General features: G+C 37.1%; 1 protein-coding gene across 2 annotated transcripts; it reads left to right on the top strand.

Moving 5' to 3' along the window:
- The first annotated feature begins 4,652 nt into the window (after positions 1–4,652).
- CD200R1 (CD200 receptor 1) lies at positions 4,653–39,558 on the top strand. Of its 2 annotated transcripts, XM_037058091.1 has the most exons (8): positions 4,653–5,026; positions 25,077–25,157; positions 29,728–29,775; positions 32,593–32,904; positions 33,022–33,270; positions 36,742–36,847; positions 37,349–37,391; positions 38,088–39,558. In XM_037058091.1, exons 1-8 carry the CDS (start codon positions 4,960–4,962, stop codon positions 38,184–38,186), a joined length of 1,005 nt encoding a protein of 334 aa, XP_036913986.1. In that variant the 5' UTR covers positions 4,653–4,959; the 3' UTR covers positions 38,187–39,558. The 2 variants fall into 2 exon arrangements, with proteins under 2 accessions (XP_036913986.1, XP_036913987.1); XM_037058092.1 differs by lacking the exon at positions 25,077–25,157 and having other exon boundaries at positions 4,693–5,026.
- The last annotated feature ends 32,531 nt before the right edge of the window (positions 39,559–72,089 follow it).

A 72,089-nucleotide genomic window follows, 5' to 3' on the forward strand; every position in this document is an offset into this window, starting at 1 on the left:
TAGTTTCTGTCTCTTCAGTTCTATAAGAGATGATCCAAGGTTACTCCTTAATAACCATTCTTCACACTAAACTCTGTTTCAAGGTTTGCCTCCCAGGGTACCCAACCTATGACCATCGACTTCAGATTTCTCTGAAATGAGACATTGAATCTATCTTCCATTCATTAGTCCATCCATTTATCCACATATCCATCCATCCATCCATCCACCCATCTACCCATTTAGCTCTTTACTGTTTCTATTAAGCCATCTTGGGATCTCAGAAGATTCATTATTCTTCTTTTCAGTAATATTTCTTCAGGTTATGATATCTATACTATCCATCAAGAAGCCATTTGCTTTGTTTAACTAGTTTCCAAAAGATATAAATAAATGTGCAGTGTTTAGCATGTCAGCATACTTTGCAATCAAGCTGTCAAAGGGCAGCTGTGGCTGAACTTGCTAAATGAATTTACGAAAACATTAACTTCGGTTTCACCAAATTATCTCCAGGGGGCAGCAGAGAATGCTCTTATGGCAAATATGATTGGAGAAGCACAGTTTCTTTTTCTCTTTCTCTCGGCCTCTCTCTTCTAAACAGACAAACTATGAGGTTGTGAGAGTGCCCAACTGGAAGAAAGAGTGAATGAGTAGATGACTAGATTTAGGGAGGGTCAAGAATGTGGAAGATACATTGGAGACAAGACAGAATAAAAATAATACCCAGTAAAGCAATTAGCCACATAATTAAGAAACAGACTTTGGAGTGGGATTTCTTGGGCTTGAATCCTTTCTCCATCACTTAATTAGCAGCACGATTGGACAATTTACTTAACTTCTAAACTGAAAAAATAGGAATAACAAGGATATTTACTTTATATATTGAATGAGGCCACATTATGAAAGTGCTTAGAACGAAGCCTAGGTGTTAAGCTAAGGGCTTGACCTTGACTATTTACTATGGATGTGACCACGGAGGTCTAACACTGATACTTGGTAAAATAATATGTGGTTACTAATTTCTTTGCCCTGGTTTTACTTTTTATTTGATATTGCACATATTTTACTTTCAAACATTGATTTCTAAATTGTTCTCTTTGCCCATTCTGTGAATTTATGTTGAAAAATAATGATTAACTCTCATCTAGTATATGTTTTGTCTCACTTTTAAAGGAGAATCATGACATAACACCAACTGTACTTTGAAAGCGAAAATGTTCAGGGTGACTATCAGTGATACAGTAGAACGTAAAAGTAGATCTATTAATTTTGTGGGGGCTCTTTTAAGTTACTCACTAGCACATTTAGTTACTGTGCATGGAAGGAGATCCAGGGATACAGATGAGTTGTTTTCAGAGCTCAGGTCTGCGAAGGTTGCAGAGAAGTGAACTGGAGAACAGGGAAAGAGGACCTGACCAGCAGAGTGGCTGTTTTTTTTGCAGCCATTGAATAATGGCGTCTCTGAGGCAAATCATTAGCCTCGCATCTGTACTCATTGCTCTATGAGGGCAGAAGGGGAGCAAAATAAAGAATGGAGTGTGAGTTCCTTGAAATACTTCACAGTGTTAGGCGTTCTTCTTTCACCTCTTTGAAACGGCTACATTACTACTCTGGGAACAGCAGGATGGGACCAGTGTTCAGTAGCACCTTTGTGTGGGTACGCATGTGTGTGCACACTGTGGAAGGCCACACACTTCAGAAAGTTTACAGAAAGTACGAATGACAAGGCACGTAGGGGCTGGCCCATTTTTGCAAAGAGACATATCCAGAAGGTTGAGCTAAGGCATCAGAGGCAGGCAAGTCCTTGAGTTCTCACCAGTCAGGACCAGATTTGGGAGGTGAAAGAGCATGCACTGGAGGACAAGGGGTCAGTAGTAGCAGGTGCTTAGTGTCTGTGCTGTGAGCGTTCAAGAGCCACACGAGCTTCCCCATGAAGGGGAAACGTGCCAACAGAAATAGAGTGATGTCTTCCAACTTGTTTGAGGTGTGGCTGGGTCCGAATATGACATCGGAGACAAAGAAATACATCTAACTGAAAAACAAAAAAGTGTACTTCAAAAACATTCACAGGCAGATTTTTTTATTAAATCAACTATGCGCAAAATCAATTTGGGGGGCATTATGTCTTAAAACAGCTCCAACTTACTAAAGATCACCAAAACTTACCACGTCGTTTTGTTTTGGTCACCACAGTATTGATTGAAGTCACTTTGTGTTGTTACTCTTTTGTGTGCACTGATTCTTTTTTTAATATTATATTTATTTATTTTTAGAGAGAGGGGGAAGGAAGGAGAAAGAGAGGGAGAGAAACATCAATGTGTGGTTGCCTCTCACATGGGCCCCGCTGGGGGCCAGGCCTGCAACCCAGGCATGTGCCCTAACTGGGAATCGAACCATGATCCTTTGGTTTGCAGCCCATGCTCAATCCACTGAGTTACACCAGCCAGGGCGGCGCTGTGTGCACTGATTCTTAATTGGCCATATTGCAGAGAGCGTGAAAGACTGGTGGAGTAAAAGTCTGGGATTTTGGGTTTGAGCTGTACTGCTTTCCTGGTCTCATCTGCTTTCCTGCTCTGCTTCTTGGGCCTGGTGCCCCAGGGACACAGACAAGAAAAATATGGGTCCTTTCATTATTTCAGAGGTGTGCATATACTAGACAAGCAGCCTTCTCTTTTATTATGTTGACTTCCATGGCATATCTTGGTGGCTGGTTGTGCTGACAAATGCTCAGTCCTTTTATTGTTCTTCCAGACACGTGCCTCCTCAAGAAGTGAAGGTGGGAGCTGAGAGGTTGGTGGTGGGGCCGAGGCGATGGAGGAGGTGGGGAAGAAGTTGCATCCTGCCGAATCTACTTCGAGATTTCTATGGTTTTTGATACCATTCATGTGATTCTTAAAGTGCTGATTGCAGACTGTGGTCTGACTTGAGATGAGTACATGGGGAGTTGCCTGAAATTTCAGATGAGAGGAGTTGAGTGGAAAAAACACAGGGCTGGCAAACATGAAATGTGAGTTTTGCTTTCAGCTGTGTCACCGAGTCCCTTTGAGACATTAAGCAGGTTATGCAGCCCTTCTGTGCATTAGTTCTGGCTGTCACTGAACAGGCATTCAAATAAATGATCAGCAAGAAATTTTGATGACATAAGAAAACACTCATGTAAGTACGATATGAACGGAACAAAACAGGTTACTGACTTGAATAAGAAACTCACCTAGTATCATCAGACTAGTAATTGCCCAGCAGAGACTTAGGTCTACCTGTTACTAAAACTCATGGTCTTAACTACTATGAACCTTAACATCAATGTGGTGGAAGCCAGAACATTGTATTTCAAATGGCAGTTCAACATGGATTTCCTGACATCTGGTACAATATTAGACAGAAGGGAAGTCATTTTTGTTTCCACCATTGTCACAGAGCTCATGTCTTTGAGTGTCACACGCTCTCCAGCACCTGATTTCTCTGTGTGAATCAAATTGATTCCCTGAAAGGAAAGCTGTGAAGATGAAGGGGGAAGGGGTGTGATATATATATAGTTTACTTACTGTTTGGCAAGAGAAAAGATGAAACTGCTAACTTAAAAGAAAAAAATGCATGTTGTTTAGTCTTTTTCCTGTTTGCAATGCTTTCTTCCCCTTCCTGGAGAGTTTTGCCTTGGCATAAGAAATTCTTAGCACATAGAGAATTTCTTTCCTTAAACATAATCTACACGCATATGAACTAGCACATTAAGGCAGAGGTTTTTTTGTTTGTTTGTATTTTGTAAGTCTTGATTACAGCCCCGTGACAACTAAAGATGGGTGTTTATTTGTAATTTGGTTCAAACGATCAGTCTAGCTCTTCAAAGTGAACATGAATGGAAATAACTACAAAATCGTGATAGAGGAAAATCTATCACGATAGATTTCTTTTGATAGATTTTGAAAATCTATCAAAATCGTGATGCCTCCCCCAGACCCCACCAAGAGTCTGTGACTTAACCTCTGAAACTTGTGAATAAGCAAACTTACACAGGAAAAGAGAATTTGCAGATGTGATTAAGTTAGGGATTTTGAGATAGGGAGCTTATCCTGGATTATGTGGGTGGTCTGATATAATCACAGGGTCCTTATAAGAGGGAGGTAGGAGGTTTATAATCAGAGAATGTGATATGGGAACAGGAGACGGGAATGATGCACTTACAAACCTAGGAACGCTGGTGGCCTTTAGAAGCTGGAAAAGTCAATGAACAGAATCTCTTCATGTGTCCAGAAAGAACATAGCCCTGCCCACACTCTGATTTTAGTCCCATAGGGTCCATTGTGAACATCTGACTCCTGGGACTATAAGATTCATGTTTGTTGTTTCAGATCACTCAATTGATGATAATTTGTTACAGTAGCAATAAGAAAGTAATACACTTATGAAGAACTTAGATTTGTAAATATTATAGGCAGTATTTCATGCAAGAATTCTCAAGGAAAATGCTTTATTATGAACTTTATTACTGAGGCTGTCCACCTCTTCAACTTGGAGAAAATTTCTAAAAAGTTATCATGCCTGGGAAGTTTAAAGGGGTGGGCCAAACATAGGTAAATAGTCTGCTTTGCACTCTAGTTGAAGTTTAGACAAATTTGTTTATTTTGGGCACATTCAGTGCCTTACTTTAAAATTTATGTGTAGAGCAGAAGTGAGAGAAGGACCAATGAGCTGAAAGATAATCAATCTGCTTCCTCCGTCCTTGCTTCAGTGCTTCACACAGGAAATCTATTGCTGTGTCAAGTTCCAGAGAAGAAGTTTCTTCTGTTCCAAGAGTTTTCTCAGTCTGAAACCCAGAGCTGGAGGAAGGGACTGGGAGGACAGGAGGGTCCTGCTGCTGATGGGCTGAGAGGATTGAGCACGGAGAAGCTGACTAGAAAGAGCCTCACCATGTCCACAGCTCCTTTCATACTTAGGTGGAGGAGAAGGACTGAGTGAAGGGCAGAACACAAGAGAACAGAAATGCCCTGCTTGGGGAGAACTTCTGACTTACAGCTACTGCCAGTACTGACAGTCTTCTTAGTGGTTGGTAAGTCTGAATGGTCTTCGGAAGAGTGACAGGAGAATGGCTGGGGAGAGACCTGGTGTCAGCTTTTCCTGAGCTTTCTTTGCCTTTCTTACGGAGCAATACGAGATAAACACAGTCATAGATGTGGGGGGTGGGGTTGCTCCCAGATGCGTTTCACTTTATTAACCTTATTTTCCTCTTTGCCATACTTATTTTACTTTGTATCCAACTACAGTATACTCATTTATATGATTTGCCTCACTCCCCACTTCCTTATTTCCCCCTTCCCCACTTTTTTTGAACAAGACAGAATAGATTAAATACTTTCCAGTAGCAATCCAAGTCATCTGGGTTATCTTTATCTTCTTTTCCCTTTCAAAAGAATTAAATAATAATCCCAACTCATTTAGGTCTGTATTATGAACAGTATAAATTAGAAATTTTTATTGCTTTCTCTCTCTGTGACCAGGTGCTTTAAAAAATGTAATATACTCATTGGTGGTGCATCTGTGATGCATGTCTGTATTTAGTTTCAACATGTGTAGGCTGTAAGAGACATTTTTCAGGGGGAAGTGGAGGAGGGTGTAAGGAGGGTAGACGGTGATGGACGGGGACTTGCCTTGGGGTGGTAGGATTGTGCACCTGAAACCTGCATAATTTTGTTAACTAGTGTTACCCCAATACATTCAATAAAGAGGAAAAAAAGAAAAACAGACACTTTCTGTGCTTGAGGACACACTCTTCAACACCTAGGTTCCCGTAGGTGTTGTAGAGAACTTGGAACCGTGTGGGGGTGTCCTGGTTTCATTATAGAGGGTTGGTAGGAGTTGATGTGGGAGGGAGTTTTCAGGTTTCACTTTTAGTAAATGGGAGCAGTTGCAAGGAAACAGTGTAGCTGGTTTTAAATTTTATAATTTGATAATTAAAAGAAGAAAAAGTATTTTTTCTCATATGGGTGACTTAAAAACATAGCCTGTCCTCCAGCAAAAAAAAAAAAAACAAAACAAAACAAAAAACCAAACCTGTTTCCACATGATAATCTTACTGATGTGCACACACAAAATAACCACACTGTACTACTATACCTTTCTATGCAGGTTTTTCACACACTTTTTCTCCTTTGATCTGCAGTGAAATAGGCACAGAAGACATTTCTCCATTTTACGAAGGTAGAGACTGAGGCTCAGAGAGGTGAAATGATTCGCCTGACATTGCTAGTGCGTGGCAGGCTCACACCTGGGCACATCTGTGTGCATCACTAAACATTTGAATAGGCAACTTCCCTTAATATTTAGCATGATACTTTTCACTAGAAAGCACCACTATTGATAGCACCACTAGAAAAAAAATTAAGCCAATACCCGTTAAACTTGGTGGGATATCTACTCATGAAACAAATGAAGTGATCTGACGTTTTCAGTAGTTGAGATTTGGTTGGAGAAACCTTGTGCAGGAATCTCTGTAGCACCCAGCTCAGCAGGGAAGCCATTGATGTCAAGCTGCACTGACTTGGGTAAAGGGAAAACAAAATCAAGATTAAGACCATGTATATAAATGACCATATACATATAAATATATAAATATATATATAAAATAGCTTGATAGATTTGCATGGTGATAGACGGTTACTACATTTACTGTGGCGAACACATTGTGAGATGTATACATGCCAAACTACGATGTCGTACACCTGAAGCTAATATAATGTTGGATGCCCACTGTATATTAAATACATGAATATTTCATTCCTCTCAAAAGACTAAAACATAATGGATAAGTTTGAATTGTAATGGTTTAAAGGCTGGAATTTTAAAACTATTTCTAAGCACAGCTAGGGGACACTACATGTATCGAACACTACTGTCTGCTTGTACAGTTAGAAAGCCATCGAACGCTTTGGAATCAAGACACAGGAAAGCAAATTACGTGCAGTGATTCGGCATGATAAATTGACCATGAAATAGTTTAGAGTAAATGAGAAGCGAGCCATCTGGGGCATGAATTCAACTTTATTACTAGTATCGCTTTGTTTTGAATGCTGCCAAACACCAATAACTCACTTTGACTAACGTCCGAGGTAAATGCATAAAGGAACAAGGGAGCTAATGACTTTGATGTAAAACACAGAATTACAAAATCTATCTACTTTTGTATTTACTCATTTGCTTATAAATTCAAGCAATGTGGGGGTTGGTAGACAAGGTTTATTCAGAAAATACCTGAGGGAAAAGATGAAAATGCGTAAGCGGTCCGCTGCAGAGCAACCTGGCAATTCTGGGTTTGGTCTCCTTTCTTTGTGTTCCCTTCATGCTACACCTCTTCTTCCTCCTTATTTTAGCCAATTATCGCTTATGTTTTCCTTAAGTTGAAATTTTATTTTGCTATTACAATTAATATGATTCTAGCCTTTATAAAAGTCACTGATGCTGAGATTACAAATTACTGAAAAGGTATTCTCCACTTTTTTCTTCCTTGGGCTAATTTTGACCATTTATCGTTATGCTCCACTAGGGGGCAGGCCGTAATAAGAAGAAGAGAGAAAATCAAGACCAGGCTGTTAGGTAGTTTCAGCAGGTTTGCAAAAGATGGAACATAAGATTGAAAGCAATTGCGAAATCATATGGTGTTTTACAAAAGCAATTGTGGAGAAAAAAGGGGTTGTCCTCATTAATTTCAGTTCTATCTTCCTTTTCTAGTTTGTGTTAGTTGCGAATTTACATATAGTAATTTTAGAAGTGTTTTCTCTAAACATCCATGCTTAAACAATTAATAAATTAATGGAAAGTCATTGTTAAAAACAGTGAATATGGAAGATGTGTGTGTCTGTGGATAGTGTCTAAAAGTTATTAGCAAGGTAAGTTGGGCAAAAATCAAGCTGTGATGACAATTTAAGAGAACATTTAAACAATCAGTTCATCTTGAAATTGTCTATGAAACTAGTAAAAATCCAAAGATAGGAGAAATTATAGTGGGATGGACTTGTCCAAGACTTTATGGAGGAGATGGGCCTTGAGCTGGGCCTTGAATTAGAACTTTTGATCACTGGGGAAAGGTGGAGCAGGCGTGGATGTGCAGCATGAGCAAAGGCAAGGTGGTTGGGGAGGGAAAGAACCCTCACCTGATGGAGTGGAGATTGTGTGCTGTACAGTCACGGGAAATAAGGCTGCATTTTAGGGGACCTTGATAGCTAAACAGTGTGACTTAGAGACTGTGCGATAAGCACTGAGGAGCCATCTGTTGTTTTGTGAACAGGAAAATAATATAATAAAGCAATATTTTCAGAGAATAATGTGGAAGCAGTGTCTCATTCAGTGCGAGTGGCACTTAATAAAAACTTTGTTTTGCAGCAGGAGTCGGAGCTCCTGCCTTCGATGTCCATTTTACAAAGCCCACGATTCTGCTGCAATGTGTTGGTGGCTGAGAAGGGCGGTTTCTTTGCCGAGGACGATGTTAAATTCAGTACAGGGAAAGAGGAGGACTAGAAGGAAGATTGCAAAGGTGCCTGGAAATATAACACAATCCATTGGCGGACTGGGGGATTCCACAGAGAGTCCTCATAGAGACAAGTATAGTGGAATAGGCATTAAATATTTTTGTGTTTGTGTCCTAAGAGTGATAATTATCTCTGTCCTCTCAGTAACAGAGAGCAAGGTCTGAGAAGAGAGGGGAGGGAGTTTTTAACCTTGAAAAAGAAGAGAAAAACTTCTAAGATTGAGAAGTAAGATGAGAAGTTAGATATAAGGACGCCAATAGGCTGAGAATAGAAATAAAGAGATGAGACAGTTCCACAATAGCTAAATTTCCTCCTAATAAGGTCATGAGTATTTCAGTTAATGGTGCTAGTTAATAAAATAACTCAGTTGCTTTTTGGTTTTATATCGTATTTGAGAAATCAATCTGCACAGTGGCTAAAATTTAGCAACAACTGGTACACTTTTCTTCCTTGTTATCACTGACATACATTTGATAATTTCTGCCTAAGATTAGGGAGAAGACCTGTGGTTAAGAAATAGCTTTGGATGTTGTAACAAAACTCATGTGACAGTCACAATCAGTTAATTATTCACAGGAAAAATGCTATTCATACATGAACATTGAGCAAACAATTTAGAAATTTTCTTAGCTAGAGTGTGTATGCCTTATCTTTCAAAAAACTAGAAAAAATCTTAAAAACAAAATCTCATTTGTGTTTAAGGAAAGCAATAGAAAAAAGTACTAGAAACAGCACTGGGAAGTGTTAGAAGCAAACCATTTTGTTTTAAAATCTTGGTTGCTTTGAGTTGTTGATGCTGTTGCAGGCTCTCCTGGGATCAGACTCCAAGAGAGAGTTTTGAGTAGAGGATGTTTATTAGTGAGGACAGTTGGAAGAAACACCTGAAAGGAAGGGCAAGTTTGCAGAAGGGGAAATCAATATGCAATTTCAAACCTCACCTGATCCCCATGGGGAGCTGTGGAGTTAGAATGGCCTTAGAGAGGCCCTACGCTGAATCAACATGGCTGGGCCTTTGTACCTTCATCTCAACCAGTTGTTGAATGTGGGATGCCCTGAGAAGGGTCTGACTTTGTGCAAAGTAGTTGAGTTGATCTCTGAAGATTCTGAGGACTGAAGGCTGTGTGCCGGTAGTGGCCATAGCACTACCAGCAAAAAGTCATTCCTTGGAGGAGATTCCGAGTCCATACACTGTGCCCCCCACAGCTGCCATCTCTATGGTCTTCATTCCTTCCTGAATTTCTGAGTTTGTCTGTTACCATTTTTCTTCAGTCTAAATAATTTCTTTTATTTTTTTTTGCTTTTGTGTACTTTATTTTATAGCTGTCTATGTGTCCATCTCTCAATCTTTTTTTTTAGGGACCTTATTATTATTTTAATTTAATTAATTAATTAATTAATTAATTTTTAATTTTTCTCTCTCCAATTTTTTTTCCTCCCATCCCATCCCACCCCCCATCCTCCCCCTCCCTCCCATTTCCACCCTTCTCAGTTGTTGTCCATGTATCCTTTATATAGGTTCCTCTAAATCCCTCCCTTATTTCCCCTGAAATTCCCTCCCCTCTCCCCTCTGGTCACTGTCAGCCTGTTCTCTATTTCAGTGTCTTTGGTTATATTTTGCTTGCTTGTTTGCTTTGTTGTTTAGCTTCCTGTTAGAGGTGAGATCATATGGTATTTGTCCTTCAACACCTGGCTTATTTCACTCAGCATAATGCTTTCCAGTTCCATCCATGTTGTTGCAAAAGGTAGGAGCTCCTTCTTTCTTTCTGCAGCATAAAATTCCATTGTGTATATGTACCATAGTTTTTTGATCCATTCATTTACTGACAGGCACCTAGGTTGCTTCCAACTCTTGGCTATTGTAAATTGTGCTGCTATGAACATTGGGGTGCATAGGTTCTTTGGGATTGGTGTTTTAGGGTTCTTAGGATACAATCCCATCATTTTTACTAGTGTAGGCCTACAGGTAAGTTTTTTTTAGTTTCCTTTTAGATTAATATGCCTCATTCTTGAAGCGTATTTTTGCTGGGTATAGAATTCTAGGTATTCTGGGTTGACTTATTTTCTCGCACTTTAAAAATATTCTTTTATCACTTTTGATGAGAAGTCAGCAGATAAATTACTGTTTCTCTGAAAACAACCTGTCAGTTTTCTCTGGCTGCTTTCAAGATTGTCTCTTTGTTGTTATTTCTGTGCACACAGCATGTGTCTGTGTGTGGTTATTTTCACATTTGTCCTGCTGTGGGGTTACTGAGATTCTTGAATCTGTACATTAATGCTTTTCAGAAAATTTTGAGAAACTTGCAATCACTATTTCTTCAAATATGTTTTCTGCCAACTTTGTCTCTCTTCTTCTAGAACTCAAATCACACATATGTTTAAAGAATTTTTGCTACTTCATCCCAGTGGCTATTATATTTTTAATCTATTTTTCTCTTTCATTCTGATTGGATAATTTCTACTGATATGTTTCAAGCTTGCCAATAATTTCCTGTCTCACCTCCATTCATCTGTTAGGTCCATCCAGGGAATATTTTATTTTAGATATTGTATTTTAAATTTTAGAATTTTTGCTTTTTTTAAATTAGTTTCTTTTTCTCTTTTCCTTCATTGTGTGTGTATAAAACATCACTGAGTATAGATTAAAATCTTTGTCTAGTAATTCTAACACCTGGGTCACCTTAAGGTTAGTTGCCCTTTAATGGTTTTTTTCTCCCAAGAATGAGACACATTTCCCCAGTTCTCTGTATAATGAACAATTTTATTAGGGTAATGAATATTGCATCATTGAAACTCTGGATTCTGTTATATTGCTTTGTTGGTTTTTTCCCCAGAAAACATTTAACTTGGTTGGATTCAAACACTCAACTCTTCGTCTTGGACAGTGTCTTACATCTCAGTGCTTCAGCCTTTAGCTAGCTGGCTCCAGGGGTGCCCTCCCATGGGTGGCTTGGGGTCAGCCACAGAGGTGTTGCTAGAGTTTACACATAGGGTATGGAACTATTTCTCTTTCTCTCCATCTCCCTCAATTTTCAGAGAGAATGTTGGTTGCACCCAAGTTTTTCTCCAGAAAACTGTGGGTTTTATATTAGAGTTTTAGCTGTTCAGTGTGGTTCCAATTGTAGCCTTTGCTAAGACTGAAAATGGTAAAAACGGGGCAAAAATGGAACCCACACCTTCAATCTTGAACCCCTTCCTTCTTCCAAGGATCGGCACTCTTCAAGAATCTCCTTGCTTTTTCCACTCTCCAGTGCCTTCAGAGAGTTGCTTTTATATTTTGTTTAGAACTTATAGCTGTTATGTGAGAAAGCTTATTTTGCCATAAAGGAAGTGGCACTTTCTTCAAATCCATGTATTTTTAATATCAATCTGTTTTTACCAACTGATATTGATTTGGTTGGTTACACTGTCTCTTGAACTTTGAGACTGAATGTATTATATTGTTAAATGTCTTTTTGCTTTTTACATTTCATTTGTGCATTGAATGTTTGGGTGTTTTTCACTTCCCCAAGGAAATCTCAATTTCCCAATTCCCCAATTCTTATACATGCCTTTGTGGGCTTTAAAGTTATGCCATGAGATATAATTCCAACTACTAGCTGTGTTACCTTTAAGAAATTGCCTACTCTCTTTAGACAGCATTTTCCTCATTTGTGAAGGGAAAGAAATGTATGAAACTATTGAGGAGTATAGAGCTTTCAGAAAAGATAGAGTTTAGAAACCTCCAAATTACTCCTTTCATTTTATACATGGGAAAACAAAGCCCAGGAATGTTCAAGAAATTACTTAAGATATCACTGAACTTTTTAGTGGATGAGCTGAGCTTGAAACTTCTCCATAGCATCAAAAATAGCAGGGAAAAGAAATGTGGCCAATATACCTGGGAAAGTCTATGATTTTTAGATGGGGTGCACTTGACAGACAGCAAGCATTGGAATGGAAAAAAAGTAGCAGCTGTAGGGTTGAGGCTTTTGTTTATGAAAAACAAGTCAAAGTTAAATGTGGGTCAATCGTTCTGTTAGTCAATAAGCACGGGAGTGTCTGCCATGTGTCAGACACTGTGCTTCATGCTGGGGATACTTGAACAAGACAGACAGATTATGCTCTCATGGGTTCTGAATCTGGTAAGAAAGATATGTATTAAATAAATCATTGCAGATTATTAAATAAATTATTGCAAATTATTAAATCATACATAAGTGTATAAAGAGAAATAGAGGGCGACCTAGAAATGCATAATTGGCATATCCAATCTTCCCTGAGGGCTAAGGAAGACTTCCCTGTGGAAGTGATATTTGAGATGAAGATGAACAGAAAACAGCTAACAAGAAGAGCTGGGGAGAGGAATATTCCAGACAAGTCACACAGGCTGTGTGAAGGGCAGAGGGAGTTATATTGTGACTGAAGTGGTAAAACGAGGATAAATCAACTATGTAGAGGCCCCGTTGAAATTCTGGGGATGAGGGAGAAGGATGAAAGAAGGCATGCAGAGAAAGAAGAGCAGCTGAGACTTTGGCGAATACTACACGAAGGTGCCTGAGGAGACAGGCAGGCTTGCAGAGAAGGAGACAAACAGGGAAAAGGACAGGGTAGTTGCAGTCATGAAGGAAGGGGGTTTTAAGGAAGGAAAGTGGTTAATAGCATCAGAATATGCCAAGGAATCCAGGAGCAGGGGTGCTGAAGAGAGACCAAAAATTTGACTGTACCCCTTTAAAACTGTGGTTTGAATGGAAGGGTGTGTGAGCCGCAAGAAGGCTGGTATCAAGGAGAAAGTGGGTGCGGAGGAAACTGAGGCTGTGGGCACAGACCACTGGTTCTAGAAGTTTGGCAGCAAAGAAAGGATAAAGGGTAGATAGAAGGAGAAAGCTGATCTAATCCCACCCCCTTGCCCCCCATCAATGTGCGGGAAACCCGAGTGCATTCGAAGAGTATCATTTGAGAACATGCTGTGATTTGGTAGAGTCATTTTTCCAAACTGGGTGTGCACATATATTGCTTGAAATTGTTTAGTGTTCTTTTCTTTGTTCTTGCCATTTTGTTAATTTACCTCGAAACACTATCTTTCCCAAACGTTTATCAGTTATGTAATATAAGGATATCTCATTGTGTAGTGCATTTTGTGGTACTGACACATTTTGAGATATTGAGAAAGTATCCAAGAGTAAATATTGGTAGATTCAAAATAGTGAATCTCCAGAAAATCATTCTATCTTATACTTTATTGGCTCCCTCCCCAGAGGTTGTTTTAAAACCAGTAATTTTAAGTAAATTGAGAGACAGAGTTGCCTGTTGAGCCTAAAATATTACTGTTCAAGCCTATTTAATTGCACTTCTCAGGGCATAGAGTCTGGGTATCTGGACTTTTACAAATCTCTGCAGGTGACTGTAATGAAAGCCAGGGTTAAGAACGCTGTCCAGCCCCGCTAAGGCAGGTGTGGTTCAGTTGGGTGGAGCATTGTCCTGTAACCAAAGTGTTGTGGGGTTCGATTCCCAGTCAGGGTTCCTACCTTGGTTATGGGTTTGACCCCCAGACTGGGTGTGTAATATCCCCTGTCTGGTCCTGGCAGGTACGATCCCTGATCTACCACCTGGGCACATAGCGGAGGTAACCAATTAATGCTTCCCTTCCTCATAGATGTTTTTTTCTCTCTCTTCCTCCCTTTCTTTTTTAACCCTGAGGAGTAAAATGAAACAAAAGAAAACAAAAACAAAAACCAACGCTGTCCTAGGTCTTTCTTTATCACTCGAACTGTCCCTGGTATTCCTTATACTCAGCACATAGCTGCTCCCCTTCTGATTTATCCACCATCCAACGTGGACATCTTTAACTACCCCAGAAGAGGTTTCCGAGGGCAGAGACCTTGCCCCATTCATCCTACCGTTCCCAAAGCTCCACACAGCTACCTGATGCTGTGTAGGAATTCTCAGAAAACATTTGTCAACCTGAACTTCTTCAAAATGTCTGTTGTGTCTAAATCCCTCTTTCCCTCTCTGCTCCTCTTTCAGAGACCTAGTATAAGTCTTTTCCAAAGTGAACATCCACTTTGCATTTTCCTCATCTTCTCCCAGAACCTCTAGGGTCCTGCTTCACTGGGTAGCCTCCTTCATCCTTATAGCCAAGCTCATCCTCTTTGTAGCCGTGTATATGCTGTGTTCTTTATTCTCAAATACGCTCCCAGTCTCTATGGTTCCAGATTTGTCCCATCTCTTTCAGGTTTGGCACCAAAGGAAAAAGTCATTTTCTCATTCTCCAGTACGTTTAAGGTCAACATTCCTGAAAGAGAAAGGCTATGTCTGTTGACAATTGCTTCTGCTTGGCTCCTTGGGCTCTCTCCGTGCTCCTCCTCCACACGAACTCCATATTTACAGCACCTACAGGGCTCTGACCACCTTCTCGTCAGCAAATCACAAAACCTCTTCATCCCTACTTTAAGACTTGCCCCATAGGATGATGCCTTTCCTAAAATCTCCTCTTTCCTTGTTTAAGGACCTATTGACTGTCTCCATTTTTCCTCACTTTTTGTTAAATCCATTTCCTCCAGCAGATTCCTAATTTTAAATGTTTTTAAGATTCTGGTTTTGGCCTTTTCTCTAATTTCCACACCAGAGAGTACAATTTAGCAGCCCATAGGTTAGATCTGACTTGCAGCCTCCTTTTAGTTGGCTCATGTAATATTTTTTAAAAATTTGAATTAGTTGCTAATATTTTAAAATTGGGAGATTTTACCCCAAAGCCTTGACTTCGTGTCTAGGGTTGCTGTGAGGATTGAGTTAAATGAAGTATATAAAGCCTTTTAGCACTGTCTTAATTTTACAAGCATTCAAAAAATGTAAATTTAATGATCATTTATCAGTTTTCAATGGTCTTTTATAGATATTATTTCATAATACTGGGTTGGGCACAAATAGGTTTACAGTTGTGAGTAAATGAAACATAGTTAGGAAAGCTATTGTAATAACCATTACCTGCATGTCTTTTTCCATACAAAGAACTGTGAACCTACTTTTGCCCACCCTTGTATTCACTTAGCCCTTCCAGTTTGGCTTTTTGGTTGCTTACAGTTTTTGAGGATTACCAACTATCCTGGAATTAATATTCTAGTACATAAGAGGTCTGTCCAGAAGGTATCAAGCCATGTATTAGGAAAAATAGAGACATTTATTGAAGAAGATGCAAGATACAAGAAACATTGTACATGGGACAATGATGCCTCAGTCCCTTTCAGAGTAGGCTTCTTAGGACCTCACACAGTTCTTCTGATCACCATCCGCTGCCCCATGTATATTTTTGCATATCTGATATGCATATGAGGTCTGTCCAGAAAAAGTCCAGCTATCATTTATATAATGAGAACAGTTTGTGTGACATAGATGTAACTTGGCAGCCAAGATGACTGGACTGGAATGCATATGTGTGAATAATGATGACTTCATTGTACTAGTCAGTGGGGGGCAGTAGATGCTATTGAGTGAGCATGTGTACTGTGTGGCCATTGCATTAAAAAAGACTGAACAAAGAGAGTGTTGAATCCGCATCAAATTATGCATCAAGCTTGAACATTCCTCCATGGAAACTATTCGAATAATTCAGAATAATTATTCAAATTATTTGAATAATTTGAATAATTCATACCTGTGGTTACAGGTATGGGCAACTGGTGATTGGCAGCTTCATCAGGAGATAATGTGTCTGCTCATGCATTGTCTCTCATGCAGACATTTTTGGTGACATATCAAATCACCCAGGTGACTCAGCCCCCATACAGCCCACCTTTGACACCCTGCAACTTCTGACTTTTCCCAAAACTAAAATTGCCTTTGAAAGGGAAAAGATTTTAGACCATCTATGAGATTCAGGAAAATATGACAGGGCAGCTGATAATGATTGGCAGAATTGTGTGAGGTCCCAAGGTGCCTACTTGGAAGGGGACTGAGGTATCGTTGTCCTATACACAATGTTTCTTGTATCTTGTATCTTCTTCAATAAATATCTCTGTGTTTCATATTACATGTCTGGATACCTTCTGGGCAGGCCTCATATTTATTCACTATCTATCCATTAAACACCAGTTCCTTGTTATCACTGATATATGTATGTACAAAAAAATCTGCCATGAACCAGGAAAAAAAAATTGGTCTAATTGGTCTCCAACAATTAGTTTTGGGCTATGTGATAGTAATGGCCTTAAAAAAAACAGAAAACCAATATTAAAAAATCTAGCTCAACAATATGACTTCTATTAGTCCTGTGTACTAACAAAACTGATACAAACTTTGTGATTATCCTCAAAAAAAATTAGGCCCAGCAATATGCTTTTTATTAGCACCGTGTCCTAACCAATTTATATGGACTCTGATCCTGCTTTGGAAACTAAGATGAAATTTATATTGATTATAATTCTTTTTGAGTTCTAAATTTTATCCATTCACTGATTTTTATTCAATTTTTGTGTTTTAGAACTTGTTACTTTTCTTAAACATTTTTCTTTTTTCCTTTTTATAAACAAGTTGAGTGTTTTATTTCTCTTTCTATGTCATATCTCAAGAGTGTAATTATAATTAGACTCTTAAGAGTATAATTATACTTGCTTAAGAGTATACTCGTAAGAGTATATCTTAAGAGTATAGTTATAATTCCTTGCTAAGTCACCCTTCAGCACATTATTAGGCTCATCTTTTGTCAGCCTTTCATGTCCTTTGCTAATTTTTTAAATTGGGTTGTCATCTCTCTATTTTTTATTGATTTATTTGTTTTCTGTGTGATCTTTGGGGAGAGCATCCTTTTGTTTATCATAACTGTTGCAAATATTCCACGAATTTTTGCTTGTCGACCTTATTTTATGAATTTTTTATACTGCAAAAGTTTTAAATTCTTTCTACAGTCAAATTTCTTGGTATTTTTCTTTATAGCGTTTATGTTTTATATTAGGGTTACAAAGGTTTCTTCACCTAAGGTGACAACTGCCCCAGTTTTCATGGTCTCCAGGCCCCAATGTCCTGCATCCCAAGAGGCCCCTCAGTCCCAAACAAACCGAGATGTTATCACCTTATCAGTGTTTAATGTAAAAATAAAATTACCTATATTTTCTTCCAGTACTTATTTAATTATTTATTTATATTTAGGTGTTTGATTGATTTTATTTTATTTTTATGTGAGAAATGAGACAGGAGTCTGGTTTTATTTATTTATTTTTCAAATAGCTAGCCTGTTCTCCTAGTACCATGTATCATTGATATAAATCACCATCCTTCATTCCTGATAAGAATTTGAAGGGTGACTTTTATCAGATACTAAATTTCAATATGTGTAGATGAAGCAATGGAGGTTCAGAAAGTAACATATTCAAGATTAGAGAAGTAATAAATGGAAGGGCCAAAACATTCATTTTCTTACTCTAAAAATGTTGGTGTTTTTCTCTATTTTTGTCCCTGCTGAAAGTTTGGGTTTCCAAACAACAGTTTGCTTACTGAACACCTAATTAGGTGTTGTCTGTTCCTAAATTATTCTCCTTCAGAATGTAAATCACTGTCATAATTTAAAGTATAAGACCACAAAATACATGCCATAATACCAGAATCAATTGTTGAGGCATTATGTTTAAAAAGTAGGTATCTATTGCATTTCTTGAGTTTCTTTGCACTTATTATTTTAAGTTTTTACATTAACATAAACAATATGTATTGCTGAGTATATGATATTCATACATTCCCAAGAATAATTATGCAGTGACTCCCTGTGTAAATTAAAAACAGACTATTGCCATTCCTTCCCCAATAAGAGAGCCTTTTCTCTAAAGAGAGCCATTATGTTTGGGACAATCATTCTCTTTGGGCAAAAATCACTCCCTGTTATTCTTCACATTTTACTAAGTATGTGTGCACATAGTCCCTAACAATAAAATTAGTTTTGACTATTTTGTATTGTATATAAATGAAATCATATTGTATGTATTATTTTGTAACTACTTTTATTTGCTAAGTATTATGTTTGGCATTTCTCCATTTTTAAGTTTGTAGTTGTAGTTCATCAATATAAGTAATTTTTATCCTAGAATTTCAGGTGTTTGCAAAATAGTTTTTTCCCCTGGAAAAACTGTGGCGCAGAAACAGCAACCATGATTTACAATGCTCTGCTATGTGTGACAGATCTTCACTCAAGTGCCACGAGAAGGAACTCTGGTGGTGAGAGACTGGTCATCATCTTAGAAGGCAGAAGAGAAAGCATTTCCTTTACTTCCAATATTTACCATTAAATTAATGTGTTAGTCTTCAGGTAGGTTTGGTAGAGAAAAGAGATTACATGTGTCTCTTATCCCAACTGAAATTCCTGTTTGCTATTTAGAAAATAACAAAATTTGGGGGAAATTGGTGTTGCCTTCCATTATTCCTACAGGGTGAGACTTCTTTTTTTACTTATGTAGCACAAACAAAATTATAAATTAGACCCCCTCCCCCCAGAGCTAGAAAGTTCATGGATGTTCTGACTAAGATGGACTACCACTAGTTCCCAGGTCACAATGTGAACACCACTGCATTAGAGGCAGAAATGTAACCAGCCTATTTAGATTACAAGTCATCTTATTTTGGGGGCCTCTGAAAAAAACTTATTTTCACAACTTCTCGATTGAATCCATGCATAACTCTAAAAACGTTCAGGAAATAACAACTATTTCTACCCTACATCCACAATATGCAGCTTTAGAGGTGGCAGTCTATTCACTAACTAAAATGCTAAGGTTGATGTTTTAAGCTTTCTGGGGCCAAAAGTTTATAGTAAAGTGTTTTGCACTGTATTGACTTTGCCACACTGGTGCTTAGAGAAAGTTATGTGCTCAGTATAGTCAAGTAAAAGTTGTCCTGGCAACGTAACTTGAATTTCTGGGCCTTTGTGTGGTTAAGATCTAGGTCTCAAAGTTGTATTCATTTAAAATTAAACATTGAATCTTTAGGAGAAGTATACTGCTTCATTTTTACTGGGTTTAAAACCTCGGTTTGTAATGTTTTTAAATATATTCCATGAGTTATTCCTCACAGTCTGTGTTTTGTAAAGAGCAGAAGTAGAAAGTATAAATTCATCTTATTATCTAAAATGATTCAGGAAAAAAGAAGCAGAGCAAGAAGTAAAACCCATACCTCTTATATTTTGCAGGCATTGCCTAATCCATAGTGGTCTGGCTCCATATTTTTTATAATAACTTGCACAGTTTTGAAGTTGGAAAGCTTGAAACATCAAATGAAGAATGAAATAATTCTATCATTTGGTTTTCCTCATGTAAAATGTCAAGATATTTCCACAGATTTCAACATGTTGAAATGTATTTCAACGTATTCTGCATTGTTTTTTAAAAGTAGTAAGTCCATTAAATGTTAAATAACAATAAAGATGATACACAAAGGTGTGAAGATCGTAAGAAACAATGAGATCAACTTTTCACTGTGCTGGCACAGAGGCCTTAAGTCCTGGAGAGAAATTTCAAAAGAAATGTAGAAATAAAACTATTCCACATCATTCTCTTTCACAGCTACATGGTCATCTTATCAGAGCATAGCCAAATATTTTCTCCTCCAGTTTTGCCCTGATATAAGGATTCTTTTGGTTAGAATTTATTTGTCAGACTCCTCACTCCTTTGTATTGCCCCCAAACATGAGTAAAAGAGCAGGAAATTCCACCTCTATGCATTAGAAATAATAAATAAATCTAAGCAAATATAAAAACTTTTAAAGTATGGCATAATCTATAATCTGTTGTGGTTTAAAACTATTACTGGTTTTTATTGGAAAGTGTGTAATAACAGAATGCCTATCTATAAGTTATTTGGTCAGTAGAGCACAGCAAACACTAGATTTTGCACTAGATAAAAACTGTTTAACGTCACTAGAAAACCATGTGCTGTTTCTGAGAGCTGTTTTTCCCCTTTGTGGAGAAAGCCCTGGGAGCACCGGTTTGCACAGTCATGCCTGGATGATGTCTGCTGCGTGGGCAGTGCATGCTTGCTCAGGCCCAGGACAGTGATGATTGGGAAAGGAAATTTATGGTGCTCAGTGTGGGTGAGAGGTTTCGTTAGTAGTAAAATCACAAGACAGTCTTACTCTGATGATGATTTTGACTTAGATGGAAAGTTTTTCTTTTTTCAGTGTTAAGGGTTTTCTTTGGTTTGTGTTTTGTTTTGTTTGTATTGTATGTGGATATATATTCTAATGTTATATGTGTTAAAATCTGATGTTTATGTCCATTTTATCAAATTTTGTTTCACAGTTTGTTCTTTCTGTATTCTAAGAAATCTTTTTGTATATGTTAAAGTCACAGAGATTATCTCCTAAGTTTTCTTCTAGAAGTATTACAGTCTTAGCTTTTACATTAAAGTCAATAATTCAGTTTAAGATAATTTTTTCTATATAGTGTTAAGTAAGGGTTGAGGCTCTTTTTTCTTATGGACATCTAATTATTCCATGATCAGCTATTTGAAAAGGCTTTGCTTTTTCCTTAAACTGCTTTGTTGAAAATTGATAGACCACGTACGCATGAGCCTATTTCTAGGCTCTCTATTTTCTTCTCTTGAAGTATGTGTCTATCCTTTAGCAAATACCAGACAGTCTTGATTATGGTAGCTTCATAGTGATGCTGAAATTAGGTAGTATAAGCCTTGCAATCTTATTTGTGTTTTAAACATTGCTTTGGTTATTCTAAATTTACATTTCCATATAAATTTCAGAATCGTCTCAATTTTTACAGAAATGACCACTAGGTTTTGATTAAGGCTGTATTAAATCTATACAATTTTCAGAGAACTAACCTCTTATCAATATTGAGTTGTCCTGTCCAAGAACAAAGTATTTACCTTTATCTATATAGGTATTCTTTAGTTTACTCAGTAATGTTTTATAGGTTTCAATGTACAGGCCATGAACATCTTTTGTTAAATTTATTCCTAAGATTTTATTGCATATTGCAAGTGAAATTTATTTAAAATTTTTCATTTTCCAATTGCTTGCTGTTAGTACATAAAAACATAATTGCTTCAAAATATTATTAGCATTTTATACTATGACCTTGCTATATTTGATTAGTTCTGCCAGTTATTTTATAGATTCCTAAGAATCATGTCATCTGCAAATAAAGAGTTTTGTGTCTTTGCTTCTGATTGACATACCTTTTTTTCTTCTTGCTTTATTGCAATGGCTAGGAACTCTAGTACAATATTGAAAAGAAGTACTAAGAGCAGATATTCTTGCTTTGTTTCTGACTTCAGAGGGGAAATATTTCATTATTAAAAAAAGATATTAGCTGTAGGATTTTCACAGATGCCCTTCAACAGTGTGAAGAAGTTTCCTTCCATTGATAGAGTTTTAATAATCATGAAAATCATGAGTGAGTGCTAAATTTTGTCAAATGTTTTTCTACATCTGTTCAATGGCTCTTATGTGTTTTTCTCTTTTATTCCCCTAATATTGTGAATGTCATTGATTCCTGACTGTTCAATCAACATACATTTGTTGGAGATACTTCATATGATTATGTTGTATTACTCTCTATATATTGTGCTAGATTTTATTTTGTGAATTTTTTTGTGTCTTATGGCTATCAAGGTTATGGTATCTGTTTTTTCTGTTTTTTCTTTTATTTGTAATATGTTTATCTGCTTTTGATGTATGATTAGTTTTACCTTCATAAGGTGAGGAGGGAAGTGTTCCCTCCTCATCTATTTTCTGAAAGGGTTTGTTTGTAGAACTGAAATTACTTCTTCCTTAATGGGTTTGATTAGCATAAAGTAATTAATATTCTTTTATTATTTTTTATAGTGTATAATATTATCTATGTTAATGTTCCTTATTTCATTCTTGATATTAGAGAATTGTGTTATCTCTGTTTTTTTCTTAATAAGTCTACCTATTGGTTTGCAAATATTGAAGATCTTTTCAAAACACCAGCTTTTAATTTTGTTAATGATTGTATTGCTTCTTTTCTATTTTGTTTTTAGCTCCTTAAATGCATTTAAATCACTTTTTTCAAATAACATTTAAAATTATTAATTTTTTCCCTGGCTGGTGTGGTTCAGTGGATTGAGTGCTATCCTGCAAACCAAAGGGTTGCTAGTTCCATTCCCAGTCAGGGCACATTCCTGGGTTGCAAACAAGGTCCCCAGTAGGGAGCATGGGAGAGGCAACCACACATTGATGTTTCTGTTCCTCTCTTTCTCCTTCCCTTCCCCTCTCTTTAAAAATAAATAAATAAAATCTTAGAAAAGATAAAATTATTAATTTTTCTGTAAGCATTGCTTTAGCTGCAAATCCTAAATTTTATGTGTTGTACAAGGTCTGTCCAGAAGGTATCCAGCCTAGTAAGATGAAAAATAGAGACATTTATTGAAGAAGATACAAGAAATATTGTACATAGGACAAGGACACCTTGGGCCCCTTCAAAGTAGGCACCTTGGGACCTCATACAGTTCTCCCAATCACCATCAACTGCCCTATCATATTTTCCTGAATTTCACTAACAATCTGAAATCTCTTCCCCTCCAAAGGTGATTTTGGTTTTGGGAAAAGCCAGAAGTCCACCAAATCTGGACTAGAGGGGGGCTGAGTCACCTGGGTGATTTGATGTTTTACCAAAAAGCTCTGTATGAGACATGATGTGTGAGAGGGTGCATTGTGGTGATGAAGCTGCCCATCATCAGTTGCCCATAGCTGTGGCCTCCTGAATAATCCGAATAGTTTCTGCAGAGGAATGTTCAAGCTTAATGCAAAATTTGATGCTGGTTCGGTGCTCTTCTTGCTCAGTCATTTTGAATGGGACAGCTGCACAGTACACAAGCTCACCAGCGTCTACTGCCCCCACTGGTGAGTGCGGTGAAGTTGTCATTGTTCACACATGTGCAGTCCAGTCCACTCTGCTTGGCTGCCAGGTTACAGTGATATGGCACACACCATTCTCATGATATTAACAATGGCTGGGCTTTTTCCAGACAGACCTCCTATTTTTACTATCATTCAGGCAAAATAGTCTGTAATTTCCTTTTAAATTTCTTCTTTGACCAAATTACTTAACTTAGAAACATGTTTTATATCCAAATAATTGGAGCTTGTTTAAATATTTTACTGTTATTGTTTTACAGCTTACTTCTGTTTTAGTAGGACATTTTTGGTACAGTTTCAGTTTTTAATATGTTTTTGAGGCTTGCTTTATGGCCCAGAATGTGGTTAAAGTCAGTGAATATACCATGTGCACTTGCAAAGAATGCATATTCTGCAGATGTTGGTTGCAGAGTTCTAAAAATATCAATTAGGTTAACACAATTGGTAGCAATGTTAGTAATTGTCTATTGTAATATAATGAATTCCCCCCAAACTTGGCAGCAGCTAGGGAATATGTATTTTAAAGAATATATTTATTTATTTTTAGAAACAGAGGAAGTGAGGGAGAAAGAGAGGGAGAGAAGCATTGATGGGAGAGAGAAACATTGATTGGTTGCTTTTTGTACATGCCCTGACTGGGGACTGAACCCATAACCCAGGAATGTGCCCTGGCCAGGAACTAAACTGGCAAACTTTTGCTTTGCAGGATGACGCCCAACCAAGTGAGCCACACCAGTTAGGGTGGGAATCTGTATTTTAAAAGATAAAATACATTATAAGTTGATAATGATACTTTTGATTCCAATTTAGGACTCAGGGTTTTTACTTAAATTTATTCATTTATACATCTATATCTTTTCTCTGAACTACTATATTTGTAGTTCTTTGAAAACCCCATGTAATTCTATGCCTTTTTTTCTAAATGCCATTCTTTCTGTGTGCAATATTCTTTTTTCTTGCATCTTCCTGGAAAACTCCTCATCCACTAAGATCCAGCTCAAATACCTTCTGTCGTAGGGAGTCTTCCCTAATCTCTCATCCACACTCTCTTAGATTAAACATCTCTTCTTTCTAACACCTGGACATTAGGCATACTTCTATCGTTACATCTGGACATTATGCATACCTACTTGGAACTTAAGCTTTTGGAGAGAAGAGGCATTGTTTATTATGGCATTTCTCTGCCTACTAAGTACTTTGCCAGTAGTTGCTGCTCAAAATATGTTTATAGAGAGTGCCACTTAGAGTTTGCTTTATGAAACTTGAAGTTGATAGATAGTTGTTCACATAAGGTGATTTTAACGATGTTTAGGAAAATTCTTTTTTTGTTCCATGTCAGCACCTAATCAATACAACACTATTAATCTTTTTCTACCTAGTCACTAGTTCCTAAAAACCTGTGACAGATAGTAAAACCCTTTTTTCCACAGAGGTAGATTAATTGTATATAAGCCTGGGAGTAGAAATACTTTGATTTGAGTGTTAAGAAAGGAAGGAAGTGAGAGGCATTCTGGGCTTGAAGTAGAAGGGTAACAAATAGGCAAGAAGATCAGGCCACAAGTTCATACTGGGACAAAATTTTTTGGAGACTTTTGCTCTCCTGTCATAATTTGTGTTTTCATTGGCAACTGCCACCCAAAAATGGCTTCAAGAATGTGAAAAAATGTGGTTTTAACTAAGAGTCAGAAATATTAATATATATTTCTCTTTCCACCCCATTTTAGGGTACATAAGTACAGGAATGGAGGGTTTTCCTACATCAGGCAACTCAACGCAGCAAATGGGCCAGAACAATAATGGTTCGGGTAATGCTCATCTCTTACTGATAATTCTAATAGGGTTGCACAGTTTTTTCATTTTAGGATGTTGAATTGTTGTATATGCATTTATAGATTTTATTGTCCAAAAATACTACTTATGTTTAAGATTGTTGGTAAAATTTTTATTCTGAAATTATTTCTCAGCTTATTTAGTACTATTTCAAGAACGTTATCACTAAACATACCAATATTCAAGATTTTTTTATCCAACTTTTGAAAGAGAGAAGGCGAAGGGGTTAGCCAAAGAACATACATGCATAACTCATAGACACAGACAATAGTGTGGGGATGGCCAGAGGGGAGGGGGTCGAGGGCTGCCTGGAGGTGAGCAAGTTGGGGAGGAGGGCAAGTTTACAATGTCACAGATATCCCCTGTGATATCTGTGGATATCACAGTGATATTGTAAACAATAAAAACTAAAGTTAAAAAAGACAAGTTGGTTTCATATGAAGACATTAAAGAAAGAACACAGGGGTATTGATTAGTTGCTTTAGATGTTAGATGTACCTCTTTATTACTGTATACAAAGCATCAAGTGAGGCTAAGCAAGAAGGACTCTTTCTATTTTCGATGAAGGCATGATACTGGATATGAAATCGGCATTCTACAGCAACTAGCTGCCAATCAAGACCATAAAATGAAGGGACTCACATATTAACAATCAGCAAAGTTTAAAAAGCTTATCCAATATCATAAAAATAATCAGAGGAATATTTGCAAAAATAAACATAATTATTTTCTCTTCTAAATACACTTAAGAGTACATTTCAACTTGTGAGTTTTCTCTCTCGTATGAGAAGTTTCAGGGATAACACTGATTTTTCTTCACAAGGTATTGTTTGGAAGGAGGTGAATATCACCTGAGTGTAGGGGGATTTAGTATCCGGTTTGAGAGGCAGATTTCTCCATGGTTCTTCATTCACTGGAAAACCGTTATTAAGCAGAAGGCCTCATCCACAGTCCAGCCCATTGAGATATCGCTGAAACTCAAAATGCTTGAAGACTTCATTCAAATAAATTATGAAGACATCACTTAATGCGAGACTAGATTCCTCTAACAAAACCTTTCTTTTAGTTTCTGGACACTTATTAGTATATCTGCTAAGAACTATTGTGGCCAAATTGCCTATATTCTCAGACAATCTTGCTAAAATGGGAATCCAGTGAAAGGCAACACTTAACAGTTTCCAGCATGAAAAATACTTGCTTTGTCACTAAAATAACGCTTTCTATGAGGTATAGAATATAAAATTCAAAGGATAGAAAAAGAGACTTTAAATATCCTCATAAAGTCATGAACAAAAGTGGTGTTCTTGAACTTTCCATTGACAGAAACTTGTATTATTAAAACAGAGAGCAGCCTCAGGGCAGTAGAGGCTGAAATGCCCACGAGAGAAAACCCTGATCTACTGCAGTGGCCTTTGCTTGTCCTGGCTGCCATCTCTTGGTCACCAGGGAGCTACTTCAGCTGGTGTCCTCATTGCCCCCCTTTGCTCACCTCCAGGCAGCCCTCAACCCCCTCCACCCTGGCCATCCCTACACTGTTGTCTGTGTCTATGGGTTATGCATATATATTCTTTGGCTAGTTTCTTTACCTTCTTTCTTCCAAAAGTTGAATGAAAAATATTTTGAACATTGGTGTATTTAGTGATCACATTCTTGAAATAGTACTAAATAAGCAGAGAAATAACTTCTTATTCTTCAGAATGCTATTGGGTGCCCTCAATACTTGACACACTTCACATTGGGGAAGGAAGAAAAGAAGAAAAGGAAGGAAAGAAGGAAGGAAAGAGGAAAGGGAAGAAGTTGGATGCTGGTTATGGTAAAAACAGAATAGTCAGTTTATCTAACTTGAGGGAGAAGTTGGAGCTGTTAGGAGAGATTTATTTAATTTTTAAAAGGAAAAGTAAGCAAGAAAAATAGAATACTCAATAGATGTTTGTTATTTCAAATTGTGGTAAATGTAAGAAATTAGAACAAACAAAATATTATACTCTAAATCAACAGTCAGCAAACTAAGCTCCAGGGGCAAAATCCAGCCAGCCACAGATTTTTGTAAATAAAATTTTATTGGCCCTGGCTGGGTGTCTCAGCTGGTTGGAGTATCCCCTATTCACCAGAAGGTTGCAGGTTCGATTCCCCATCAGGGCACATACCTAGGTTTCAGGTTCCATCCCCAGGTGGGGCACATACAGGAGGCAACCATAGATATTTCTCTCTTACATCAATGTCTCTTTCTCTCTTTCTCTTTTTCTCCCCCTTCTCTCACTCTAAAATCAGAGAAAACATATCCTCAGGTAAGGATAAAAAATCTTTTTGGAACAAGGCCATGCTTATTTAAGTATTTAAAGTTATTTAAGTATTTAAGTTATTTAAGTATTATGTATGGCTGCCTTTTTTATGCAACAGCAGAGATGAATACTTACAACAGAGAACATATGAACTGCAAAGACTCAAATGTTTATTTTTTGGTTCTTATATACAGATCCTGATTTTTCTCTTCTAGTACTCCTATCCCACCTTACTTACATTCCTGATTTTTTTCTTACCTGAAGATATTTGTGTATTCATTGATTTTAGAGAGAAAGGAAGTGGTGGGGGGAGAAGGGGGAGAGAGAGAGAGAGAGAGAATATCCATCAGGCACCGCAACTGGGGATCAAACCCACAACCTATGTACACTATGCATATGCTGTGACCTGGGTAGAACATTCTGGTGTACAGGATAATGCTTCAACCACTTACCCACCCGGACAGAGCTATTCTCCCTTTTCTTAATAAATCTTTGAATTTTCCTCTTGATGTGTCTGAATGGAAACTCCAACAATACCATAATCAAAAGTACCCAGATTGTAAATTTTCTTCTATTACAAACACACAGTCTTGGTTGGTGGTGAATTTGACAATGGAAGAAACTGACAGACCCCAGAACCCTTGGAAGCTGGGTGTGGTAGGATGGGAGAGGTCTGAAAAGGCTAAGTAGTATTTCATGCTATGAATTTTAAAGTTTTAGAATCTAGAATATCTAAGTCATAGATTGATCTGGGTAAGCCCTCTGGGGTCAGGTCTGACTTCTTATCTGTTTCTGGAATAGATTCTTGAGTTTCATATAAACTAAATGCAATAGTTAGAATCATTCTTTGCTTTCCTTCTATCCAAAGACAATACAGCTGCCTAGAAAAGCCAAATTATTTCAGACCCCTGTTTGCTGTTCATTTCTAAGACCTTTACTGAATTTCTTCGTTTATTTTTTAATGTGGTAGAACTGGGTGCAAAATTAGAATGGAGAGCAAGAGTATATATTTATAACCAAAAGTCTCATAAATGCTTATTGAATGGTTCAACCCAGAGGAAGAAATCTTTTAAGCCCTTAAATCATAAGGAATATTTTAAAATCATTGTTGTTTTAAAAAGCAATGCTACAAAAGAGAAGTTTTTCAGAAATCAAATTTTAAGTAGGTTAGGACTACTTTAATGTCAGAAATACTGTAAAACCCAAAGAAAGGAATGCATGAGGAGCTCAAGAATGATGGAATTAGAACTTTGAGCTTAGTGAAGACTGTCATTTTTTTCTTTCAAGACTGTCATTTTTTTCTTTCTTTATCTCTTTATCACCCAGCCCCCACCCCACTTTGCTTCTGTTTCCATCTTCCCAATATAAATGTATTAGTCAGTATTTCTTAAAGAAACAGAACAACAGGGTGTGTGTACGTGTGTGGAGAGAGAGAGAGAGAGTGAGAGAGAGAGATTTGGCTCACGGGATTATAAAAACTTGGCAAGTCCAAAATCTGCAGGTCAGGCCAGCAGCCAGGAGACCCAGGAAAGAGTTGCAATTAAAGTATGAAGGCGGTTCGCTGACAGAATTCCCTTTCCCAGAAGGTCAATATCTTTTTAAATAAAGGCCTTTGACTAATTAGGTCAGCTCACCCACATTATGGTAAAGCACTAATTTGCTTTACTTAATGCCTACTGATTAAATGTCAACCTCATCTAAAATATATTCATAAAAACATCTACAATAATGTTTAACTCAATATCTTGAAACTTTGGCCTAGCCAGGTTGACATAAAATTAACCATTGCAGTAGGGAAAATGGTGAACAAAGAATTAACTATTCTTCTCAGTTCTGGTTTCAAAATTCTCAAGAGAGTCTTGGATTTGATGAGTGGGGTAAGGGGCCCATGACTGGACCAAACAATTTAAATCAGGACTGTAATCAACTAATGTAAGGTGCCCATGATGGGCCAATCCGCTGTGGCTAGGGAAGGGATGGAGGCAGCATTACCTCATACAAAATAGTAGTCAAGTACCAAAGGAAGTGTCTCATAAATGGGAAATCATTGATTAATGGCTTATGAATATAATTTTCACATGTTAATATATTACTCCATTAAATGATGAAATAACTTTAATTTGTTTTGCAAAGCATTTAGTTTAGTTACAGTTAACTGATTTCCTATCAAGTTGTACATAAGTTTTTGTGGTGAAGCAATTGCTTTCCTTTCACTTACCTCCCTAAAATTGATTTCATTTACTCTCTCTAGATATTTTTCTAGCTTCATCTGTGGATGGAAAGCAGAACCATACAAAAGTTCCTACAGGAGGTAATATACTTTTTGGTTCCCCCCCCCCCCCATGGTTATATGAAGAAATAGAGTGTTGAACGTTCTTAGAGACGCAGCTGATGGTCTGGTCTGAGGGCAGCCTTGTGCCCAGTGTAGGGGTGTGGTGATCTGAATGCTGTGGTGGGAGGGACCCTGAATGATCCACCCCTCCTCCCCCAAAGCAGTTGAATTCCATTTGGAAATTATGGAGCTTTTTCCATCAGGCAGTGTGCTAGGCTGTACAGGGAACACAAGGATGAGAAAGATGAACAAGACTGTGAGAGAGCCCTCAGGGAGCTCAGTTTTATGGGGGCACACAGACATGAGCACGGCGATCATGTCAAGTGCACCAGGAGTTGGGAGGAGGGAGCTGTTAGCACCAAGGCTCAGAGAAGGCTTCACAGAGGAGGCATCATGTGAACTGGGCCTTAGAGGAAGAGGAGTATTATAATAGACAAAGACTGTTGTGCAGGGCCAGCCAGACCACAGGAACAATGTGAGGAAAGACATATACAAGCACTTGTGTTTGGTGCTTTCTTTCTAAGTGTGGGAGCAGTGTAGGGAGTGATAGGATTGGTAAGGTGAGTACATTTGAAAAAGAGCTTTCAAAGGCAACACAAAGACACTTCAATGTTTTCTTCAGGCAGCAAGAGATCTCTGAAGGGTCTCTGAGTTGAGTGAATGACATCTGTGTTATAGAACAATGGTTCTGGTTGCAATGTCAGGTATGAATTGAAGACAGCAAAGTTTTGAGACAGAGACAGAAGTTAGGAGGCTTTTGCAGTATGTAGATGCATAATGATGGGGATTTAAACTAGAGGACGGTAGTGAGAAAAGATTCCGAAAAGCCAATTGGATTTTGTCTGTGTGTATAAGGCTGGATGAGAGTGGGCGGTATTTAGACTAGGATCCAGAAAAGACAGGCTATGACTGCTAGTGCTGGAGCAAATGTGAGAATCCACCCTCTAGCCCCAGTGAAGCAGGGGGTGAAATCATTCTAGCTGATTGGGAGGGATGGAGAATAGTTGTGTAGACAGGTGTCAAACCCATTGAGCATAGGGCAGTGCCTGGCCATTGTAAATGATCACTACAGGCATTAAAAAGGAAAAAGGAGGGTGAAGAAGGGGTGAAACAACAGCAATTCTCTAACAACTATCATAAAGGAGAAGGGTGATTGGGTGATTGACTGAAAGTTATGGAATAGGGGAAGGTGAAAGAATGTAGAATATCCATTGTGCTCAGATTCCTCACCATTGGAATTACTATTTTGGGTATTCCAATGGTCCTGTTAAAATGTACACACCTATATGATTAGCTAGTACTTTCTAAAAGAATAGAGTCAGATCTGGAAGATAAATATTAGGCAAAAACATTAAAGTCTTGAAGTATTTAAAGGCTAAAGTTCCAACTCCTGAGAACTTAGGAGAGCTTTCACAACTTGCTTCTTCATCTGTCTCCAGAGCTTTCTCTCTGGTTTTATCTTCAGCATTTTCCCCTTGTGCACATGTCTGCTCACCCACATCTAACTCTAGTTGCTCCCAACAAGCCATGTTCTCGTGTGCCGCTAGACCTTTGCCAAGTTGGAGTTTCCTTCTGTAAGGGGATGCACCTGGAGTGGTGGAAGGAGCTTGGGTGTGACTGCTTCTCAGATCTGCTTTAAAATCCTCCCTCTTCCTCCACCTAGTTAAGGCATCTTTCTTTGGCTGTGAAATCCAAAGGCCTGAGTCTATCACAGAAGAGGCAGGTGACCCCAAGAGAGGAGAGGAGAGTTATCAAATGCAGGGTTTAGCATAAGCAAGCTCAGTTCCTGCAGAAATTCTGCCCCACAGAACCACAGCTGGTTCTGTTCACATTAAAGTGATGAAATTATGGGCACTCACCTCTGTTGCAGGTGACTTGTAGCAGGTAGCTAATCACCTCTTCCAAACCCCTACCAGTCATGGACACATTATATCAATTTATGGGGGAAAATGTGAGCTTCCCTTTGGAAACTACTTGTAGCTTGCAGGGCTTAATTTTTACTTTAAAAGATGGAGAAAGAATTCAACTTCTGTACATCTAATCCTCATAATTAGAGTGATTATATGGGAACAAAATCTGTAAGAATAAACTTTCTTGGAGTATGTGTAACTGAGAAGAAAGAAAGGAAGGGACGAAGGAAGGGAGGGAGGAAGGTCTGCTGATTTTGCTAACTTTCTGATTCTCCAAATAAAAAAGAAAATAAAAAATTTCCAGCTTGTTCAACCTGTATGCCATCTCAATTGTTTCTAATACTACTTACTTTCCATATTTATTTTTGTCTGAAGCACCATACTTAGGGATAAGCATTTAGTCTTGATATTACTGACTTATTCTCTTTCATCTAAATTTAGAAGGACGTAACCACACCAGTAATAATTCTATTTTCTACCCCGAGGAGCATGAGGCTGTAAAGAAAATATAATAATCTCTGATCAAAAGAATCATTAACTTTTTCTTTTGCTTGAGAATTGTGTTTTCTTGTTTTTTTTTATAGATATCAAAACTCCTGAATTTATTTCAAAACACTTAAAAAATATCTCACACATGTAATACATCTTGTTGACCCAACAACACATAATATAGGTGAAAATGAGTTAATCTTTAAATTCAGTTTAATATGTTACATACATTTCATGAATGTCTAATTTTTTAATATGTCTAATATTTTTGGAATAAGACCATCAGCAAAGGAATGTTCTAATACAACTTTACATAATATGTTGTGGGAAATTTAACACATGAAGTTCTTTACCAAGCTTTCTTTTACCATTCTTTGTGTGTGTGTGTGTTGCCCAGGTAACACATTCCTCACTGTGTTGGAGGATACAAAGGCTGTGCTCCCCTGCCCTCCTGTCCAGTTGACAAATGCGATTGTAACAACATGGAAAATAACGCTCAGAGACAAGCCTCCCTGCATCAGAGCCTATAGGAGAGCGAATGAGACCTCAGCAAACTGTACTGACGAGAGAATAACCTGGACCTACAGACCTGACCAGAATGCTGCCCTTCAGATTGACCCAGTGATCATCACTGATGACGGGTTTTACGAGTGTGACATGGTAACACCTGATGGGAATTTCTATCATGGATATCACCTCCAAGTGTTAGGTAAGGAACACACACTGTGGTGTTTCAGATAACCAGATATGGGACTGAAGGAAATGTCTCTTTTGATTCCATATCTAATGAGTTAAGACTAAAGCATTTTCCCCTTTGTCTCTGCAGTGGCCCCTGAGGTGAGCCTGTCTCAAAGCAAGAATAGAACAGTGGTGTGCAAGGCAGTTGCAGGAAAGCCAGCTGCTCAGATCGCCTGGACCCCAGAGGGAGACTGTGTCTCTGAGCATAAGTGTTGGGGCAATGGCACAGTGACTGTCCAGAGTACCTGCCACTGGGCAGAGAGCAATGTGTCTACTGTGTCCTGCTCCGTCTTCCATGAGGCTGGCAACTGGAGTCTGTTCACAGAGCTGAATCAAGGTAAGTAATTCTAGTCTTGTATTTCATTTTTCTATTCTTTCAGACAATTTATGGTATTAGAAGGAAGAACCTGTGTGCACAGAATTTCACTCAGGGATGTTCTTCCCACCTTCTGTGTTATTTCTTTCTCTGACATTAAGTAAGATTGTATCTAGAAGAATAATACAGAATTTTTTTGTCAGAAGCCATATTTGGAATGAGGTTTAATCTTTAATAATTAAAATAAAGAGAATTTAATGTTCACTTCGATCTGGTAATAAGTTGGCTTGAGTAGTATACTTTAAAATGAATACTTAGGGCTTTAGTAGAAGGATAGAGTATAAATTTAAACAAAAAGTTATACTCTTACCAGAAGGATACAGTCACCCTTAAGTTTTCTTTACAAATTTTTAGTCTGGTAGAATTTTCTTCTCCAGACTTTTTCTAGAATTTCTTAAATATAACATCCATGATTAGATCATCACTGTTCAGTTTTTCCAATCTCTCCTTACAGTCCACTCCAATTGTTTGTTGTTAAGAAATTAAATGTTATTTTAATCATCACACATGTAAAGTCAAATTGTTCTATGATGTTTATAATGAAAAAATGAGCCCTTCCACTGATTCTCCAGCTCTCCCTCTCCATCCTCACCCAACTGCTTAGAAGCAAGTAGGTTAAGATTTTTACATGCTTTTTTCCTGGTAATTAACTCAATTTTTCTAAATAATGTGCCCCTATTGATAGTTCTTCAAATAATGAATTTAGACATTATGTGCCCATTTTCTAATGGTAAATGAAGATTTCATTTTACCTTCCCTCATCTTTATATTAATATACAGCGACTTTGGTTAGATAAAATGGCCATAGTTTACATTGTTTTGAATGTTTAACTTTGTTGAGTGCTAAATCAAGAAGGAAGCTTAGACTTTCTTTTTTGATTACTAGGTAGTCCATCAGTCCCATCCTTTTCCTTGAAGGCTTCCCTTCTTGAGTGTTTACATTTTCTTGTTCTAATTGGGCCTGATTGGCCACTGGGCCTGCTGCACAGCTGTTGTCCTGGACGTTTTCTTTTCCTGGACCCTCTGCTTGATACCATATCTATTTAATCTGAGTTCCTTCTGCCTTCCAGACATTTGCTAGTTTTAATCTCTTTCTCTCACTCGTGAGGCTTCCCTTGACTCTTTGCTAATCCTTTGCTATCCATTCATTTCAATGTGAACATTCAAAAGTGAGCTGATTAGAACCTATGTTATCTGTGGGTAGGCTTGTCAAATAGTTAATTTCAATAGGGTGAAAAGGTGGTAAATAAATTTTAAAAAAGAATTGGGGATTCCTTAGTTATTTATAGGTCTTTTCTCTGAGGTTGTTCAGGTTCTGTAGAAAATCAGTCTCTTTTTTTTTAGAGGAGTAAGTCTGACTGCTATCAGCAGGGAAGAAGAGGGGTGTGTGTGTGTGTGCATTTGTGTGTGTGTGTGTGTGTGGCTATTCAGAACTCTGACTTTCCTTTAGTACCTCTTTTCAGTATGGCACCTCAGCTCCACCCTCCATTGTGTCTGGATCATTGTGTCAAGACTCTGGAGTCTCCCCAGTTCATCTTCTCTGGGTTAAATTTCCTGTTTTCTGTTGGTTGCAAGAGTAGTGACCTGACTGCATAGGGTGGGAGGTGACTTGACAGCTACCTGTTCTTAATGCAGGTCTTCAAAAAAGTTTCCAACTTTTAGCCCACACTTTGTCTTCCCACATCCCTCTTTTTCTCTGTTTAGTCTTTCCTACTCTAGAGTATTCCTGAAGTTCTGTGGGCACCAAGGTTTTTACTTATTTTATTCTGAATTATTTGCCATTCTTCTGTTCATTTTTCATCTAAAAACAATTGGAAATGCCATCTGTTCTTGACTTCATCCATGTTTTCTTTGTCTTTGCAAGTGTACACGTTAAAAAATTCTTTACTGATATTTTAATGAGTTTAAAGAATGGAGAAGCGACAAACCCATGTGTTTGAACTGCCCTTTTCCAAAATTCTTTCTTAAAGTGCTATTTGTTTTTGTTTTTAAAGAGTTTAGCAGTTTTTGCCGAAAAGAGTAATTATACCCTGGTTATGTATGGAATCCGACCACCCACTAGGAAAATATGATGTCATATTTATAGAATCTCAGAACTCAAGGGGCTGGCTAGTCAACTCCCACACAACGCAGAGATCTCCTTTGTCTTCCCTGTAGGGGGATCTTCGGCCTCTGCAGTGCACTTGCAGTGAAAGAGAGCACAATGAGGGAGAGGATTTCAAAACAATGTTATTTTAAACTGTAAAACTACGTGTTTCTTTTAGAATGAAATACCACAAAATCCACTGTTTAGAAACAAAATGTTACAGGAAAGTGGGGGATTGGATGTCAGCCTGCTTAGCCCCCACTCCATCTCCCTCTGCCACTTTCAAAATTAGGGTTATTTTTCCAGCTACCCTCCTTACAAATTTCTATTTATTTCTGAAGATGAGAAACAATGATATTATTATAACAGACAGATCAAAATTTCACCATTTTGGAATCCTTAAGGCAGCCAAATCTTGACATAAGATGATATCTTGCTGGAAACTGTACACTTGACTGATCAAGCAATTTTCTTGTAACAATTATTTTAATGATTAATGGGTCAGAAGTGTTTGAAATAAAATTACAGAAATGAGTTTCAAGTTCTGTATAACATACTTGAACCACGTATATGTATATGAACTTTATTTTCTTTTTTAATTTTTATGTTTTTAGAGAAGTTTTAGGTTCACAGCAAAATCGAGTGAAATATACCAAGAACTCCTATATCCCTCCTGTCCCACGCGTGCACCGCATGCCCTCTATCTACACCCCCCCACCACAGTGGGGCATTTATTATAATAGATGAAGTTACATTAACACATCATTCTCACCCAAAGTCCATAGTTTATATTAGGGTTTAGTTTAGCTGTACATTTTATGAGTTTTAAAAATTATATAATGACATGTATTTACCATTATAGTATCATACAGAGTAGTTGCACTGCCCTAAAAATCCTCTGTGCTCCACCTGTTCATTTCTCTCTTCCCCCTAACCAGGGGTGTCCAACCTGTGGCCAGCAGGCTGCATGAGGCTCAGGGTGGCTATGAATGTAGCCCAACACAAAACCATAAATTTATTTAAAACATTAAGGTATTTGTTTTTGTGATAACGTGTTGCAATGTATTTAACGTGTGGCCCAAGACGACTCTTCTCCCAGTGTGGTGCAGAGACTCCAAAAAGGTCAGACACCCATGCTGGCAACCCTTGATCTTTTTTACTGTCTCCATCATTTTGCCTTTTTGTGATATGGTTGCGATCATACTGCGTGTAACGTTTTCAGACTGGCTTCTTGCACTTAGTAACATGCTTTTAAGCTTCCTCCATGTTTTTGTATGGCTTAATTGCTCATTTATTTTTTGTGCTAAATAATATTAAAGCATGTATTTTTGTGTCTATATATACAGGTGCTGAAACACCAGAGAACTTACGTATTATATGTATCATCCTCCCTATATTGTGTATCTTGGTCATCATGGGATCCATTTGGCTTTTGAAAATCATTGGCTGCAGGTATTGGCTGATATATTTTTTCTTCTTCAGCTTTATTAGTCTAGGAAGTGGTCATGATTAGGGATTTGACTGGGTAAAATTAAGATGTTAACATCATTTTCCCCATGTTCTGAAGGTGTTACACTTGGACTACTGTGAATGATGAGAGGGACCTTGCTAGTTTACCTAAGTGTGAAAGCACAGTGAATTAAGCCATTTAAGGCAGGATTTTGGGAAAAAGAATACATGCTAATTTACTATTTGGGAAAAGGATCATCACAATTCATTCCATGTACCAAAGAGGAGGTGTCACATATGTTCTATCACTTCCTTTTCCAAAATCCAGAATTATCTTGTTTGGGTGTGTTAACTACAAGCACTATTCTTCATTCATTTCCAATTCATTATGGCTTCTATCAAAATGAACCATAATTATCAATAGTATACTGTTTTGTTTTTCCATATTCAATCTAAGTAATACTATTTCCTGCAATTTAATTCAACTTATTTTTATTTGTACAGAAAATGTAAATTGAAAGAAACAGAACCTACTCCAGTTGAGGAGGTAAGATAAAATTTAAAAGAATATTTGCAAATTTTAAGCCACATAGTTTGAAAATCTAGCCACATAATTTGTAATTTTCATCAATATTATTATTTTAATTGAAAAGCAAAAATTCCCATTTTACAATGCAAATATTTTGCTTATTTTGTAATTATCTACCAAGTATTACCATACTTATATAACCCCTAAATCCATATTTTCACTTCATGACTTGCATCTTACAAATTATATAATGTTTGCTTTGTTCCAACTTTAATCTTTGGAGAAACTGAATTCATACTTTATCCCTTACAAAACCATCTCTAATTCTTGACTTTCCTTTTTCAGTACCATCATTTCCCTCTTGCCCAAGTTTAAAACCTATTCTACTCTGTAATCTCTTATAACCAGGAGTTACTAAGTCTTTGATCCTCTCCTGTGAAGTACTTCTCATCTCACTCCATTCTTCATCATCGCTACTTTCACCCAACCTTTATCACTTGACACCAAGATTTATGTAATCAATAAATGTTTTTTGGTTAAATGTTAAAAAACTTGGTCATATAAGTTTTCATGTGGTCATATAAGCCCAGAGACACAAATATAAACACTGTTGGTAGAGATTAAAGCTGTGGGCACCTGTTACAGAAACACAGGTAGTTTCTACAAAAATTTTTGTTTTTTGTAAATTGATTTTGACTTTGATATTTTTCTTAGGATGAAATGCAGCCCTATGAGAGCTATACGGAGAAGAGCAATCCACTCTATGATACCACACACAGGGTTCTGAAGACATCTCAAATGTTACAAAGTTGATAAGATGAATCTCCGTACTTTATGCTGGAATCTGGCACCAGGAGAAATGAATCAAGATACAATACAATACAGTTACTGTTTTGATTTTCTTAGAGTTCTAGAAAGGAAGATCTACTTTGAAATCAGCTTCTCAAAAATTCTTAGAAGACAGAGATGTTCTAGAAGATTTGCTTTTGTGTCCTTATACAATTGAAATTTCAGAATCTTAGTTGTGACCAGCTAGTTCTCTGAAGAACTGACATTATTACAAAGAAAGCACATACTCATGATAAAATATTCAAATTGTTCAGTGCAGTAAGTAATAAAAACCAGTTTCCTCAAGAAGTAATTCTACAGAAGAAACAATCATGAACAACTTTTATGTATTCCTTCAGAAAATTTCTATGTGCCTATGACATATCTAAATACTCATTGTATGTATATATTTATATGTCTACTTACACATACATACATATATTCTTGATGATACACAAATGAGAAAATGCTACAATGCTGTACTGTACTTATAGAAAGCTAGTAATAGAATATATCTTGAAAATCTTTATCTTTTATTAAGACGAACAGAGCTGAGCTACCTCATTCTTTTTAATAGCTACATAAGATTTCATTGTATGGTTGTATTGTAATTTAATCAACCACAATTCTAGTGATAGACAGATTGTTTTAAGTTTTGTTTATTTGTTTTTGTTTTGCTATTATAAACAATACCAGACAGAATGTTTCTTGTGGATATGTGTTTGAATTTGTTTGAGTGTATTTATAGAGTAATTTCAGGTCAAAGGGTCTGTGCATTTTTATTATTGATTGATAGGTCAAATCATATCTATTTACATTCCCTCCAATGGTTTTTGAATGTGCCTTTCCCTATACTGTTATTATAATATCCGCAAAATTCCCACTTTGTACTTTTCATCAACCAGTTACTGAAGATAATGTAAAATTATAATAAGAATTATACTATTTAATAAAAGCAGAGTCATTGTCTGTCACATTTATAAAAGAGAGATTAAGGGGGAGATAGAAAGAGAGAGAGAAAGAAGAAATGAGAACACGTATGAGAACTTGAGCTCATTGTATCTCTGTGGTGGTACTGATGTGTAATATCTAATGCTTAAAAGTTTCGCAGATATGATAAAATGGAAATGTGAGTTGTATAGTATACATTTTATTGTGATATATTTATCAAGTAACATGTTTATTGGCTATGTAAGCAGCTAAATATGCATTACGGAGGACTTGGAAGTCTATGTAATATGGCGTATATATTAGGAGAATGGCTGTGGGGTGACATGACCCTCCCCTCCATTTTCTGTGGAATAAAATGTTAAGAATATGTATATTAATCATTTTTAACATTATTAAAATTTATCTATAAAAATTAAGTCTCTTTCTCTACAGCAGAAGAAACATTAAAATTTTTCAGCCTGGTAGAAATTAAAACAACATCCATTTGTTCTTCAATTATGCATTGGAAATATTTAAGACAGCTATTTTATTTTATTGACATATATTCCTCCCTCCAGGCATTTTGGTTACTCTTGGCTTTATCCTGAAAAGATTTTTTAGTGTATTTGGATGTAAAACTAGTATAATTTCACTTGGCACATGATATTTAACGGAATCATTTTGACACCATTTTGAGTTGGTCAACCCCCACTCCTGTTGCCACAATCCATTGTTTCCCATGTAAATATTACCAAGCAGTGTGCACGATAGACATCATAACCAGGTCCTTCACCTTTTCTTAGTTCTCAGATCATCCCTAGTTGGCATGAGGCTCACAGGTTCAAAAATATCTGTTTAAATATTACTGAGAAACAAAATAAAACTTGATAATGATAAAATAGAAATGACTTCAAGATAGCTTCTAAATGCTAAATTATATTGCACAGGAAAAATGTATTAAAACCTTCTACTACAGGGGTGCTAAATGCAGTTAAACACCAGAAACATGTGGGGAAATAAAAAATTATAGCAGTCTTCTTTATCCATGGGGTGTACCTTCCAAGAACCTCTAGTGGATGGCTGCAACTGGGGATAGTACTGAATCACATATATACTATGTTTTCTCACATAAAGGAAGCACTTTAGAGCTTGTCTTGGCTTATCTAAACTGCCAGTATCACTACTCTTGTGCTTTGGGCCCATTATTAAGCAAACGAAGGGTTACTTAAACACAAGCATTGTGATACCAAGGCAGTTGATCTGAAAACCGAGATGCCTACTATGTGACTAATAGGTGGGTAGTGTATACAGTGTGGAAACACTGGAAAAAGGGATGTCCTGGGAGGGATGGAGGAGGACAGTGCAAAACTTTATCACATTACTCAGAACAGTGTGCAATTTAAACCTACGGACTGTTTATTTCTGGAATCTTCCATTTAATATTTTTGAGCTACAAAGGACCACAGGTAACTAAAACTGAGGAAAGCAAAACTTTGGATAAAGGGGGACTACTATATGTAGATTTCCCAAATCCACTTTAGACTTGTTGAATCAGAAAAATCTAGAGATTAGACTAGGTGTATCAGTTAGGTCCTCCAGTTAGCAGAGGCTAAATAGAGTGATAAAGGTTAAATGTAGGAGCGAAGTTATACTTGTGAGAAATTAAAGGGGCAGAAAGCAGGATACTGGAGGGAAAGCCATTAGACCACAATACTGACCTGATTGAAGCCTGTGAAAGGAAAGAAGGGAAGAAAAAGAATAGAAGAAGGAGGGCCTATCACTGTACAAAACTGTCAAAGTTGTAGCCAAACCAATGCCAAACCTGGGGCAGGGATTGCTTCCAAGAAATCTTTCATGAGCAGAAACGGTCAAACCTGATAACTCTTCATGCTTAGTCATTGGCTGTGAAGTGTTTGGCCTCAACTCAAAAGCTGAAATGAAGGTGTAAATAATTTGAGATCATCATCTAATCACATTCTTTGCAGCTGAATTTTTTTTCTCATCACCTTGGCTGCTTAGTCCAGCCTTTTAGTGGTTAGTATTTGCCTGGTAAATCATCATCTTTCTCTTTACTTTAAAATTTACTGTGACATTTTACTTATATTTCTTATTAACATTTTATTTTTAAAATTATATCTTAATTGCTTATGCTATTAAGGTTGTCCCAGTTTTCCCCCATTTGCTACTCTCGACCCAGCCCTCCCCCACCCTCCCCTGCCCTCCCTTGCCCTCCCTCGCCCTCCCCCACCCTCCCCTACCCTCTCCCACCCTCTCCCACCCTCCCCCACCTTTACATAATTCCCACACTATTGTACATGTCCATGGGTCATGCATATATGTTCTTCGGCTACTCTGTTCCCTACACTGTACTTTACATCCCTGTGACTATTCTGTAACTACCAATCTATGCGTCTTAATCCCTTCACCTTTTTCACCCATCCCCCAACTCACCTCTCATTTGACAACCATCAAAATGTTCTTTATATCTATGATTATGTTTTCGTTTTTCTTGCTTGTCTATTTTGTTTTTCAGAATCAATTGTTGTGATATGTATTTATTGCTTTTCTATTGTTCATATTATTGAGCTTCTCCTTTTTCCTAAAGAAGATCCTTTAACATTTCATAAAATACTGGTTTGGTCGTGATGAACTCCTTTTGCTTTTTCTTGTCTGGGAAGCTCTTTATCTGCTTTTCAATTCCAAATGATAGCATTGCTGGGTAGAGTAATCTTGGTTGTAGGTTCTTGTTTTTCATCACTTTGACTATTTTTGCCAATCCCATCTAGCCTGCAAATTTCTTTTGAGAAATCAGCTGAAAGTCTTACAGGAACTCCTTTGTAGGCAACTAACTGCTTTTCTCTTGCTGCCTTTAAGATTGTCTCTTTGTCTTTAACTTTTGGCATTTTAATTATGATGTGTCTTGGTGTGGGCCTCTTTAGGTTCATCTTGTTTGGGTCTCTTTGCACTTCCTGGACTTGCACATCTATGTCCTTCAGCAAGTTAGGAAAGTTTTCTGTCATTATTTTTTCAAATAGATTTTCAGTTTTTTGCTCTCTCTCTTCTTCCAGCACCCCCATGATGCAAATGTTGGTAAACCTGAAGTCATCCCAGAGGCTCCTATACATTAACCTTATTTTTTTGGATTTTTTTTATTTTCGCTGTTCTGATTGGGTGTTTTTTGCCTCCTTATATTTCAAATTGCTGATTTGATTCTCAGCTTCATTCACTCTATTTGTTGATTCTCTGTAAACTGTTCTTCATTTCAATTAGTGTGTCCTCCATTTCTGACTGGATTTTTTTATGCTGTTGAGGTTCTCACTAAGTTCCTTGAGCATCTTTATAACCAGTGTTTTGAACTCTGCATCTGATAGATTGCTTATCCCCATTGTGTTTAATTCTTTTCTGGAGCTTTGTTCTGTTTTTTCATCTGGGCCATGTTCCTTTGTCTCCTCACTTTGACATTCCTGAATGTCAGGGTGTGTGTGGGCCTGAAATTTACAGCCCTGTAATCACATGGTTGATTCCGCTGTCAACCAGCTTCCACCCTGAGGCTAGTAAGGCAAATCTCAGTCTCTTCATTAACATCAACTTATGTATGACTGAAAGGAACTTATTATGAATAATAAAATACACTCTTCTGTCCCTATCACTCAGGAAATTACAAGGGTTTTAGAGGTTCTGTGCCAGAAACCAAATATATATATTTCTTATTATATCACAATATCACACTTAACTGTTGAACTGGTTAAAACCTCTATAAGAAGGTTGACTAGAAGTACTGAAAGTGGATATCCTTGTTTTATTCCTAGTCTTAGAAATAAGCATTCAGACTTTCACCATTAAAAATGATATTAACTGAGTATTTTTTGGTAGATGTCCTTTACTGGGTTGAAGAATATTTCTTCTATTCTTAATATTCTAAGTTTTTAATAATACTGGGTGTTAAGTTTTTGTCAAAGCTATTTTTGTATCTATTGTATTGATCAACATTTTTTTTTCCAATTTAGTTTTTAATATGGTGAACAATGTTGATTTTTTAAAATGTTAAATACAGCTTGTATTTCTGGGATAAACCCCACTTGGACATACTATATCCTCCCTTTTTATATATTGTTAGATTCTAAAATTTTGCTTAGAATTCTGGCATCTATATTCATGAGGGACACTGATTTGTAGTGTTCTAGTAGTATTTTTCTCTGGCTTCATATAGTATCAGAATAAGGCTGGTGTCATAGAATGATTTGGGGTAGTGTTATGGACTGAATGTTTGTGTCTCCTCAAAATTCATATGTTGAAGCTTTATCCCCCAATGTAATAGTATTAGGAGACGGGGCCTTTGGAAAGTCTTAAGTGTATCTGAGATCATGACAATGGGCTACATTTAATGGAATTAGTATCCTTATAAGAAGAGGAAGAGGGACTAGAGTAAGGCCACAGTGAGAAAGCCATATATAAGCCAAAAAAACTCAAACAACTCTGAGTTGTTCCCCAAAGTTTCATGGCCCTTTAGCTATCTGACCCTGACTAAAAATAAGCCCTCATAGTTCTTTGAATGTTATCTATTGTTTGATTATTACTGCCTGACAATGACTGATGAGCTTTATGTATACACCCTGTATTCCTATGCAAATAAGCCCAGTACAAGCCCATTGAGGAACAGGTTCTTGGTCCCTGTCCTTTGAGAGATCAGCCACCTTTCCTCCCCAAGCAGATTATGTCTTGGTAGACTTATTTTCATCTGTGGCAGATGGCGGGGGTGGGGGGTGTGACTGTAGGTGGAGCCACCCCCAATTCATGAGGAATGGTAAAAAAATCAACTATAACACCCTCTTCTTCCTGTGACCCACAATTCTAACATTTTATAGGGCAGGAGAGAAGAGAACTGGGTGGCAGGGACATCCAAAACAAGTCTCTCCCAAAAGAAATGACTTAAATTTCACATTCCCTCTCCATACAGGGTCCAAATGGTGAGAACATAATTTATAATTCATCTTTTTTCAGCTGTAGATTTCTCTGCTGTTTCTAGTTCTTCTTCACCTGTTCCAGCATCCATTTCTGATTCTTGTTCTGTGTTTTCTGTGGTGTCCTTTGTTGTTTCATCAGGTTCCTCTTTGGGTTCTTCTTCCATCTTTTCAACAGGGTCAATGTTTAAACTAAGGTGAGGCATTCTTTCTATTCTATCTCCACGTGCTCAGTGTCTGGTAAAAGATATCCTGACCTCAGTGTTGCTGTTTCAAACAAAATGATGGTTATGATAGGTTTATTGGGATCTAACTTTACTATAAGTCAAGGATCACTTATAAATTTCTGTTGGTTAAGTCATACAGTCTATAGTATTTTGTTACAGCAGCCTGGCTGACTAGAACAGAAAATAATCCCTCCTTTTTAATTTTCTAGAAGAGTTTGTGTTTAATTGGTAATAGCTCTTTAAATATTTCATTTAAGGAAACCATTTGTGCTAGAGTCTCTTGTGAAGGTCTCATTTTCATTCAGATCAAAACACTTTGTGAGAAGTCCTTTANTTTATGATGTTTCAACTTATGATTTTTTGACTTTACAATGGTGCAAAAGTGATATGCATTCTGTAGAAACCAGCTATGTTAAGCTATACTGTTCAGCAGCTTAAATGCATTTTTGACTTACAATATTCTTTTAATTTGTGATCTTTTATATTTTTATATACATAACAAGATTTTACATCAAGAATATCAGTTAAATAGAAACATTTACATTCATTGTTGAAAACCACCTTACTTGGTTTCGGAAACTTTCACCCCTCATACTAAGGTTGAGTAAAAAGACCTTGAACCACAAGTCACTAAGGAGATAAAGCTTATCTTCTTTGTAGGGGTACCACCTCTGCCCTCTTCACCTCACCCTGCTTGGCCCCAGGCAGATGACTGGTTAGCTAATGACAGGTAAGATTCCCCAGAGGAGGGACAACCTATAATAGGCATGGTTGTGAAGGAGCACTCAGGGAAGGACTTGGTGGGGGGCACTATAGAAAAAGGGAGTGATGGACCCTCACCCCTCAGCTTTGACATAGGCTGAGTCCTCATTCTGTCTGCAAAAAGTCTCCTAATCTCCTGGCTGTCTTACTTTCCCTGCCTGACTTAAGCCTGAAACAATGCCTTAAGCCTGAAACAATGCTGGAGGTGGATTCAGCCCTGTGCTGGAAAGGGCAGGTTCCCTAGGGTGATCAGGCCTGAGAAAGAATACATAAAATCCTATGAAACCTACTTTGCTAATACCCTCAATTTAAATGATAAGGGTTCAATGAGTTTGTTCCCCAAAGTTTCATGGCCCTTTAGCTATCTGACCCTGACTAAAAATAAGCCCTCATAGTTCTTTGAATGTTATCTATTGTTTGATTATTACTGTCTGACAATGACTGATGAGCTTTATGTATACATCCTGTATTCCTATGCAAATAAGCCCAGTAAAAGCCCATTGAGGAACAGGTTCTTGGTCCCTCTCCTTTGAGAGATCAGCCACCTTTCCTCCCCAAGCAGATAATGTCTTGGTAGACTTATTTTCATCTGTGGCAGATGGCAGGGGGGGTGACTGTAGGTGGAGCCACCCCCAATTCATGAGGAATGGTAAAAAGATCAACTATAACACCCTCTTCTTCCTGTGACCCAGAATTCTAACATTTTACAGGGCAGGAGAGAAGAGAACTGGGTGGCAGGGACATCCAAAACAAGTCTATCCCAAAAGAAATGACTTAAATTTCACATTCCCTCTCCACACAGGGTCCAAATGGTGAGAGCATAATTTATAATTCATCTTTTTCAGCTGTAGATTTCTCTGCTGTTTCTAGTTCTTCTTCACCTGTTTCAGCATCCATTTCTGATTCTTTTTCTGTGTTTTCTGTGGTGTCCTTTGTTGTTTCATCAGGTTCCTCTTTGGGTTCTTCTTCCATCTTTTCAACAGGGTCAATGTTTAAACTAAGGTGAGGCATTCTTCCTATTCTATCTCCACGTGCTCAGTGTCTGGTAAAAGATATTCTGACCTCAGTGTTGCTGTTTCAAACAAAATGATGGTTATGATAGGTTTATTGGGATCTAACTTTACTATAAGTCAAGGAGCACTTATAAATTTCTGTTGTTTAAGTCATACAGTCTATAGTATTTTGTTACAGCAGCCAGACTGACTAGAACAGAAAATAATCCCCCCTTTTTAATTTTCTAGAAGAGTTTGTGTTTAATTGGTAATAGCTCTTTAAATATTTCATTTAAGGAAACCATTTGTGCTAGAGTCTCTTGTGAAGGTCTCATTTTCATTCAGTTCAAAACACTTTGTGAAAAGTTCTTTAGATTGCTTCCTACCTATGAATTGTCTAAAAAATGTGTCTCTTGATTTTTAAATATTTGGGGATTTTCCAGATCTTTCTATAATTGATTTATAGTTTCACTCCTTTGTGGTCAAAGCACATACTTTATACGAGTTGAGAACTTTTAAATTTATTGAGACACAACTGATAACCCTCGCAGAGGACTAACGGTAAATATTCATTGAGTATATGTATTCTGTTGTTGGGCTACATGTCAATTAAGTCAAGAAGGGTAATAGTGTTGTTCAACTCCTCTATATTTTTGTGGATTTCCTGCCTAATTCTGTGGCTGAATCTCTGACTATTGTGGATTTGCCTACTTTTCCTTGCAGTTCTATTAGTTTTCATTTCATGTAAATGAAATGCTATAAATTACAAAAACCTTTAGAAATGTTACCATATTTTTTGGACTATAGGATGCACTCCCCCCAAATTTGGGAGGAAAATGGGAGTGTCTTATATTCTGAATGTAGCTTTACATTTATATTGGTGAAACATTATGTTATTTATGTTATTAAATATTTTACCACATTTTTTTGCTTAAATTTTTTTTTCCTATTTTCCTCCTCTAAAACCTAGGTGTGTCTTATGGTCCGAAAAATACGGTATATCTTGTTTGTTTTGTTGATTAGGTTCTACTTATAGGTGAGATCATATGGTATTTTTCTTTCACTGCCTGGCTTATTTCACTTAGCATAATGTTCTCCAGACCTATCCATGCTGTCACAAAGGGGAGGAGCTTCTTTTTTCTGCTGTGCAGTATTTTATTCTGTAATGAAATAGCTTTTGATCCACTCATTTCATAGTCTTTGGTCCGCTCATTTGCTGTTGAGCACTTAGGTTGCTTCCAACACTTGGCTATTATAAGTTGTATAATCCGAGACATTGAAATAAAGAACAAACTGACAGTAACCAGAGGGGAGGGAAAGGGAGATGGGGATAATGTGGCAAAGAAGGGGAGATGTCATCAAGGAACATGTATAAAGGACACATGGTCAAAGCCAAAGGGGGGTAAGATCAAGGGTGGGAGGCAGTGATGGGCAAGGGAGGGGAGTGATGGTGGAATTATGGAATTATAAAGGGGAGAGTGACCCTTATGTGGTAAATGGGAGTGGAAGGAATCCAGAGAGTACTCATGTAAAAGATGAAATTTGACTGAGAGTTGAAGGATAGATAAGAGTTAATTAGGCTAATGATGTAAAAAGAAGGCATTTTAAATAAAGAGGACTGCATATACAGAAGCAGGGGTTCATGAAATTACTCTGAAGAGATGCAGTGTGGGGAGAGTGAGTGGTGGCTAGAGAGTGGCACTCAGGACTTCGGGAGCCAGTCAGCTAACAGAGACGAGTGTACATGCAGGCTCCATGGGGACTGTGGTGAGTGTGAGCCATGCTGCTTAGAAAGGGTGAGAGAATGTTCAAGAGTAATCTAACTTTTCAGGTCCAGAAAAGTTTAGGTCCAGATGATTTCTATTAGAAAACAAAGGCCCAGTGTTGCCAGATGTGTGAGTTTCCCAAAAGAGCTTGACATCAGGTTGTGACATAAAATTTTCTTATTTAAAAAGAAATACTGTGTGAGCTCAAAATGAATACAAAGATCTGTAGTTCAGATCTGGCCAGCCTTTCCAGTCTCTAGTTTGGATGTAAAGCTTGAAAAATAAACCAAGGCCCAATTGTAAAAAGCCTTGTATGCCATTCTAAGGAGTTTTTATTTTACCTAATAGGTAATAAAAAGGCAATGGAGAATCTCAAGTAAGGGAATGGCATGATCGGAAAGAGACTTTATATGTTTTTTTGTGGACTAAGATTAAAACAAATTAGTGCCAGACAGATCAGTTTGGACGCTATTTTTTATAGTCTAGAATAGAGATAAGGGATAGACTTGGTCATAAACGTAACACATTTAGAATATATTTTGGTTATGGGATCAAGAGCATTTTTATATCAATTAAATATAGGAATTAAGTAGGAGTTACTGAAAACTGGGTATTTTNCCATTCTACGGAGTTTTTATTTTACCTAATAGGTAATAAAAAGGCAATGGAGAATCTCAAGTAAGGGAATGGCATGATCGGAAAGAGACTTTATATGTTTTTTGTGGACTAAGATTAAAACAAATTAGTGCCAGACAGATCAGTTTGGATGCTATTTTTTATAGTCTAGAATAGAGATAAGGGATAGACTTGGTCATAAACGTAACACATTTAGAATATATTTTGGTTATGGGATCAAGAGCATTTTTATATCAATTAAATATAGGAATTAAGTAGGAGTTACTGAAAACTGGGTATTTTGTGGTAGGCAATGTAAATAATGACACCATTGATTACAGAAGGACCTCAAGGAAAAAAGTGGAGGTGATCTGTTTGAACTTAATATGTCTTTGAGATGAGTTGGAAAATACAGGTTTGAAGTATAGGAAGTGAGAGTGGGATTCAGATTTGGAAATCATCTTCCTCTAATTAATAAATAAGCTAATGGGATGAATGAAATTTTTCAAGGCAGGGCACTGAGTTGTACAGAGAAACAGACATAGGATGGAACACCCCATTTTTAAGGGGTGAGCCCCACAGGAGAAACTAATAAAAGAGACAATGCAGTCAATGTTGAAAGAAAACCATTGGAAACCAATAGAAGAGTTTCAGGGAGGAAGCAACAGAAGTTTCAAGTTTCCCAAAATGGTCAGGTAGAATGAGAATCTAAAATATCTTTTGAATTGACAATCAGTGGCTCATTGATGACTGCCACAAAAGCAATTTTAGCAAAGTAGTGGGAACAGTAGCAGCCCCATGTAGGAGTGGGGAAGGCAAGATCTTCAGGTAGCTTTCGGTACTTTTCTTTTTAAAAATTATTACAGATCATATCAGGAAACATTTCAAAACACTTAATTGAAATTCTTTTGCACAGGGTGGGGTGAAAGTAGGTTTACAGTTGTAAGCACAAAAAACACATAGGCTATAAAGCTATTCTAATAATCTTATCTTGCATGTCTTTTTTGTTTATGAACAACTGTAAATCTACTTTTGTACCACCCTATATAGAATCATATTTATTTACTATGAATAAAACTTTTAAACAAATTTTAAATGACACTTTGGTCAAAACTGTTTGATCAGAATGCTAATATTTCATGTTTTATTTGTAGACTGTTTTTTCAAGACTTTTGTAGAAAATTTACACAAAACTTCAGTAGAAATTTTGTTTTTTAGAGAAAAGTGAACACCTAACTTTCTCCAGATTCCTCTGCTACTTGGAGCAAAAACCATTATTAAACATCAATAATACACTGTAGATTAGACTAACTTGTCAATCAGGCATGTACCTCTAAGGCATTACTTGTGTGTGTATTTAGGTCTTGAGCCGCCCGTTTATTCCACACCTTAGACTTCGTGAACAGGTCTCTCTTTTCCTCTGGGTGTTCTTACCGTTGTGGGATTCATTGCTTTCTGAAAGTTTACTAGATGCACATATTGGTAGTTATTTAAGATGGACTGCGAACTCAAGGTACGTTTTTAAAATGGAGAATTTGTAGGCAGTCAAAATTGTTATCCCGACATGTGCTACCTCTGTTGTCCCTGTGTTCAGTACTGTGGCAGAATGGTGGAGACAGCTAGTGCTGCAGAGCAGCAGCAAGAGCAGCAACAACAGCAGCAACAAGCCACAGACAGCAATTGGTGTCATTATTTGAATGTCTGATGCTCTGTCAGGTGCTATACCATAGGCATCTAATATTTTTATGCTAACACTTCCAGAAAAGGAAAGGGATTTGTTATCAGCTATCTGTATGGCTGATAACAGAAGAGGCTTGTCTCTTGGAAGCTGAAATATGCATTCCATTCACTCGGCCACGCTTACTGTTTTTTAGGTTTAGACTCTATTCCTTTTCACAATGAGAGTTCTGACATAAAGCTTTAGGTGGTGGTAGTGTTTAGTTTATTTGTTAGGCTGTATACATTGTCCTCTGTATATTCCTCATTTTATCCTTTTACCTTGTATTATTGTACAGAGAGAAGAAGACACATTAGTGTTTCAATGTACCGATAATATAAATTTCTCTTTGACATTGCATAGAGGAGATCACTTATTGGAATTATCGGAAGAACAATGCACAACCCTGAACCTTTCATATCAAAATCAAAGCTTCAGACTGTAATGATGGATATGGGTCTCCAGCATGGGTCTCTCTGCTTACTTGATAGATTCAGTTGGGTGTTTCACAGCTCAAGTTTAGAATGTCCCACATCCAACTACTTCATCTTCCCAAACATCACTCCCAGTCAGGAGAGAGGATTGTTCCAATGGCTCATGGCAATTCCATTCTTTCAGTTCCTCAGTTTAAATTCCTGGGACAATCTTTAAATCTGTTCTTTGTGCCATATTTCTACTACAATGCATCAACAACCCCTGTTGTCTCTGCCTTCACAATACATTCAGATTCTTACCTACCTCTTCTTAACCCCTCTACAACTACTACTCTGATTCAAGCCACCATCAGGCCTGGACAGTTTTATTATGTGAGCCTGATAATTGGTTTTTCTTCTCTCACTCACCTTCTTTTCTTCTCTCACTCACTTTGTTTTCTTCTCTCACTTGTCTTCTTTCACTCACCTTGTTTCTGTCACAGAGTAGCCTGAGTAATCATGTTAGGACATAGATAGATTATGTCACTCTTCTTCAAATACGCCAGTGCCTACTGATTTCACTTGGAGTGAAAATCCAAGAACTGACAATGTTCCCCACGACCTTCCCACTCACGATTTCCCTGTATTTCATGTCAACTCTTCCTACTCTTCCTGTTGCCTACTCTGCTCTGGACACTGCTTTTTTTTTCTCTCTCCTTCAAACACTCCAGTTCCCCTTTGTCTTAGGTTTTTTGAATGGCTGGCTCTTTTTCCAGATATCTGTATGGCTAGCTTCTTCACCTCTTTCAAACCTTTGTTCAAATGTCACCTAATCTGACCACCATATTTAAAATTGCTACAATTCCCACCCAAATGATCATCCCTAGATTCCCCTTTATTGTACATTATTTTTTAATAGCTCTGATATAACATAGTGGTATAACATGATATAACATGGATAACTAGTTTAAAAATAATTGCATGTGTCCTGACTGGGAATCGAACTAGCGACCCTTTGGTTCGCAGCCCACACTCAGTCCACTGAGTTACACCAGTTGCAGGCCAGATCACCAGTGGGGACCACTTGAGAGGCAACCACACATTGATGTTTCTCTAACTCTCTTTCTCCTTCCCTTTCCCTCTCTCTAAAAATAAATAAATAAATAAATAAATAAATAAAATCTTAAAAAAAAAACCTGTGTGGCCAAGACAATTTGCAGACCAACAAACCTGTGAAAAAATATTCAAAAAAAATTGCAAAATGACCTGAAAGTTTGCATCCTCTAATCTGTATGTTGGTTGCCATCTTTAAGAGTATGACAGAAGCAATGGTTTGTGAATTTTTTGCTACTTTGTTTTAATTTTAACCTTCTTATAGGGCCTATAGCTTAAAAAAGTGAAAACTTATTCCAGATATCAAAATGGTAAATAGAGAATATGCTTCGGATGATTCACATTACATTATATTATATTAAGCAGTACAAATTTTCATGTTTTATGCTTTCATAGATATTGGTTTCCACATTTATGTAATAAAAACAGGTCATAGACTTTTTACTGCTTGGTGTGCAGTCTTGTGGTATCATCTTTGATCTTCTCACGAGGCTCTATCTTTGCATGACAAGTACATGGCATGTAATCTCTCAGAGTTACCATGCAAAATCCATTAAATCCTGCAAGTTATCATGGTCTCTTCCAGGCGGGGCTAAGGTGCTTGAGCTTCTAGCTTCCTCTAAAAGCTTATGTAAACATGTTTTATGAGTGCTCTCTGTATTGGGTGTGTGTGGATGTAAACATACCCACATCTATGTGGAGAGGAGTGGAAGTAATGAGTAGTCTAATTTTTGTTACATCTTTATTTTTGTGATTCAGACTTTGATTTATGTAGATTAAAGACAAACACATTTATATCAATTCAGATGAAAAATAAATCTAATTGAAACACTCAGTGGAACAAGAAGCCAATGAGGATACTAGTCTCTGTTCAATGCCTCTTTGTTAATCTATCACCTCTTTGCGGGAGCGTCAGAGAAACAGTTGACATGACAGGCCCTCATCCTGCCCTGCTTGGATTTGCACTGACTGTGGATTTGTTCATAAACTTGGAATAGCAAAGATGTGTGTCTGCTTGATACCTTTGACCTCATTTTTCTGCATGTCACATCTGAGAGTCTTAGCATGGCCATGAATAATGTCCATTGAACTACATGGAAGAAGCACAAGAATCACAAGATGCGATTTATGTTCTTGAGGAGTGTGTATTCTATCTAGTTAACTTCACCAAATTTTGATACATTTCACTTAAATTATTTTTTCTTATTAATTAGAATAGAACTGAAGATTGGGAACATCTAACCATATAAATGAGCTTTTATGACTTCTACACATATTTTATAGATGTGTAAATGTTAGCTATGATCTTTGTGGGGGAAAATAACATAATGAAAAGAAACAGGTTTCTTTGTAAAAGTGCAACTAGTTTTTATTCACCATAGCTTTGCTAACTAGAGTTGATGACAAATGAAGAATAACAAGTGCCAAATTAAATTATTTCTACCCCTTTTCTATATTTTTCTGTTCCCTAACATTTTGACACACAAAAGGATAAAAAAGAATAATTCTTGGGCTTTCAAGATTGTTTTAGTTTAGCTCTAGTCAAAATGTGGTCCAAGGGCCTTGCATATAGTCAAGATTTTTTTTCTATTTTTATCATAATGCTAAGATGTCATTTGCATTTTGCACTTACTTTCTCTCATGAGCACAAAACTGTGGGTCATGCTTGATATATTCACCCACTTTTAGCCCAAACAACATTTGTAGCATTCCACTTATCCCACTTATTGCCTTTATCTTCCCAAATAAAGTGTTTACTATATGTTTCTCTGGGTTTTCAAGTCTCCTACTGTTTTTCAAGATACATTTCTAAGACAGTTCTACCAAACATTTAAAAATCAGCATCAATATTTAAAGTGAGTATTTCTGAATGATAGCTTAGGTATATATTTTCTCTTTAGGTTTTCAAGTTTTAAATAATGACATTTTATTTTGGTGAAAATGAAACATGCTTATTATAAAATTGAAGAAATAGAGAAAACCATAATCAATTAAAATTCTACTACCCAGAAACACTAACATTAGCTGAACATTTTTCTATGAATATAAGTCAAAATAATGAAAGACAGAAAAATTACATTAAATAAAAATATTATATCTTTTGTTACTTGATTTTAAACTACAGAAACAAAAGTTGTGATTTTGAATAAAATGTCTCTTCCATGTTTAACATCAAGAATGAACATTAATGTAAACTATGGACTTTGAGTGATAATGATGTGTTGATACTGGTTACTTTTAAAATTAATAGTCTATTTTTAAAATTATTTTATTGTTGCTCAAGTACGGTTGTCTGCATTTATCCCCTACCAGTCCCCACCCAGCCATCTCCACCTCCCTCCCCTGCTTCCACCCAGCCTTGGTTTTGTCCCTGTGTCCTTTATAGCTGTTCCTGAAAACCCTTCCCCTCCATTATCCCCTGCCACCTCCCCTCTGGTCACTGTCAGATTGTTCTTAATTTCAATGTCCTGGTTATATTATGCTAACTGAAATAAGCCAGGTGGCGAGGGACAAATACCATATGATCTTGCCTTTAAGTGGAACCTAATCAACAAAACAAACAAGCAAGCAAAATATAACCAGAGATGTTGGTTATTTATTGTAACAAATGTCCCACTCTTGAGGAAATGTTAATAATGGGGGGAGCTGTGCATGTGGAGCAGGGAGTATGTAGGAAGTCTTTGTACTTTCTGCTCAATTTTGCTGTGAACTTGAAACTGCTCTAAAAACCAAACTATGTGCATATGTATAGTCTCTTTTTCAGATGCAGTATTTTCTGGTTTACCACAATGATGTATACAACATACAGTGAATTAAATACAAAACCAACCAAACCAAGGTTGGGGGGTAGAAGCAGGGGAGGGAGGTGGGGATGGCTGGGGTGGTCAGGGAGTGGTCGGAGGTAAATGCAGACAACTGTACTTCAACAACAATAAAACAATTGAACAAGAAGTGAATGCTAAAAACCAAAACAAAACTACAGCATGCCACATAGAGAAGGGAATCTGCACATGTGTCTATTCCAGTGGGTTTGGACTGTTGGCCCCAGCATATTGAAAAAAGTGTCTTTACCAGAAAGGAGACTAATTTCTGAAGGTTTTCTTCACCTTTGCTCCTACTTTCTGATTCTTAGTAATATATCATTTTTACATTTCAAAGTTTGAAATGTTTGCATTCTATTCTTTAGCCATAATCCTGTCAAGTGTTTAGTCTTAACTATACATTTAAATGGATTTATTTTTCATTACCAATCATGATTTCTTATTTACATTTGTATCTTGTTTAGTGAGACATTAGTGTTGGGTATTTTTGTTGTTTTACAGTTGGAGGACTATGAGAGTGAAGAGGAAGGATTAAAAGATGAGAGCTTGTATCTGTTTTTAAATTCTCTCCTGCCCTCTCTGGTACAGATGTGCAGGTAATATGAAATAAAACTCACCAAAGCTCACTCATTCAGAATATGTCTCTCTCTCTTGCCATGCTGCTTGCTGAATGTGTGGTAGGGTCTGGTACCTGACAATGTAATTGTGTAATTATTAACAAGGCTAGTTTTCATTCAAAGTGAGAAAAAATTAACTCACCTTCTCAGGAACAAAGCAAAACAAATTCTTACTCATAATCAAAACCATTTGGAGACTGCTGATTAAGCAATACAGTGCTAAAGTGTTAGCACGGATATAGAGACTGTAGCATTCAAGATAACCAGCAAGCGTGCCTGTGGTTCAGAAGAGAAAGGAGCTGTAAACAGTTCATTCTAGGCTGTGCTGTTTATGATGGCCGCAGTTCACCACACTGTGAAAACCTAATATTTGCTTTGTGTCTATATACTATATTTGCATGTTTGTGGTTCATGTCATTTGATAAAATGCTTATATTAGTGGTGGGAATGGCTGAGATAACAATCACCCTGAACAGGAAATACGTGTGGGCAATGATTTCAGTATTAACTATGTACTTCAGAGACAGGTAGAGAAGAAAGATGAGAAGGGCGGCTTTGAGAATTGGGGTTGCCTCACACAGTGAGGCGAGCTGGTGGTGGAGGGTGATGCTGTACTTGGGGCTCCAGGTGTGTCCAAGCAAAAGTATCTAAAGACATATTTTATGAAAGTCTGCAAAATCTTTAAAAGTAACTTTGAAAATGAACAGATTTTGGCATATAGGAAATAGGTTAGCTCCAGTGTGAATAAGAACATCTAACCTTCGAGGAGAATAAAGGTAGAGAGTGTAGCATTAAAATGACCTGATACCAAATAAAAATAAATATATTGAGTGACATACCCAAAATGGCATAGTAGGGCGCTCCAAAACATGCCTGCCCCCCTAAAAAACAATTAAGCTAGCTAAATCTGTCATAAATAAGTTTTTATAATTCTGGACTCTAATGAAAAAATTATATGGCCAGGGGAATACTTATCAAAGTAAGAAATTGCTAAATTTCAATATGACAGTGATATGACATTTTACCTTACTGACCTATGCCCACCCCAGCTGGGCAGTGACTAAAGGACAGTAGCCCACACTTTTCCTGTGACTTGCTGATGCCAGAGAGCCCAATATATATGTTGTTGTCTAAAAACTGTGGTTGTGTGTTTTGAGCTGTGTGCTGGCTCTCTGAAGAGCTGACTCAGAGGCTTGCCTTGCTTCTCCCACCTTGGAACAATCTCAGGGCTGGAGCACCTGTCCTGGTGGCATTTGTTAAAGCACATTAAAACAAATGTACACTGACAGCTACTTAGAGGAAAGAATTAAATATTGGAAAGCAGCAGACACACCAAAAAAACTTAGAAAGGAAGAGTCTAGATAAAGAGATGCATGGAGACTAAGGACCTTGAAAAGCTCCCTTACATACCAGGGAATCTGGAAGGCCACCTGCATGTCCAGGGCTAGACAAATGCTCAGAAAAGATCTAAGAAAGCCCTGAGCTCTTGCCTCTGGCTGGCATTCAGGCTCTGCACAAGCAGGAAGTGAAGGCTAATGGAGAATTGTGAATTGCCTGGTGAATGTTGAAGGTGTACCCTAAACACACATATACAATCAAAATTTTGTCTATTTGCAAAAATCAGATTTTGGGGGCCATCTAGATGTTTAAGGGAGTTACTATCACATCACTAGTTGGCCAATAAGCTAATAGAACAGAGACTTTAGAGGTCACACCTAACAAAGACTAAAGACATCAAGAGATTAGTTCAGAAAAGTCACTAAACAAACAAAAAAATTATAACAAGCTGTGACAATAAACCCTGCAGAAAGAATCTTTTTTATTTACAAAAATTTTTAAATTTATTTTAATTGTTGTTCAAGTACAGTTTTCTGTCTTTTACTCCCATCCCAGCCCACCCCCTAGCCCTCCCCACCTCCCTCCTATTTCCACCCCCCCTCCCCCAGTTTTTGACTATGTGTCTTTTATACTTGTTCCTGTAGACCCTTCCCCTTTCCCCCTGAAATTCCCTCCTCTCTCCCCTCTGGTCCCTGTCAGCCTGTTTTCTATTTCAGTGTGTTTGGTTATATTTTGCTTGTTTGTTTTGTTGTTTAGGTTCCTGTTAAAGGTGAGATCATACAGAATTTGTCTTTCACCGCCTGGCTTATTTTGCTTAGCATAATGCACTCCGGTTCCATCCATGCTATCACAAAGGGTAGGAACTCCTTTGTCCATTGCATAGAATTCCATTGTGTAAATGGACCACAGTTTTTTGATTCATTCACTTACTGGTGGGCACCTAGGTTGCTACCAGCACTTGGCTATTGTAAATTGTGCTGCTATGAACATTGGGGTGCATAGGTTCTTTTGGATTGGTGTTTCAGGGTTCTTAGGATATAATCTTAGCAGTGGAATTGCTGGGTCAAAAGGCAGATCCATTTTTAGTTTTCTGAGAAAATTCCATACTGTTTTCCATAGTGGTTGTATCAGTCTGCAATCCCACCAACAGTGAATTAGGGTCCCCTTTTCTCCACAATCTATCCAACATATGTTGTTTGTTGCTTTGTTTATGATGGCCATTCTGACCTGTGTGTAGTGGTATCTCATTGATAGCATCTAGAAAGAGAGAATCTTATTCCAGAATTGCCATATTATAATATTTAAAACCATCAGGTTTCATCAAAAAATTGTGACGCATACAAAAAATCAAGAAAGTATGGTTAATGCACTTATAAAAGACACTGTCACTAATGAAATGCTTTTACTTACTAGCAAAAAGTTTTAAACTATTTTAAATGTGCTGAAAAAGCTAAAGAAAACTATGCACAAAGAGTTTAGAGAAATCAGGAGAATAACATTTCACCAAATAGAGAATGTCAATAAATTAAATTATAAAAAAGAATCAGGTAGAAATTCAGGAGCTATAAAACACAATAACTGAAATGAAAAATTCACTAGGGAAATTCAACAATAGATTTGAACAGGAAGAAGAAAGAAACAGAATTTAAGATAGGTCAACTGAGACTATTCATTTGGAGAAACAGAAAGAGAATGCTGAAAAAAAAAAAAAAACCCCTAAGAGGCCTTTGGAAACATCATTGTGTATACCAACAGCTACATCATGTGAGTCTAGAAAGGAGAGGAGAGGAAAAAAAGGGGGAGGCAGAAAAAGTGCTTGAAGCAATAATGTTCAAAAGTTTCTCAAATCCTCACACCCAAGTAAAAATACTCAAAGAGATCCACACCGAGACATATAGCTATACTGTTTAAAGCCAAAATCAAAGATAATCTTGACATTGGCAAGGAAGAAATGATTCATTATATACAAGGTTAGCAGAATCTCATTAACCTCAGTAAGATTAACAGCCAATTATTCATTAGAAACTATGAAGGCCAGAGAGCAGCAGGATGATATATTTATAGTTCTGAAAGAAAAAACTGGTAAACAAAAGTTGTATATGCCAAAGTTGTCTTTCAAAAATAAAGAAGCAATCATGACATTCCTAGTTAAATGAAAGCTGAAGGAGTTATTCTCTGGGGAGCTACCCTATAGGAAACATTGAAAAAAATCCATCTGACTGAAATAAAACACTAGACAGTAAATTGTCAATGAAGAAATAAAGAACACCAGTATGGACAACTACATTTTTTAATATAAAAAGCGGTATTATATTTTCAGTTTGAAAATTTTTCTTTTGTGTTTTAAGAGATAAATGCAGAAAATAACTAAACCTATGCCAATGGGCACACCTGTATAAACATGCAACTTGTGACAACAGTAATGTAAAGGGGAAGGGATGACACTTTACAGGAGCAGGGTTTTGGTTTACTATCAAAGCTAACTTGGTATTAGTTCAAACTAGATAATTATAAATTTAAGGTATAATTATAATCCCCAGGATAACCACAAAATTAACATGTACAAAAAATTAGAAAAGAATAAAAATAACATTAGAAAGAAGCCAACTTAATAATAAAAGGGCAGTAATGAGAAAATAAGAAACAGAATTATTTAAGACATAGAGAAAATATCTATCAAAATAAAAGAAATTCTTCATCAGTAACTACCTTAAATAAAAATGAATTAAAAGGCAGAGATGAGCAGAATTGGAAAAAAGACCACATGATCTAACTATATGCTATCTACAAGAGACTAACTTTAGAACCAAGACTGAAATATGTTGAAAGTGAAAGGATGGAAAATGATTCTTTGTTGCAGACGGCTCTGCCTGGTTTTAGGAATTGTATCTCTACCCCTTGTCGCTAAGGGCGAGGGGCGACCTTTGGAATGCCAACCAGGAGACAAAGCTTGTCTCTGGTAGCAAACACTGCCTCAGTTTTCTCTCCCTGCCCCCAAAGCTTGGTCAGAAGTCAATGACTGGTAAGACTCCTCACAGTGAGGGGCAACCTAAGCCAGACTCCATCACTTGGGAGGCCTTCATGGAAGGACTCGGAGTGGGGCGTGGGCTGCAACAAAGAGCAATGGACTTTCACCCCGGGCTTTGACATAGCCAGAGTCCCCACATTCTCTGGGAGAAGTGCTTCCTGGCTCTTATCCCCTTAAGCCTGAATACCTATTGGGGAGAGGTGCAGCTCCTTGCCTTGTCCTGGGGAAAAATCTGACACCACAAAAGCTTCCTGATAAACCTGTGAAATCTCCCCTGCTAAGAGTGCTTTCATTCATATGTTAAGGGTTCAAGCAAGAAACCCTAAAACTCTGTTCCTGACAGACTGACTCATAGTAAGCCCTCAGATTTTTTTGAAATGTTATCTACTGTTTGATCCTTGCTGCCCTGTATTGCTGTGTATCAGAACCCAATAAAAGCTCTGGAAGAGGGGGTTTGGGGCCTTTTTCTCCTTGGAGAAACTGACCGTTGCTGGCCTTTTTCCCCTGTGTAACTGGCCACTGCTCACTTTTCCTCCCCATGCAGATCACATCATGTCTCGGTCATATTCACTCTCATCCGTGGCACATGGGGGGACTTGCGAGGAAAGTCGCTCCCACAATTCTTGCATAACTGTAACCAAAAGAAAGCTAAGGTGGCTATACCAGCATCTAAAAAAATAAACTTCAAGTCAAAAATTGTTACAAAAGAAAAAGAAGGGTACTACATATTAATAAAAGGGTCAATACTTAGAATATAGCATACTGATATAACATATACAGGATATAATTATTATAAACATATAAATAAATTGACAGAATTGAAAGGAGAGAGATGCAATTCTATAATAATATCTGACTTGGATACCCCATTTTATTTTTTTTAAAATTATTTTACTGTTGTTCAAGTATAGTTGTCTGCATCCACCCCCCACAACTCCCCCTGACCCCAGCCATCCCCATCTCCCTCCCTGGCTTCCATCCCACCTTGGTTTTGTCCATGTGTCCTTTATAGTTGTTCCTGAAAATCCTTCCCCCATTCACCCCTATTATCCCCTCTCAACTCCTCTCTGGTTACTGTCACATTGTTCTTAATTTCAATGTCTCTGGTTATATTCTGCTTGCCTGTTTGCCTTGTTGATCAGGTTTCAGTTAAACATGAGATCATATGGTATTTATCCCTCTCCATCTGGCCCATTTTACTTAGCATAATGCTCTCCAGTTCTACCCATGTTGTTGCAAAGGGTAGTAGTTCCTTTCTTTCCTCTGTGTAGAATTCCACTGTGTAAATGTACCATAGTACATTGATCCAGTCATTTATTGATAGGCACTTAGGTTGCTTCCAGCATGGAAGGTTGCTTTTCTGCATGTGGCTGTCCAGATCTCCCAACACCATCTGTGGAAGAGACTATTTTTACTACATTTTATGCTTCTACCTCCTTTGTCAAATATGAATTGACCATAGAGACTTAGGTTTATTTCTGGGCTCTCTATTCTATCTATGTGTCTGTTCTTATGCCAGTACCAGGATGTTCTGATTACAGTGGCCTTATAATACAGTTTGATATCAGGTATTGTGATCCCTCCTACTTTGTTCTTCTTTCTCAAAATTGCTGCAGTTATTAGGGGTCATTTATGGTTCCATATAAATTTTTGAGATGTTTGTTCTATATCTGTGAAATATGTTACTGCTATTTTGATAAAGATTGCATTGAATCTATAAATTGCTTTGGGTAGTATGGGCATTTTGATGAAGTTAATTCTTCCAATCCATGAGCATGGTACATGCTTCCATTTGTTTGTGTCTTCCTTAATTTCTTTCTTTATTGTTGTGTAGTTTTCTGAGTACAGGTCTTTTACCTCCTTGGTGAGGTTTATTCCTAGGTACTTTATTTTTCTTGTTGCTATATCAAATGGGATTTTTTTCCTGGTTTCTGTTTCTGATGTTCCATTGTTGGTGTACAAAAATGCCTTTGATTTCTGTATATTGACTTTATATCCTGCTGTTTTGCCAAATTCACTTATTAGGTCAAGTAGTTTCTTGGTGGAGTTTATAGAATTTTCTATATACACTATCATGTCATCTGCAGACAATGACAGTTTTGCTTCTTCCTTTCCTTTCTAATTTGAATGCCTTATTTCTTTTTCTTGTCTGATTGCTGTGGCTAGGACTTCCAATATCATGTTGAATAGGAGTGGTATAAGCATATATTGTTTTCTTGTTCCTGATCTTAGTGGGAAAGCAGTAAGATTTTGCTCATTGAGTATGATGTTGGCTGTTGGTCTCTTGTATATGGCCTTTGTTATGTTGAGGAATGCTCCCTTTACTGCCACTTTGCTGAGTGTTTTTTTTTTTTTACTATAAATGGGTGCTGTAGCTTGTCAAATGCCTTTTTCACATTTAGTGCTCTGATTATGTGATTTTTGTCTTTGCTTTTGTCTATTGATGTATTATGTTTATTGATTTGTGAATATTGAACCATCTTTGCATCCCTGGGATGAATCCCACTTGGTTATGGTGTATGATTTTTTAATGTATTGCTGGATGTGGTTTGTCAATATTCTGTTGAGGATTTTAGCATTTATGTTCATCAGCAATATTGGCCTGAAATTTTCTTTCTTTGTTGTGTCTTTATCTGGTTTTGGGATTAGGATGATGCTGGCTTCATAAAAAGAGTTTGGGAGTCTTCCATTTTCTTGGACTTTTTGGAATAGTCTGTGAAGGATAGGGGTTAGCTCATCCTTAAATGTTTTGTAAAATTCTTCTGTGAAATCATCTGGTCCAGGGCCTTTATGTGTTGGGAGTTTTTTGATTACTGCTTCAATTTTGTCAACTGTTATTGGTCTGTTCAGGCTTTCTGCTTCTTCTTCATTCATTTTTGAGAGATTATATTTTTCTGGAAATTTGTCCATTTCACCTAGGTTTTCAAATTTCTTGGCATATAGTTTTTCATAGTAATTTCTTATAATCTTTTGTATTTCTGTGGTATCAGTTGTAATCTCTCATCTTTCATTTCTGATTGTGTTTATTTGGGGCCTCTCTCTTTTTGTTATTTCCTTTCTTCCACTTGCTCTTGATACCCTGTTTTAATAAAGAATGAGACAACTAGACAAATAATCAATAATAAATAGAAGATTTGGACAACAGTATAAACTAACAGAACCTAAGAGATATACACATAACACCACATGTCCAAATGGCAGAATGCACATTTTTTCTTGAGTGTACAAAAAAACTTCAATTCATTTAAAATACTGAAATCATACAAAATATCTTCTCTGACCATCATGGAATAGAACTAGAAGTCAATAACAGAAAGAAAACTGGAAAATACAAAATATGGAGAAATTAAATATCATTTTTTATTTTTGAAGTATATTTTATTGATTATGCTATTAGAGTTGTCCCATTTTTTCTCCCTTGTTCCTCTCTACCCTTCATCCTTCCTACCTCCAGTATTCTCCTTAGTTCATGTCCACTGGTCACACATATAAGTTCTTTGGCTTATCCATTAAATATCATTTTTTAAAGCAAGTAATGGGTCAAAGAAGAAATCACAAGGGAAATTATAAAATACAATTAACTAGAGATGAATGAAATTGGAAACACAATATACCTAAATTTATGAGATGTGGTGAAAACAGTGCTCAGAGGAAAATGTACAGCTATAAATCCCTATATTGAAAAATAAGAAACAAATTTATAACCTAACTGCAGACTTTAAAGAACTAGAGTAGAAGAGCAAGCTAAACCAGAGCAAACAGAATAAGAAAATAATAAAGGTTAGAGTGGAGATAAACAAAATAAAGAATAGTAAAACAGAATGAGTTAATAAAATAAAAATTTGATTGTTTAAAAATATCAGTAAAATTGGCCAGTTGAGAGAGAGAGGTGGGGGGGGAGGCAGTTTTTACCAACCTTACAGACAGTAAGAAATAAATGATTATTGCCCTGGCTGGTGTAGCTCAGCGGATTGAGCATGGGCCTGTGAACCACATGATCGTGGTTTGATTCCCAGTCAGGGCACATGCCTGGGTTGCAGGCCAGTTCCCAGCAGGGGACTCATGAGAGGCAACCATACATTGATATTTCTCTCCTTCTCTCCTTCCCTTCCTCTCTAAAGATAAATAAATAAAAATAAAAAAATATTAAAAAAAGAAAGAAATGATTATTTATAAGACACTATGAACAATTGCATGCCAGCGAATTGGATAACCTAGATGAAATTGGCACATCATTAGAAATACATAAATTGCTAAAACTGACTCAAGAAGAAATAGAAATCTGAACAAACTTGTACAAGTAAAGTGATTGAATCATGAATATAAAAACCTCTTAACAAAGAAGTCCAGGACCCAGTGGCTTCACTGGTGAATCCTACTAAACATTTCAAGTAGAATGATGGCCAATTCTTCTCAAATTATTTTGATAAATAGATGATGAGAAAATACTTATCAACTAATTCTATGAGGTCTGCATTACCCTGATGTAAAAACCAGACACAGACAGTAAAAGAAAACTATACACCAATATCCCTTATCAATGTAGAGGAAAAAATTCTCAAAATACTAGCAAACTGAATACAGTAGTATATTAAAATAATTATAAGCCATGGTCAAGTGATATTTATCTCAGGAGCACAATATTGGTTCAACATATGAAAACCAGTGAATGTAATTCATAACTTAATAGACTAAAGAAAAAAATCCAAAATTATCTCAAAGATGTAGAAAAAAATTGACAAAATACAATATTTCTTCGTGATAAGAACATACAACAACCTAGAAATAGAACTTCTTCGGTGTGTAAAGGAAATTTATTTAAAAACCCATAATAATGTCATACTGTTGAAAAACTAGAGGGTATTCCCCCAAGATCAAAGACTAGGTAAAAATATCCACTTTTGCTACTTTTACTGGATATTACACCAGATGTTCTATCCAGGGCAATTAAGCAAAGAAAAGTTTCCAAATTGATGAGTAAGAAATAAAATAATCTCTTTTAACATATGATATAATATTATATATAGAATATTCTAAACAAAACACCAAAGAAACTCCTCAAACCCAATTAGGGCTAATAAACAAAATTAACATTTGAAAATGCAATATATTTCTATACTCTAATAATGAACAATCTGAGGAAATTAAGAAAATAACCCCATTTACAACAACATCAAAGAGAATAAAATACTAAGGAATAAACAACATTGCCAAATGAAATTGAAGGAGCTCTAACTAAATGGAAAAATATTCCATGTTTGTGGCTTGGCAATAGTCCTCAAAGAAATCTATGTATTCAATATAATTCCCAACAAAATCACAATGGCCATTTATTTATTTACTTATTTATTTTAGCAGAAATAGAAAATCTTCAAATTCACATGGAATTGCAAGGAACCCCAAATAATCAAAACAATATTCAGAAAGGAGAATAAAGCTGGTGAACTTATATTCTCAATTTTAAAACTTTTTACAAAGCTATAGTAATCAAAACAATTTGCTATTGACTAAAGGACAGATATATAGACCAAAAGAATAGAGTTAAGAGTCCAGAAATAAACCATACTTCTATAACCAATCGATTTGCAACAAAAGTGCAAAGATCATTCAGTGGAGTAAGTAAGAATAGCTTTGTCAACAAGCAGTGCTGATACAACTGGGTTGCCACATGCAAAAGAAAAAAAATGTTAAACCAGTATCTCACATCAGATTAAAAATAAACCCAAAACAGATTAAAAATCTAAGTATAAGCCCTTAAACTATAAAGTTATTAGAATAAAACATCTTCACTACCTTTAGATTTGGCATTAATTTTTAGATAGAACATAAAGAGCACAAGCATCCAAAGACAACACAGAGAAATTAGACTTCATCAAAATTAAAAAGTTTTGTGCATCAAAGTGAAAAACAACCCATAGAATGTGAAAGAAATATTTGCAAATCTTATATCTGATAAGGCTTGAGTAATCAGAATACATTAAAAATGTACAACTTAAAAACAAATTGACATTCAAATTAAAAATGGGTAAAAGTCTTGAATAGGCATTTTCTCCCAAAAGACATAAAAATGGCCAACAAGCATGATAAGATGGACCATGTCATTAGTCATTAAGAAAATGCAAATCAGCCTTGGCTGGTATGGGTCAGTGGATTGAGTACTGGCCTGCAAACCAAAGGATCACCAGTCACCAGTTTGATTCCCAGACAGGCACATGCTTGGGTTGTGGGCCAGGTCCCCAGTAGGGGGCACTCGAGAAGAAGCCACACATTGATGTTTCCCTCTCTCCTTCACATCCCCTCTTTAAAAATAAAGATATAAAATCTTAAAAAAATAAAATGCAAATCAAAACCACAATGAGATACTACTTCACACCCACTAAAATCTCTCATATATTTCTAGTAGACATACACAACGATGCAGCTACTGTGGACAACAATTTGGTGTCTTCAGTAAGTTAAACATAGAATTACACATGGCTCAGCAATTTCATTCATAGGTTAATAGCCAAAGTAATTGAAAACAGTTGTTCAAACAAAAAGTTATGTACTAATGTTCTTAGCAGCACCTAAAACAACTCAAAATTTCATCAGTTAATAGATACACAAAATGGAATATATTCATGCAATGGAATATTATTTGGCCATGAAAAGTGAAGTACTGATACATGCCACTGCATGGATGAACCTTTAAAAACATTATACTACGTCACCCTGGCCAGGTGGCTCAGTTGGTAGGAGCGTTGTCCCATGCACCAAAAGGCTGCAGATTTGATTCCTGGTTAGGGCACATACCTAGGCCAGGTTTGATCCTTGGTCAGGTTGTGTTCAGAAGGCAACCAATCAATGTCTCTCTGTCTCTGCCCTTACCTTTCTCTCTAAAATCAATAAATATATACTTGGGTGAGGATTTAAAAAGTATTATATAAATAAACAAATAAATTAATAAACAAATAAAACAGAACATTATGCTACATGAAAGAAACCAGACACGAAAGGCCACATGTTATATTATTACATTTATCTGAATGGTCAGAATAGGGAAATGCATAGAGGCAGAAAGCAGATTAGTGTTTGGCAATAGGTGGGATTGAGGGATAGATTGTGAATACTTAATGGGTACAGAGTTTTCTTTTGCGATGATGAAAACTTCTGGAACTTGGTAGTAGTGATGATTTCACAATACTGTGAATGTACTCAAAGCCAATAACTGTATACTTTAAAATGGGTAAGATGTGAAGTTTAAGTTGTATATAGTTACCACAATAAAAATAAGGGAGCCTAATTACTTGTAACATATAGGGAGAAATATTTTTAGGAACAGTTACAAATGACAGAATACAATTTGCTTTTGTTTATTTATTGTTTTAGTTCTGGTTCTGAAGTAATTTTCTTGTCTTTTCCTTTTTTTAGTATTTATTTATTTGTTTATTTTTGCTTTAATCTTTATTGTATTTTTTCCCATTACCATTTAGTTCCCTTATATCTCCTTCCCCCAACAATTACCATGTTTTTATTTTCTAATTAATTTTTTGAGATATTTGTAGATTCACCAACAGTTTCAAGAAGTAATATAGGCAGATTCTATGTGATCTTTACCCAGTTTCCTTTAATAGTAATATTTTGCAAAACTATAGTACAATAACATTGATGATTTTGACATTCATACAAACAGATCCATCATGTCACCTTCAAATAGGAACCATTTCATTTCTTTCTTTCTCATCTGTATGCCTTTGTTTTCTTTTCAACGCTATTCAGTCTTTCACAATTAAGTATGGTGTTAGCTGTGGATTTTTTTTCATTGAACTTTTTTTAATGGGTCTCAAAATTCTGTGACAGAGTTTTGGTCATTCCTATTAAAAAGTACTAATTTTAAAAACTACTAACTTATGAATAACTTAAAAACTGCCACCTCCTGTCAAAAAAAAGCCCTAACAGTCCACAAAACATTCTCCTTTCTTCCTGAAGGTTTCGTGATGCAACGTGATCATTAACCAGCCTTTTACTATTAAACTTAAGTGGCCAGTTGAGACAAAGTGTTCTGAGACTCTTCTTCCACCACTGAGTAAGAGTAGGGTGGCCGGTATTGGGATAATATTCATTTTAACCCTATGAGCTTCTGGGCCCATGAGGTGACTTACCGGCTCTGGCTGCCTTCTTGTCCACTGCTGTGAAAACTCCCACAGTCACTGTCTGTCTCATGTTATGACAGCAAAGAGGGCCCCGAGGAGGACAGTCAGAGAAGCTTGCAGCATGCATGGACTGACCAGGAACCAGATCAACAAGGCGGCATCACCAGATCATAGAAACTTTGGGCCATCTTTCCGATTTTTCCCAGAATGATAAGATAACTTTATCAAGTGGGAGAAGTTTCCTTTATTTCTGTTTTATATAATGGACTGAATGGTGCCCCCACAATTCACATGTTGAAGCCCTAATCCTTAATGTGATGGTATGAGATAGAGTCTTTAAGGGGTTATTAAGTTTAAATGAGCTCATCAAGAGTAGGGACATAATTTGATGAAATTGGTCTTATTGAAAGAGACATGGGAGATATCTCTTGCTCCAAGCACTCACATGGAAGAAAGACATGTGAGACACAGAAGGCAGCTGTCTGCTAGCCAGGAAGAGAAGTCTCCCCAGAACATTACTAGTACCTTGATCTTGGACTTACATCTTCCGGAGCTGTGAGAAAATAAATTTCAGTTGTTTAAGTCATACAGCCCCAGCAGATTAAAACAACTGGTGTTGAATTTTGTCAAGTGCTTTTTCTGTTTTGAGAAATGCACTTTCATTACTTATAATATGTAAGAGAAAAAAGAAAAAATCTTTAGAGAAATATACAAATGACAGAAAATAAAATTTGTTCCTTATTTTTAATTTTATTTTTTAGCTAACTTATCACCAAAGTCATATAGCAACTCATTTGGTGATACTGGAAAATTGAATAAGTGATTTCAGAAGAATTAAGAATGTATGTGTATTTTGATGGCTATATTGTAAGTTGTATCTGTACTCTTTAAAATGATATGTTAGAAATAGCTCAGAATACTTTCAGGCAATATTGTTCAATTTTGAGAAAGAATTATACATTTTTTTATTTAAAAAATAATTTTTTCAAAAAGTTTTAGCCCTGGTCAGGTAGCTTAGTTGGTTAGATTATTGTACTTATTTGCCAACGTTGTGGGTTCTATGCCTGGTCAGGGCACATATAAGAATCAACCAATGAATGAATAAATGAGTGGAACAACAAATCAATGTTTCTCCCCCTTCCTTTCTCTCTCTAAAAATCAATAAATGAAAAAGTTAGAACACTATACAAACCATAAAAACAAATTATGCTCTAGAATGGTGGTGTCTAATATGTTAGTCCCATGCCACAACAGCTGTTGACTACTTCAAATGTGGCTAATCTGAACTGAGATGTGAGCTGTGGCAAATTGTTGTAGGAGACGTGGCGAGGATATGCTGTAACCAGTCCTCTGCAATGGCAGGAGTGAAAATGACACTACTTGTTTGGAAGTGTATTCATTTTCTGGGGCTGTCTTAACAAAGTACCACACACTAAGTGGCTTACACAACAGAAATTATCATCTCCCTGTTTTGGAGGCTAGATTTCCCAGATCACAGTGTCAGCAGGGTTGGTTTGTTCTAAGGTCTGTGTGATATAGTTCTTTTTTTTTTTTTTAATGCACTTTTGGTTTGGTTTTCGGCCCTTGGTTTTGCCTAGAGGCCAGTCAGTTCCTACTCTTGAGCACCTGAGTAAGCCTACACCCCAACTACTTCCTTATTTGGACTCTCACTCTGGGCCACCTGCTCCAATTGCCCCAGGAGCCTATTCCAAACAATGCCTTGGAATCTTCCAAAATTTTCAAATTTGCTAATACAAAGGAATTCCCCAAACCTAGCAACCCCCCTCCACTTGCCCTGTATAAACTGCCCCCTAAGTTCCAGCTTGTTATTACCCTGCCCCTGGTGCAACCCTCGTGTGCAAGCTTCTCCCATTTGGAGTTATGAGTAACAGAGTGTTGTGCCTTTCATACGTATATTTGAGTGTCACTGTGTTGCATCCTGCTATCAGAGGAATCTTTCGATCTTGTAAAACATTTGGCACTGTGAGCAGAATAGCATGGCCGTGACCCCAGACTCTTGCATAGCTTATTGCCGGGGGTGGGGCGGGGTCTCCTCTTGGCTTACTAATTGATTCTAACCTACCAGGAGAACAGCGTGGGAAGGAACTATTGTCACTTGTTGGTGAGCTTGCGTTTAAACTTGTTGCTTACTGCTGGTTTCTACACCTCTCTTTACACAATTTTTTTGGTGTTGAAATATTAAAAAAGAATACTTCTAACTAATTAAACTCCATGGGCTAGATACTAGCCAGGTACGGGTTACCTTAGGGCAATGGGAGTGATAGACCACTTAAGCCATACTCTCTAGAGTCTAGCCTTCAGGTGTGTTTCTTGTCTGCTCTATACATTGCAGATGATATTACCTCAGCTGAAGATCTTGATGTTGGAGATGGATTTGTCCCTGGGTTAAGAAACAATTTCATCCAGGACACTGAGACCACTGGTCCAGCAACCTCATTGTCTGTCTTTCTTAAGGCACTGACAAATTAGACACAGGATATTTATTGCTTTTGTTTCTTTAATGTTAGGAGTTTTTTAAAAATATTTTATTTATTTATTTTAGGGAGGGGGAGGGAGGGAGAAAGACAGGGGTAGAAACATCAATGTCTGGTTGCCTCTCAACGCCCCCCCCCCCCTACTGGGGACCTGGCCGACAACTCAGGCCTGTGCCCTGACTGGGAATCAAGCCAGTGACTCTTTGGTTCACAGACTGGCATTCAATCCACTGACCCACAGCAGCCAGGGCAATATCAGGAATTTTATTATGCTGCCTGAGCTTGCCATTTGCTTAACCCATAACCCTGGTATCCTTCTTGCTCTCTGTCAAAATGCGCATACTTAACTCTCATGTCTGAAAGAAAATCTGTTAGAGGGTACTACTATCTGTGTTAGTCTTAAAATTAGTAGAGATTCTTGATTCCCCCAAGAGGCAACTGCCTGTGTGGGTTCACTCCTCAGCTATTGGGGAAGAGCACCTCCCCATCACCTGTGCCGTCTCCTACTTCTCACCTCTGGTTTTCCACCACAGCCTCTCCTCTGTATCTTTGGTGATGATCACCCTTTCCTCTCAGTTACAAATGTCACAAACACTTGTAACATAAATTACCAAACTATCAGTTCATATCCCTCAACAATGTAACTTCTGAACCTGCCACCTTGAATAAAGGGGTACACTAAGATATTACTGTCATAGAAAAGTGTAAGTCATACTTTTAACATACTTTATAATTCAATCAGATATTATTAGAGATCCAGGAAATCCCAGATCTGTGTTCTTAGCTAATGCCCTATGATCGGGGACTTGGGTAATGGGCTGGTCTACAGAGGTTCCTTATACTTCTACTTGTCCTCCATTTTACTCTCATAAGGTATTTTCTTTGCAGTTTAGGTAACTTCTGCACTACTCACTAAAAGCTTCCTCAACTCTTTGACACAGCTACCCCAAACAAGCAAGCTGAAAACTGATGCGAAGATGAATGAGTCAACTTTAATACAGTTTTTAGTTTTTTAAGTGCTGTCGACACCCAATTTTGAGGAATTTGAGATTGGGTAATAAGAAGCTAGAAAAATTCTTGGGCAAGTGGATTGGGGAAACTGAGACAAAATCATTGCACAAGGCCAAATAATTTAAACAACTTAGAGACAGCTAGTGAGTTGCAAGACCTTATCTTCCCTCACCAAGGACAATTGAGAACAAATAGTTTATACCTCTTTTCCCTAACCAAAGAATAAATAGCTTCAATGACCATGGTCAGGAAGATAGAAAATAGAGACCCAATTAATACCGTTTGTGCCAGAAAAACTCAAGTGAAGTCAGGGGAACAAATAACAAAACTCCCTTAGAGCTAGACAAATCCAAGATAAAAAAGTAAAGCAGTGAAGCTGGCCAAAAAATAATCCCAAACTCCCTTATACACTCATTTTGATACATCAGCATATTAAAAATACACCTGGAAAGCCAATGAATATTCTGCTGATACCCTGCCTGAAGATTCTCACCTGCGGAAGAGTGAGAAAACACTCAAAACGTAGGCTCTTTTTAAAGCACGTTCATGTCCATTCTTGGGCATAAACATTTTACTTCTTTTTCCCTAAACTCTAAACGTTCTTCTGAGACTAGCAAAAAGGGAAGCAGCAGGCAGTGGCAGCTCATCCCAGGCTTACCCCCGGTCCTGTCTCCAAGGCTCTTTTTTCTCTCTGATTTTTCAATGAGCTAACAACAGCCCCACCAGGGCTCACTTCTTTTCTATAATGTTTCTAGGGAGCTGAAGCAGAGCACTACCTAGGCTCAATCCTGTTGCTTTTTCTAACCTAAATCCTTTATTTTGATGTCCTCAGCTTTAATAAATGAACTCACAAAATCACCTGGACTTGTACCGTGACATCTATCCCACACAAAGCCAAGGGCCCACACCCTTCTGGCTGGCCTGAGGCTGACTCACTTCAGGCCCAGTC

This window comes from Sturnira hondurensis, unplaced genomic scaffold, assembly GCF_014824575.4.
Source record: "Sturnira hondurensis isolate 20B ecotype Veracruz unplaced genomic scaffold, ASM1482457v3 Scaffold0009901, whole genome shotgun sequence".
Classification (NCBI taxonomy): Eukaryota; Metazoa; Chordata; class Mammalia; order Chiroptera; family Phyllostomidae; genus Sturnira; species Sturnira hondurensis.

Coding starts and splice junctions, on each gene's coding strand:
- CD200R1 (XM_037058091.1), top strand. CDS start 4,960: ATGCCCTGCTTGGGGAGAACTTCTGACTTACAGCTACTGCCAGTACTG. Junction 5,027..25,076: donor GACAGTCTTCTTAGTGGTTG/GTAAGTCTGAAT, acceptor ACCCCATTTTAG/GGTACATAAGTACAGGAATG. Junction 37,392..38,087: donor AACCTACTCCAGTTGAGGAG/GTAAGATAAAAT, acceptor TATTTTTCTTAG/GATGAAATGCAGCCCTATGA.